Genomic DNA, 69,694 nt, shown 5'->3' on the forward strand with positions numbered 1-69,694 from the left:
GGCGGAAGAGGGACGCTAAAAAGGAATGATAGAGGGGATGACGTGGCGGTGACGGGAGCAGAAACTCAAATGAGTGGCAGAAACACTAGCCAATCGGCGATCAATTGGCCAGGCGCTCTGCATTCTCCCATCCTCCCTAAGAACTTCAGAAAATCACCAATGAGCTTTACAAGAATCTGATGGGCTTTTACGTAAACCAATCAAAGGCGTGCCTGGAGGACGGGTCCCATCCCCGGGCTCTCACTTGGCGGTAAGGAATGACAGGCCCGAAGAAAAATGCCAATATCCTAGAGGTCTTCCGCAAGTGACACTCAGCAGCACCAATCGACTTTCTTTTACCGGCGACCGATCCCTCCTCCCCACGGCGGGCCTGGCAGGGCGGTGACGCTGCGCGGCGGCGGCTGATGCGCTAGCTGTGTGGGGCTCTCCGGACGGCGACGGCGGCTTTCGTAGGCGGTTCCGGTCCTGTGTCTCCGGGCGGTGGCAGTTCATGGCGGCGACAGAGCTGAGAGGAGTGGTGGGGTCGGGCCCGGCAGCCATTGCAGCTCCGGGCGGCGGCGGCACCGGTCCCCCCTTAGTGGGAGGTGGAGGCGGCCGCGGGGACGCGGGGTCAGGCTCCGGGCCAGGCTCCGGGCCCGCGCCGGGCACTGTGGCCGCGGCGGCTGCGAGCGGCCCTGGCCCCGGGACTGGGGGAGTGGCGGCGGCGAGCCCAGCCTCAGCGCCGCCGACGGGGGGCTCTGGCGGCTCGGGCGCTGGGGGTTCAGGCTCGGCTCGAGAGGGCTGGCTCTTCAAATGGACCAATTATATCAAAGGCTACCAGCGGCGGTGGTTCGTGCTGAGCAACGGGCTCCTGAGCTACTACAGGTAACTGCTTCCGGGGCGCTGTTCCCCACTGCAGCCCACAGTCCCCACGCCGTCACCCTCTCTGGCCGGCACCGCAGCCAAGGTCGCCCCAGACTCCTTTTCGTCACCTGCGAGCATTGACAGCCCGCAACATGGGCCCACCATCAGAGAGAGTGAATGCCCTAGGAGTTACCCCTCTGCCTGGTTTACCCTTCTTCGATGGCATAAGTTCCCCCTCGACTCCTGGCCTTTCCAGTTGTTTGAAGAGCATCGGTTTTTCCATTAGGTTTCCACCAGCACATCGGTGCGATGGTTAATTTCGCATGGAAGGCACTGTTGTAGGTGCCAGGGGGCACGTATAGGAGAGCAAAGTCCTGGCTCTGCACCCAAGGAACTAAGAGTAAAAGTCCCAAGGTTTGGCTGCTTGTGCCTAGTCTCCAAATTTCAAGGTTATTAGCAATCCTTGATGTACCTGCCTTTGCTCTCTCCACATTCGGGCACAAGGACACCGCTCACAGGGTGGGCCCAGTATCTGTCCCCTTGTCTTCCTTACCTCTCCAAGACTTGCTTATGCTTCCTCCTAGACAGCTTAGAATGAAGATGTGCACTCCAGTCCTGCTTTATTGTTGCTTGTCCCACCTCCTCCTATGGAATGATTGAGTCTTTTATCCAGTAGTATTTCTCTGATTACTTAGGTTTCAGCTTATTAAAAAAAGAGCCAATGTCTTTGATATGATTACTTCTGTTTAACAATGTGTGTTTTGGGATGTTAAATATATGTTTATGGTGATCCACAGTCTTGCTATAACATAACATGCTTTTGACGACTCCTTTTACTCTATGTAGTGGGGTTAAGATCCCGGATTTGGGGAGAGGACATAAACATTTTCTGAGGGCTAGCCAGTTTGCATGGGTATTTTACATACAGTATTTCATTGACTCCCAACAACCCTGGGAATCAGGAAATATTCCCATCTTCCTGATGAGGAAACAGACTTAGCTTGGGCAGCCTTCCTCAAGTCTTGAGGAGTCAGGATTTGAAACTAGTTCTGTTCGCACCAACATAACCTAAAACCCAGGTTAGTATTACATGAATTAGATAGAGATAATTAGGTATCAGTAGCAAGTAAGTTTATAGATCATGGTTACTATATTTATTTTTATACAAAGTATATAAAAGTCTTCTAGGGAGACTTTGCTTAGTACAGTGGCATTTCTAATTGAAATCTGTTTATGAAGACCATCATCCTATTTGGGACACAAAATGCTGTTGTTAGAAGTAGATCACTCTATTTCTTTTCCTCTGCTAGTAGTCACTCTGCCACCAGGAGAGTTAGGGTGAACAAATCTCTTCCATTAACTTCATTGTATTGGCTCTTAGAGAAATTTTGAGGGGTAGCCAAAGGTGGGAAGTTTAGTTGGATTTAGGAAGAGTAGAAAATACCTTAATGTATCCTTACTGCTTAGCAATATTAATTGTGAATACTTGTGTGTATCATTTGCATTACTCTAATTGTTTATCCAGGACTGTAGGGTTAGATCAAAAATAAAAAATTTAGTTTGTTCCAAAGTTTTTTCCCTTACTCATTCTAATGTTCCATTGATTCGCATACTAATTTGGCTTGTAAGTCACTATTAACACTGATTCCCTATTTTCAAAAGTTGTTTGTCAGCCAGGGGCCTTAATGCACGATCATTTTTCCTCATCTAAGTTCTTATCAAATCCACTTTCTAGGCTAGTAGATTCTTTGATCAGTACCAGTCTTGATCAATATGGGCCTTGATTGAACATTAATAACTTATATATTGTTACTGTTTTTGTTTGTTTGTTTACTTTTAGAGAGGGGAAGGGAGGAAGAAAGAGAGGGAGAGAAACATCAATGTGTGAGAGACACATCCATCAGTTGCCTTTCTCACACCCCCAATTGGGAACCTGGCCTGCAACCCAGGCATGTGTCCTGAATGGGAATTGAACCGGCAACCTTTTGGTTTGCAGGCCAGCGCTTATATATGTTGTTTTCAAGTACTTGAAAGCACTTTTGACTTCTCTTGTAAGAGCTAGTGGTACCTGTTTGACTATAGATAAAACTCGTTCAAAAACATACCAAACCACACGTTGGGAAATATGCCACGGGCCTGTCCTTGCCAGCTAAGATAGTCCCACCCATGAATCAACCGAGCAACAGGATCCAGAATTATCAAGTCTATGCATTACCCTCAAAATCAAGTTGAAGTACTTCCTGCCAACTATGTTGGTAGTTTATTCTTCCTAATAGAGTTCTTCTGGTCCTCAGCTCCCTAAAATTATTTAGCTAAGTTGTCATTCCTCTTGCTTTTCATGCCTCCAAAACCTGTCATTTCCTATATATGCCTTTCACAAAATACTGTTGTTGTTGTTGTTGTTGTTTTCAATTGAGATAGATCATGTACCTCCTAGACCTGTCCGCTGATGAACTGTCCTGATAGGCTTTGGCAACACTGCTTTCCTCTTGTTACATATCCTGTTCTTTCTTACATACCCAGTTGCACAGATGGCCAGTTACTTAAAACCAAATGTAGAATCCCAGCTCTCCCAGACACATCACGACAGGCCCATAGTATTAGTTTTCCTGGCTAGCTTCTAGAGATTGAGTTACTGCTTCAAGTAGCATTTTCAGGGAAGAAATTTCCAGCCACCTAATGCGGTACTGCCTGAAGAACTTACTGTGCACCCTGAAAATCAGTTTTTTTCTAGCTTCTATACTAATCATTTATAGCCATCTGTGTATTTGCCCAAACCCAAGAGCCTTGAGGTCAAGCCTGCCTTACTCCCGGGGTTCTTTTGTATCTTTAAAACTGCTACGGACTTTATACGAGTTGAGAAACTTCAGTAGTTTCATGAACGTGAACAGGCAGAAGAGATTCCCAGGAAGTGAGTTGTGAGAAGTTACCAACGCGTGGAGAGGAATGTGGTAGAAGGTCCCAGTAGCACCTTTGGAGTAGAAAGCAAGGGTGAGCTGCTGTCCGCTGTGGGTCTGTAATTCGGCCTGCATTATTCATACTGTAACTGAAGCTTGGGTGGGAGGGAGGGGAGGTAAGAATAGGGCAAAACAGGGATTCACGTTACAGTGTGGCAGGTGCAGGGGATGGAAAGCCGCCCAGTTCGTGGAGACCCCCCGGCCAGCCCATACTGCTCATTTGTGCATTTGAGGATGAAAAACCAGTTTCATGTGACAGACTGAACAATAGCACATCTGTCTTCCAAAGCACAGAAAACCGACGTTCACAAACACTACCAAGTCTCACTTTCGGGAGACGGGCGTGTGTCCTTTCTGGCGTGCAGGAATTCTGAATGTGCCAGGTGTGTTCGGCCGCTTGGCCCCAGTGAGCGGGAAGTGGCTCTGCTTTGCACTGTGGCAGCTGGCAAAGGACTTCGACCTCTCTGTGTTCCAAGTTGGTCAGGGAAAACTGCAGTCCCCATATGCAGGTCCCTGGGCATGGCCAGCAGGTGGTGGGGAAATTAGGACAGTTTGCACAGTACACCCAATTGTGCTAGCAGCTTGCTATCTTTTTTTTTTCTTTTTTTAGATTGTATTTACTTATTTTTAGAGAGAGGGGAAAGAAGGGGGAGAGGGAGGGAGAAACATCAATATGCGAGAGACACATCGATAGGTTGCCTCTCTCATGCTCCCGGCTTGGGACCTGGGCCCACAGTGCAGCCGTGTGCCCTGGTGCTCACTCCACTGAGCCACACCAGCCAGGGCAGCAGCTTGCCATCTTATGTGAAGCCTCTTGTCGCTTGCTGTCACCAAGCAGTGCTGCAAAGTTCAAGAGTTAGTCTATGAATAGAACTGTCAGTCAGTGGAGACGGGGGAAATTTTTACACCCAGTCCTCTGAGAACAGATTTGCTGAATCGTTCCTAGCTATTAATAGATGGCTTAGGAGTTCCCACCAATAGAGGTCAGTGGACCCTAGGAAAGAACATAGTCCAGAAAGATTGGACCACCTGGTGATTCTTTTATGACTATTTTGTCTTTTCTCCCACAGAAAGCTATACATTCCTATTTCATATCATTTGAGCTGTAGTCAACACTGAATACTCTAAACATCTAGGTGTGCCTTATACTTCTACAATACAGTTCGAAGCATAGTGTGACAGGTCTCATGTGGGCCGAGTTAAAGTCAGGGAGGATTGTTTAGTACATATAAAATGGGGCTATTCTTTTTGGGAATGAGACTGTTATGCAAAATTTTGTTGCATGAGTTTATAAAGCACTATGTTATAATTATGACTTGCTAAATAAAAAAGTAACTCCTGACTAAGAAAGGCCATGAGGGGACTTTTTGGTGTGATGGAAATATTCTACATTTTGATTATAGAGGTGGTTACACAATTATATACATTTGTCAAAACTCACTGAAATCACACACTTAAAATTGCTGAATTTACCCCTGGCTGGTGGAGCTCAGTGGATTGAGTGTGGGCCTGTAAAGCAAAGGGTCGCCAGTTCAATTCCCAGTCAGGACACATGCCTGGTTGAGGGCCAGGCCCTGTCTGGGGGGCACATGAGACGCAACCACACATTGATGTTTCTCTCCCTCACTTTTCCTCTCCCTTACCTTCTCTCTAAAAATAAATAAATTTTTAAAAATTGCTGAATTTATATTGTTTGTCATTATACTTCAGTGAAGCCTTTTTCTTAAAAAAAAGCCAAGGGTGATAGGAACAGCAGATCAATACCATTTGACCATTTGACTCAGAAACAACACTTAGGCTCTGAAAGGAAATTTCTACTAATTGTTTCTTGAATTTAGGGACCCATTTGAGGGAAATATTAGGACTTGCTCATTCCTACCAATACTGTATTTTCAAAAGGCTTAGAGTTATGAAAAGAAATGGAACATGATCAAGGAGTAACCACCCATCAGCTTTCCGCTTAGCGTGTCTTTGCCTCGTTGTTGTAGGTCAAAGGCAGAAATGAGACACACCTGCCGTGGAACCATTAACCTCGCCACAGCCAACATCACTGTGGAGGACTCCTGCAACTTCATGATCTCCAATGGGGGTGCTCAGACCTACCACCTGAAGGCCAGCTCGGAAGTGGAGCGCCAGCGCTGGGTGACGGCCCTGGAGCTGGCCAAGGCCAAGGCTGTGAAGATGCTGGCAGAATCAGGTAGGGAGCAAAGAACATTATGTCTGGAAAACTTTCCACTTGCTTGTCTTACGCACGAATCCTATTTTATCACTCATGGTCATTTAATTATCAACTGTCTCCTAGATGTCTAGGTTTCTCATCATGCAGTATTTCTCCTGGATTGACAATTTCCTGCTGAGGGCAGTTCTGCCTTGCAGGGGACGTTTGGCAATGTCTGGAGCCATTTTTCTGGTGCTGGCCGAGGGTGGTGGTGCTATTGGCATGTAGTGAGCAGAGGCCAGGGAGGCCGCTGAACCTCCTGCAAGGCAGAGGACGGCCACCCCCGACCAAGAGCTGTCTGGCCCCAAATGTCAGTAGTGCTGAGGTTGAGGCTTATGTCCTACAGGCATAAACAGTTGTCCTTTTGGCTTTTCATGCCAACTGACTACCTTAAAATTTTGAGAAATAATTATTTTAATGCTAAATCAGCCTTAGGATTATTACAGCTTACAATCTGGATCTACCCTTACTTTTTTATTTCCTCCTGATATCTTAACTGTTAGTTGAGTTGAAACAATCTTTGTAGGATGCCAAAAACATTGTATGGGATGTTTTCTATGAAAAAATCTTCATTTTGCTATCTTTGTTTCACCAAAAAAGAGTACTCTAATTATGTTTGGATTTTTCTCTGGGGAAAATGGTAGGATTTCCCCCCTAGTTGTTGACGGTTTGGTCATACTGAGCTTGTCCACTTTGAGCTGACCAAGATGGTTCCCTGCTGACTTTTGTTCATCTGTTGGTGATAGTGGGCTTTTTTGTTTTGTTGTTTCATTTTGTTTTTTAGAGGGGAAGGGAGGGAGAAAGAGAAACATCGATGTGAGAGAGATACATGGATTGGTTGCCTTCTGTACGCACCCTGACTGGGGACTGAACCCGCAAGTGCCCTACAGGGAATCGAACCAGCGACCTTTCGGTTTGCAGAATGACGCCCAACCAACTGAGCCTCTCTGGCGAGGGCATCTGTTGTTTTTCCCGTGCCCCGTCATTTCCCATACTGTATTTCATATCCAGTAAGCAGTGTGAGGAAAATTCACTGCTTTGTAAATGTTTTGGTAACAGGTTATAGTTTCACTTTGGCTTTGCCTCTCTGTCTAGCAGACAGGTCAGGTGTTTCCTTGTTTCTTTTGTCTTGACTTTAGTGCTGATGTGAGCTCCCCCAAAGGAAGTGACACTTCTGGAAAAGCACTTTGCAGCCACAAAAGTGTTAAGTACAAAGCTGGGAGCGAGAAGTACAGCATAGCTGTCAACGTGACTTATTACTGGGGAGTCATTTATCAGAAGACCTTACTTTGCGTTCAGTGCAGTGGTGGCTGCCGTGTCAGAAACGACAAATAAATGTGTTGTCTTCTCATCTTCAAAAACTACGAATTAATGAGTCTTTTGGTGATGTGGACTTGGTTTGCAAGGAGCTAGGCTGTGATTCTCAACCCATTTCATATGGGACCCACTGATCACCCAACAGGTGACAGTGAATCTGCAGTAATAATCAGCTGGGACTGGACTGGACCCCTCACGTGAGCGTTGAAAGGCTCAGTGATTCATACCTAACCCCAAGAGCCATTTAGCTTCTCCATCCTGCTCTGTAGGTTCTAAAACTCCAGGGCGTATCAGAATTACCAGGCAGCTTATTCAAAATGCAGGTTCCTAGGCTTTACCTCACACCAGCCAAATCAAACTCTGGGGGTGGGGCCAGAGAGTCCACACCTCTAAGAAGAACTCCAGTGTTTGTGATACAGGTGGGCTGTGGACCACACTGTAGAGAAGCTGTCTGGTATCGGTAAGCTGTTGGTCAGAACGCATAGTAGGAGAAGCGTCAGTTTGGTCATGCGCAGACCTGGCAGGGTTCAGGCTCTCACTCCTGGGCCTGGAATCATGCAACTTACCTTTTGCTTCTGCAGATGAGTCAGGAGATGAAGAGTCTGTCTCACAAACTGACAAGACAGAGCTGCAGAATACCCTGCGGACCCTGACCAGCAAAGTGGAGGACCTGAGCACGTGCAACGACCTGATAGCCAAGCACGGCACGGCGCTGCAGCGCTCCCTCAGTGAGCTGGAGTCCCTGAGGTTGCCCGCCGAGAGCAATGAGAAGATCAAGCAGGTCAACGAACGGGCCACTCTCTTTAGGATTACGTCCAATGCCATGATCAATGTGAGTGCAGATGGTCTGTGTTGCTTTGTGATTCTTTCCCTCTTTCAAAATGTAATTTTCCCAAATGCTGGAAAGTTGTACTGATAAGGCACAGAGCATTAGGTCCTGCTTTGCTGCTCAGGATTTAAGTTACATCATTTGTTGCATGAAATAGGACGGGGTGCACAGATGGAATGACTTTCATGCTCTGCTCGAATGAGCAGGAGGACACTGCTCCGGCCAGGGAGTGCGTTCTGCTGGCGATGTTAACTGCATCCTCTAACCTGTCTGGGTTGTGGTCTTATTTATTTTGAGCTAACTGTATCTGTTAGAACTAAAAGATCTCATGGGTCCTTTCCACCATCAAGTTCTTTGAGCTTTTAAGTTGCCGTCTGATCCCTACGTGTTAATGCATGTGGCCTCCAGTGTGGTAAACGGGGGCTGGGTCAAGTACTGGTGAGAACCTTGTAATACTAGTTGCCGGTGTTCCCATCTTTACTCCTTGCTTTCAGGGGTAGCTTTGGGTGGTAAGGCAAAACACCCAGCTTTGGATACTTTCTGTTAAAAAAAGAAGGGGCCAATGCTTCTGCCTCCTTGTGACTTCTATCTTGGTGGCTGTTGTTGGTTGGTGGAATACCTCTGCTGCTTGGCTGCAAGACTCTAGGCAAAGCCAAAGCACCACCGGCATTAGCAATGTATCTCAGATCCTGGGTGATTGGTATGAAATGAATACATGGTTTAAAATGCCGTTTGTCCTCTGCTGGTGGCTGGATCTCACCTGGCAGGTTGTTTCAGCAGCTTCCACATGAGAGCCCTAGAAGGCATTTCATAACAGGAGTGCGAAGGCAACTCTCTGAGAAAGGGCTTGTGTGCGGTTTGTTTTCTTCTCGTCTTATTAAATGGGATGAAATTACTTCACTAGGGCCGGATTTTCCCTTGTTAGGGAGTGATAACAAGACATTTGCTTAGAGCTCCTGTGGCTCTCGTGGCTCCTAGAGATCAGAGGTCTTCCCTGTGACCAGGGGGAGAGTTAATTAATTGTGCTCATTTAAAACCCCTTTGTTCCTTACGAAAAATAACCTTTATTTTCATATCATTTTCTGAAGTGTGGAGCATTCGCAGGAGGTAGAAAAGACACATGACTTTGTGCACTGAGGGGACACCAGCCGTGTCTGGGACTCCTCTGCTCATCGGCACTGTGCTGGGCTTCCTCACGTCTAGTCGCGCGCCCGTTTTCCAAACTGGGGCACCTCTTAGTGGTTGTGCCTGCTTTTCTGGTCCTCTTGTGGTCAGGAAAACCTCACAGATCACGCAGGTCGATTAATCAATACTGAGTAATGTTGTCTTTTCTCCCTGTCAGGGGAGCACCTTGCTCTGTGACAATTTTTCCTCTGTTGATAAAAAATTTGCCAAATAAAACACCTCTTCATTAAAAATTTTCTCATGAAACTGAAACTTTAGTTTGGACTTTACTCTTGAAACTGTGCTCATTTTGTTCTTGGGGGCAATTCTACTCCAAATTGTAAGGGTCCAGAGTTTGTGTCAAAGGGAATGATTCCTTGGATGTCGGAGGAAAGCTGTGTCTGATTCTCTCCTCCCCTCAGGCACTGCCTGTACCTTTTTCATAACTGCTATAGCTTAAAATTCGTTGTTTGTTTGTTTGTTTTGTTTTTTTATCCCTGTCTTGTTTCCTTTACACCTTCTAGGTGATGGTGGCTAGGTCTTAAGCATAATGTGCATGTTAGAAATTACTATCCTAGCACGCCACATCTCTAAAGGGGGCCTTATATCAAAGGAAGAATACCTTTTATTCAATTTCTTAGGACATAGCTTTTCTTTACTACCACAGTGAATCTAATCAAAGGAGAAAGCTTGACACAGTCAGAGTATTCATTTGCTAATCGGGGAACATCTGTTTCGTACCTTCTGTGATTCTGTGATCTAGGCACTATGCTAGGAGACTTAAAACAAATGTGGGGGTAGTCCCTGCCCGCAGGGAGATTGCTTTCTAATGAGGGGACGGAGAAGTAACCAGATCGTACAGACTGTGTTGGGTGCGTGGCAGAAACAGCATGGGCTGCTATGGGATGGCGCATTGGAGGTGTTTAGCTCAGACTAGGAGAATTTAGAACTCAACTAAATTCCGGATGACCAGAGAGAGCCTTCCTCTGAAAAAAGGAATATAGAGCCTGGGACCCTGAAGTCCGGGGGGCCACAGTTTACTGTCGGTACAGCCTGGGGCAGCCTGCTTCCCCCGTGACCTCAGTTTCTTTTGTGCAAACGGTGACAGTGCTGGTAAGCTGCTCACAAGGTTGTTGAAAGGCTTTTCTCAGGTAACTGATATAACGTGTTCAGCGAAGTGCCTGACATGTAATTGTCTCTCACTAAATTTTCATTGTGATCAATATCACTAAAAGGAAGTGAGGGAGAAGAGTTGGTCCAGGTAGAGGTGTGGCGTATGTGGATCTCTTCCTGTCTTCCTAAGTTTGGTAACTGGCTCCTAGTGGAGCAAGGTAGTAGCTGGGGATGAGGCTGGAAAAAAATTAAGTGTGAGGAGGCTATGGGGTGCAGATCATACTTAATGGGTTTGGTAGGAGCACATTTAAAGAGGATAAGATCCGTTTTGGTGCAGCCTTAATATAATAGCCAACACCTTATTGAATGCTTACTGCAAGCCCATATGGTTCTAAATGCTTTACATGTAAAGCAAGAACTCTTTGAGTAGTTACTATTGTCACTCTCTTTTACAGAGGAGGAGGATGAAGCACAGAGAGGTTAAATTACCTGCCTAGAATTCCATAGCTAGACAGTAGAGTGGAGCTGTGATTGGAGTTCCAGCAGTCCCGCTCCATTGTACGTACTCTGTACTGCCTCTGAGCACGCAGGATAGAGCAAAGTGTGCACCAGGCTGGGTAGCCCAGTTGGCGAGAGTGTCACCCCCATATGCCAAGGTTGTGGGTTTGATCCCTGATTAGGGCACATATAAGAATCAACCAGTGAATGTGTAAATATGTAGAACAACAAATCTGACTCTCAACCTCTCCCACTCTCTCTTCCTTTCTAAAAATCAATAAAATTTTTTAAAAAATAAAGAAGTGTGCAGATTCCAGAAATATTAAAGAAAACCCCATAGGACTTGATAACTGGATGTGGAGAGGGACTAGACTCCGAATCAAGGATTTTCCTTGGTGTTCTGGCTGGGGCGGGTGGGAGGGCCCTGGAGCTGTGAGGCCACAGGGAACTCCGAAGGGAGAGGGAGAGTCAGGAAGGGAACCTGAGGAGTTCAGGTTGGGACCCACAGTTTGAGATTATCGTGAGCCACTGAATAGGTAACTGAATATTCTGATCTGAAGCCTAATGAACACAGAGCTGGAATCATTGATTTCATAATCGTTAGCCTGTCGGCAAGAGTTGAAACCATGGGTGTAGATACTTTATTTACCTTATAGCTTCTCTAGAACAGGGTGTTGAATTTGAAGATTACATTGCTTCATTTTTTCCATTTATTTATTAAGCAAACTTTATCAGGCTCCTGCTATGTACAAAGCCACTAAGATAGGAAATAACTATAAATTGTGTCTTCATATCGCTTATGATCCATGTGGAGAGACAGAAAATCAGTCCATGACATTGCTGTGGCTGGTGTAGAACAGAAGAAGTGTGTACCAAGTGCTGTGGAAATGTAGAGAAGAGACTTGGGGGGAAGTGTCACAGAAGAATAACATTTGCCATCGATATTAAACAGTTAGGAGGTCTCGGCCAAGTAGAGAAAGGTGGTAGGAAAGGGCCTCCTAGGCAGAGCGCATAACATAGGCTGCGATAGGAAGGCCTGAAAGAAAGCTGTCAGTCCAGGGCACGGTGAGCAGTGCAGTGCAGTTCCGCAGGAAGATGCAGGAGCCTGGAGAGGAGGGTGCCAGGCGGGCGGTGGCCCTGCTGTGAAGGGCCCTTATGTTTATAGCTGGTAATTGGGGAGCCGGTGAAGGGACCGATCTGATCAGATTGGTGTTTCGCCTCGAGAGCCTTTCTTTGATTCCTCAGGTAGGCTTCTAATGTTTAACGTCAATTGTTTCTTAATGGCCAAAAGAAAAACAAATTAAGTGTCCCCGTATTTGGTCTAATTCAGTGCAGCTTCCCTGTTCTCAGTGCCTGAAGTCCTCAGCTGTCGGTGACTTGAGTTTAGTGAGGAATTTATTGAAAGCAGTCATCCTCTGTTTTTCTTCTGTTTCAGTCACTAGATTTCTCTCTCTCGGCGTAGTTCACATAGCTGCCCTTTGTGGTGTTGCCACAAATACTTTGTCGAGGTTTACTCCTCTCTTGGCATTTGGTTGGTCCTCATGACCAGGGAAATAGAAAAGAACCGTGACAAACCATGCTCATTTTTTTTTTCCTGGAGTTGACCTTCATTGCATCAGGGAGCTGGCTGTCCCTGAGACGGTGGAATAACGGGAAAAGTCTTCCATTGGAATCTGTGCATTGAAGTTCCCAGAATAAGGTTCCTTAATGGGCCGACAGAGGCCGGAGGGGTGTTTCTGACTAGCCGAGTTGATGTGACACATGTTAACTCTTTTCCCCTACAGGCCTGCAGAGATTTCCTTACATTAGCCCAGACCCACAGTAAAAAATGGCAGAAGTCACTGCAGTATGAGAGAGACCAGCGTATCCGGCTGGAGGAGACCCTGGAGCAGCTGGCCAAACAGCATAATCACCTGGAGAGGGCCTTCCGAGGAGCCACGGTGCTGCCGGCAAACACTCCTGACAGTGTAGGTTCCAGTAAAGGTAAGCCACTGGCGGATGAACTCCGGATTCTCCAGGAGCAGTGACTCATGTGAGATGCAATAATTGGAGCCGCTTATTTCTTCCGACTTTTCCACTGTTTTCTGCCGTTTGTTGCTGCGTGTGTGATTAGATTTAAGTGAGCCTGCCGTGCCAGGCTTTGGTAAATGTAGCCAAGGTGAGTGAGTAAGGCTTTTCCCCCTTGCAGATCGGTGCTGCTCTGGCAAAGGAGACATGAGTGATGAGGATGATGAGAATGAATTTTTTGACGCGCCTGAGATCATCGCCACGCCTGTGAATCTGGGCCACAAGTAAGTTATCTTTGACTCCACAAGAATGAGCATATCTGACCATCAAAAGGTTAGAAATGTTTCAGTGGAAATGTCATGGTTTGTCAGTGTTTACTGAGCTCTAGGCCCTGTTCCTCAAGTAAGTGGAGAACTGGTAGCTTTTTTACCTGAACAGATTGTCCAGAGATGTTTAAATTCATACATAGTTTGTTCTAAGTGTCTTTTGATCACCCATTGATAAGTTTGTGCACTATGCTTAGAATTCTGCCTTGTAAAGACACGGTGAGGACCAAACTCTAGTTCTGCTCTTTGTTCTAATTCTTATACATTTCCCATCTGTGTAGACGTACTGACAGCAACATCAGTGGAGCCAGCAGTGACATCAGCCTTGATGAACAGGTAACTCTTATTTGGGACTTATCCGAAGTGAGGGACCTGAAGTGTGATTCCTGAGGACTTGTTTGTAAAACACTTAGAGAAACAAAGTATTGGATTTTTTTATTTTAGGAGGGGGGAAGGGAAGGTTATAAATACCAGGTTTTCTGTTCTTTTCGGGAGATTGAATGGCTCTGTGTTTGTTCTTAGTACAAGTATCAGCTGGAAGAGACCAAGAAGGTCAAGAGAACTCACATACCACAGAAGCCAAACTATAGCCTCAATTTGTGGAGCATCATGAAGAACTGCATCGGGAAAGAACTCTCTAAGATCCCCATGCCGGTGAGGTTCTCACACGCCCGGGTGGCTGCCTAGAGGCTCCCTCAGGCCCCCAAGGGAGAGTGCTGCCATGAGGGCCCCACCCACTGGTGTGGCAGTTTGTGGCATAGTGTTGGTTACCCTTAGAGTTGTATCTACCCCTTAAAATGATCTGCTTTTATTTGGGCTGTGGATCTGGTATGTTCTCAGATCACCTTGAACCATCTGTTCAGCAGTTTACTTAAGAGCAGATTTCTAGGCTAGCAGATTTCTTTGCCAGGCAAAGATAATAGTTTCTGTTTTCAAGAAGTGTGTAGTTTAAAGGAGTCAAGCATGAAAACAGGTAAAAAAAATCCACGTTATTTTCTATGATAGTGTTGTTTGAAGTACTGTACATATAAAGGTTTGGGGAGCACAGAAGCAAAAACAATTCATTCCACCCTGGCTGGTGTGGCACAGTGGATTGAGTGCTGGACTGCGAAGCAAAGAGTGGCCTGTTTGATTCCCAGTCAGGGCACGTGCCTGGGTCGCAGGCCAGGTCCCCAGTAGGGGGCTCACAAGAGCAACCACACATTGATATTTCTCTCCCTCTCTTTCTCCCTTCTCTAAAAATAAATAAATAAAATCTTTTGAAAAACAAAACAAAAAACACAATTCATTCCAACCAAGAAGGCGAGGGCCACGGCCACGATGAAGACGGTGTCTGGGCTGGCCCCCCTGCCTCCAGTCATGCCCTCTTCCTGCCTGGCCTCCCTGTTGCCAACGTGATCTCTTCAAAATTGAAAACATAGCTGTGTCACTTCTTAGCTTAAAACCCTTTACCAGGTCTTTATGGCTTTGCAAGTAGGCCAGTTCCTGGGTGGGCTCGATGCTTCCTCCCTGAGGACAAGGCTGTGCCCACACACGTCTGGTGTTCTGGTCATTGTGAACTGCCCTCGCATGCTCGGAGGTGGCTTGTCTTTTCCCTCGGGGCATTTGCACACACTGCCCTTTCTGCTGGGGGTTTCAGCAGCTCCCCACCCACCCTGGCCGCTTTTCTTTTGCTAAATACCCTTTCTGTCAGGATTCAGCTGTAGTATCGTCTCTTTCAGCACAGCTTCATCCATGCATCCAGTCAGGGTGACATGTTGTCTCTCCTGTGCACTAGTAAGTCCCGTGTTTATGTCTGGGAAATGGACAGCACTTGCTTGTTCATCCCATAAGCATTCACTGAGCGCTTGTTATCTGCCTGGTGTTGTAACGGCATGTTGGTTAGGTATAAGTTTAATAGAAAGAAAAAATTCAGCCCTGGCTGGTGTGGCTCAGTTAGTTGGAGCATCATCCCGTAAACCGAAAGTTCGAGGATTCGATTCCCGTGCGCCTCTGGCATGGTCGGGGTGCATGCCAGTGGGCAGCCGACCGACATAGACGTTTCCTCTCTCTCTCCCCCTCCCTTGTCTCTCTAAAAGCAATGAAAAAATGTCCTTGAGTGAGGACATACAACAAATAAAAAACAAATTTGAAACATATTGGTTTAAAGCAGGGGTCAGCAGACTGTGAGCCTTGGGCAAATCTGGCCGCTATCTGGGCAGCCTGCAAGCTAGCAGTAGCTCGCGTGTGTTTTATTCTTCATGTATTGGAGTGACATTGGTTAATATTATACGATTGTTTTTGTATTTTTAAGTGCTAGAAAAAGCAAAAGGAGAATATTTCATACCGTGAGAATTATAAGAATTATATGAAATTTAGACGTTCGTGTCCATAAAGTTTTATTGGAACACAGCGATGCTCGTTTGATTGCCCATCATGGCTGCTTTCATCCCGAGGGAGGGAGCGGCGTTGAATGGTTGTGGCAGAGTCCTTATGGCCCTCGAAGCCTAAACGTTTACTGTCTATCCTTGACGGAGAGAGCCTGGCCAACCCCCGCCTTAAACAAATAGTAGCTTAGTCATTCCCACGGTAAAGTCCGGAAGGAGGTGGCTCGGGGCTGGGTCTGGACTCCGCCGTGTCCAGACCAGGCTCTTTTCTGTCCTCTCAGCCTGCTGCCTGTGGCCTCAGCTTCTGGGTCTTCGTGGCTGCTCCGGTCTGGGTAATCAGGCTCGCATTCCAGTGCGCAGGAAGGAAGGAGAAGAAGGGTGTGCTTCCTGGAATTGCATAAACCCTTTCACTTTGATGTCTTTGGCCAGATCTGGGCTATCCCATGGCCACAGCTAGCTGGGAGGGAGGTTGGCAGTGATGACGCCTATATTCAGTGGCACCACCTTGTTAAAAATGCGGAGTTCTCTCTCTTACAGAAGGGAGGAAGACTGCGCAGTGGAGGGTGGCCGCAGGTTCCGCACACAGCCAGGTGCATACAGAAATACAGGCAGCGTTCTCGCACCCCGTTGGGGCCTACAGACCAGTGATCACAGGCTGCGTTCTTCATGGGCAGACTGTGTCTCACTGGTTTTTATAACCTCAGTTTTTCACCAGGGCCTGGCACATGCACACACCATTCAGCAAATGCTGAAGCAATCAGTTAATTGGGTCTTGGAAACCCGATAGATTTATATGTGAGTGTGTAAGATTTCTGTTTAAAAAATGTTGACCTCCAGAAAAGGCCATGAGTAAGCACACTGTCCTTGGTTCACTTGGGGCCTTAAAGATGCCCCACTTGCTTGGTGCCTTGGGAAGGTGGGCTGGAAAGGCAGGTCTTTGCAGCCTCAGAAATGCAGATCTTGCTTAGAAACAGCTTCTGAGTGTAGGTGACCTCTCTGTCCTCCTTTACCATTAGTTCCTTGTTGACTTTGCCACTGGGAATGTGCAGTCCAACACCCGTTTGCCTCCAGGTCTGGACTTTGCCCTTCCCTGCTCTGTGCTGTGTCCCAGGAGAGCTGGGCGCTCCAGGTTGTTTCTCGGGCTTCCGTGTCTGCTGGCATCTGGCTGGGCTCCACCAGTGCAGGGAGCCAGCAGGAGTTCGCAGCAGAGGGGCGAGGGGGGAACCCCAGGGTACTTCCAGGGGTTCTAGCTTCTGCCAGATGCCTTTGGCCTGTAGGCCAAGTAGTGCCACTGCTGCTGTCTGCGCCTTCAGCTTCCCAGTGGTTGTGGCTTCCTGCTGGTGCTAACCTCTAGCCTGCCTTTGCGGGCTGCCCAACTCTCCGTCAGCTGTGCAGCTGGCTCCCTGCTTCCCTCCACTTTAAATTCACAGATTCCCTTGTTCCCCTGTCAGGCCCCAGAGTGATAAAATGACCAATAGGAAAAGCCTGGCACTTTTAGAGAAACTGTGGTTCCAGGAACAGCTGGGGGTCAGTTGTGTGATGTGTGGAAAGCAATGATAGCTTAAGGACACAATGAGGCAGTGCAGCTGTGTCTTCCAGCCACTAGGAGACCATACCACCCATCCCCAGTTTTTCTCAGAATGTCTGGAAATACTCCTTAACGTCACCTGAAATTCTGCCAATGAGAAGTCTTGTTGGCATAGTTAACAAGCATCCTCTGTGGGAAAAGACAAAGACTCAAGTCTTACCCCAGTGTGTTGCCCGTCTCAGTGTGCACGTTTCCTGTCACAGCGCTGCTCTCTCGGGGCCAGGAAGGCGGTTTGAGGGAGCGGCACACTGTTTTGGTTGAGGGAGGGTAGATCCTACGTTCCGCAAGGGGAGGATTCTGGTGTTGGTCCTGTGGCTCTGTCTTCACTGGGAAATTTAACAGAGAAATGCTTGGTATACTCCTCAGAGAAGAAGCAGGCTCTACTATATTATTTAAAATTGTACAAATGCAAAGAAACAAATGTAACATTAATAATGGTTATCATCGGTCAATGGCATTTCAAGTAAAATTTTCCTTCATACTTTGCTTTTAAAATTCGTTATAGTGGAAATTATAAAATACTTTATAATTGGGAGCACAGTAAATATGAGGGGAGCCTGTGGCTCAGGGATTGGCAGGTAGGACGCTAGACAAAGATGCAGAAAAAGAGGTGGACCACAGGAAAGAAAAGTGTTGTTTTTGTTTGGTTTGTTTAACTGAAATGTTGCTTTAGGCTAGCTCCATTCACTAGAAAGGAAATTTTTTTTTCCTTCCTCTGTTCTCTGGACTCGGAATTTAGGCCAGTGATAGATAGCTGGGTCTATTCAGCTGCATTGCAGATTAAGTTAGCTCTTTTTTTTTTTAATAGCACTTTTAAAAATACTAATGTCATCTTAAATTCCAGTCAATTTAGAAGGTAACTTTTTTTAAGGGGGAGACTTGGGGAGACGGCATATCTTCTATTTACTCTGCACCCAGTGAGTAGCGTAGGGCCCGGCACACAGAGGCTCAGGGAATATTTGTGGAAGGAAGGAATCAATGAGCAGCTTCTGCTGGGGAGAAGCAGGGGATGTCCAGTAGGTGAGTGCCCTCAGTTGGCTCTAAAATTTCAAAGGTGGAAACACTCACAGCCCCCTCTCAGTTCCCATTAAAAAGCACTCCAGGTCCAAAATAACACCTGTCCAGTCTCAGAGCTAAGAAGTCAGAATCCTGGCCTGATGTAGAACAGAACTGATGCTTCATGGTCATCTAGTGCAGGAGTGGAAGTGAACTTGTAATGTCTTCATTTCACTAACCAGGGCATGCCTGTACTTAAAAGTGACTGCCCTTCCTTTCCTCAAGAATGTTAAATACCAGCCTTTCTCTTCGGGTATACTTGTGCTGAAATACATTTCCTCTTTTGTTTATTCATTCGATACCTATTTGATGACGGCCTCCTGTGTGTGAGGCATTGATGGCTTTGCACGACCAGTGATGAATAAAGACCTTATAGTTAGTGATGCAAATGAAAACAGTGACGTGAGCCACTCACTGACGTGAACGTGGGCCTGGGAGAATGGATCGCTGGCAGGCTAGAGCTTAGAGCTGCTCTACTGAGCAAAGGCCGCTTCTCTTACCAGTGATTTGCTTTATCATTGTGACAACTCAACATGTTTCTCCACCTGCAGAAAAATGAAACTGTCTCTTATAGATGTGTGGGCAAAGTTTTTATATCTGTTCTCTTTCTGACAGGTGAACTTTAATGAGCCCTTATCCATGCTTCAGCGCCTTACTGAAGATCTGGAATACCATGAGCTATTAGACCAAGCTGCAAAATGTAAGAACTCTCTAGAACAGCTCTGTTATGTTGCAGCTTTCACCGTGTCCTCCTACTCCACTACTGTCTTCCGTACCAGCAAGCCATTCAACCCACTCCTTGGGGAGACCTTCGAGCTCGATCGAATAGAGGAGAATGGGTACCGATCCCTCTGTGAGCAGGTAAAGGTGCCTCGGGACTGTGACGCATTTCCTTCTTGAAGAAAGGCGTGATATTTTGCGTTGCTCTGTCCACCCTCCGGTGTTGTGTTTGCCGAACTTCCAGCCCCCGTCTCCCCACGCTGCCTTCTTTTCCCTCAGGGCTCCCACCTGCCGGGGGTGTGACAATGTCAAGTATGAATTCCAGGTGTTCACCAATCAATGGGCAGTACCTTCTCCTTCTCCTTTCTCCCTTCTTAATTTGAACCACTGGTTTCTTCAAGGTGAGTCATCATCCCCCCGCTGCTGCACACCATGCCGAGTCTGTAAACGGCTGGACGCTGCGTCAGGAAATCAAAATCACCAGCAAGTTTCGAGGCAAATACCTCTCCATTATGCCCCTAGGTAAGGCCACCGTCTTGGTAAGAGCTGGTGCTCCTGGAACAACGGGTTCTCGGCACGGTGGGGGAGGGCCCTGGTTTACGAGTCGGGAGGCTGGAAGTCTGGTTTGGGCGCTGAACCTGATGAGTTGCTTTGTGTGAGTCATTTAACTTCTCAGCTGTCAAATGAGTGCAAAGGCACGAGACTCTAAGGACCCATCCAGTCACGATTTTTGTCTTCTTAGCTCTATTTAATGCATCTGTAAGTACTGTTTAAAAATATAAACTGTAACATGCAAAAAAAAAAAATTCTATCTCTTAACTGGTGTTGTTTCTCTCATTACCCTAGCAGCCAGGTTCTTTGTAAATCAAAACTCTTGTGGCTAAGAGGTTAGGTTTCTCAGCTACCCCTCCCCCTTCCCCTCTCTTTTTTTCCCCTCCCTCTTCCTCTCCCAGATGGGTTAGGTGTTATTTATGTAACGCCGAACCCCAGGTAAAATGAAACTTTACTTTAAAAGATCTCAGTGGATTACAAGTTAGTTGTGCAGCAAGAACAAAAAGACCAGGCCTGGGAATAGGGACCCTACTCTGCGATGTTAGCCTACGTTTTAAGGGAAGTGAGGTTGTTCAGAACGTGTAGCAGAGATTCTTGACTCTCTGTTGAACAAGAGCAGCCACGTGGGCCCGTTTGTGGACGGAAGGGCGAGTGCTGGTCTGTAGGAAGAGCAGCACCACAAAGCCACGGAAACCCAGCAGCTCTCTAGAGACAGTAGCTGCCCGAGCTCCTGTGGCTCTCGGCCTCCTGGCACTGGCCGGTCAGGGGCCTAGCAGCAGGGCTTGCTTATGGCGCTGTAGTCGTCCTTCATGAAGTTCCCTCAGAGACACAAAAGGTAACAGGTAGATTGTGAACTAGAAGTCAGCCAAAAAAAAAAAAAAATCCAGGACTGTTTGTAATTGCAGAGGGAGGGAAGAAACTGGAGTGTTAATTCTGTCACTTCATGGTTAAAATGCAAAAGGCCCCGAGGTCTGCTTTGAAAAGGAGACAAAGTGATTTTGGTCTTGATCTTTACTGAAGACCTTTAAAAATGTTCTCATTGCTTAATTATCTTTGAAGCTAATAATTTCGGGAGTATTAAGTTAGGAGTGGTAAGCACCTGGGATGTTCATACCTAATTTTCAGAACTTGGGCGTCAGTGGCCATATCGCAGTACGACTTTCACCTCCGGGGCCACCTGCAGGTCTCTAAAGAGACCAAGTGTGTTTACTTCTGGGGAGGGTTGTATCTACCTTTGAAAAGTAGCAATAAACTTCGTTTACCAGTGACATGCTGTATGTTATAATTTGGTTAATCTGGAATTCTCTGAGGCATATGAACATGGTCTAATTGGTAGATCTAATTTTTTAGAGTTAAAAAAATGTCTTTGATGGGATTCCATTCTCGTGGTTGTTTGAGGATTCGGGTCACTGGGATGTGTTGTCTATTAGATACGGGTACCTGCCGTGTAACGGGCGTGGGAATGGAAGTGAACAACACCCGGATCCCAGCCTTTATGAGGAACTTGAATGAAGAATTGACCCAGTGACAGAAGACTGAAGACGAAAGTATGGACAGTGGGATTTCCAGACACGAGCCCGGGGGATGGCTATATTTAATATTTTTGGATCAGTGACTTGGAAGGAGAATCATGCGGTGCAGTTTTCACATTTGCAGTGGCGCTCAGCTCCCAGAGGGGGCACTGTCAGGCCGAAAGATGTCACTGAAGAAAGATATATGAATAGGGTTGTGAGCGAACAGGCAGACAGATGCTATTTAAAAAAATTTTTTTTATTGTTGTTCAATTACAGTTGTCCCCAGTGCTCTCCCTTGCCCTGCCCACTCCCCCCTCCCACATTCAATCCTCCTTCCTCCCTGTTGTCCTTGTCCATGGGTCCTTTGTACGGGTTCCTTGACTTTACCCTCCTGTTATCCCCCCTCTGGCCACTGTCAGTTTGCTCTTTATTTCCATGTCTCTGGTTATATTTTGCTTACTTATTTGTTTTGTTGATTAGGTTCCACTTATGGGTGAGATGATACAGTGTTTGTCTTTCACCCCCTGGCTTATTTCACTTAGCATAATACTCTCCAGTTCCACCCATGTTATCGCAAAGGGTAGGAGCTCCTTCTTTGGCAGATACGTGTTTTTTGAGGTGGTGGCAGGGGGTCTGAGTGTCCCTGTAAAATAGACTAAACAGGTTAGAATTCTTGCAGCCTGGAAAAAAGAATGTTTCCAGAAAATAGGATTGAAGTTTGTAAAATGATAAAGACCATGAATTTTCTCATCAGGGTGTTGGAACTAGGCTGTAACCTTGAAGTTTAAAGAGATACATTTAAACAAGAACTTTTTTTAAAAAAAGTAAGAACATTATTTTATAGTTCTGGAGTTCCCTAGCCCAAGAAGAGTCACAATTTGAGAATATGACTGAAACAACCATTCAGCCTGCTGATCTCTGTGTCACTGACACTACTGGACTCCATGGACCTTGAATTTGGCCCTGAGTGATACTTTAGTCAAAAAATCCCCCTCATATATTTTATCCATTCTTCCAGTTTCTAAGTCTTTTGATAAGAGTGTTTAATCAATCTACATTTATTGTAAAAAAAATTTACATTTATTGTTAATTACTGATTAAGTAGGGCTCACATCTGCTATTTTGTATTTGTTTCCTGTGCATCCTGTGTCTTTTTTGTTCCTCTGTTCTTCCATTAGTGTCTCTTGATGGAGTGCCTTCATTAGTGGCTCTTCCATTAGTTCTTTTGTGTTAAGTAGATTTTTCTTAGTTTCCCATTTTGGTTCCCTTGTTTTGTTTTTTTTTTTACTGTATTTTTTAGAGGTATCTTCATGGTGGTTTTATGAAAATATTTTGATCCTGGGTATTTTGATCCTGGGTATTACAATTAACTTCCAACAATCTGGTGCAGATTCATACCAATTTAATTTCAATTGTGTACAAAAACTTTGCCAACTATATGGATCTATTACCTTTCCCCTCCTTTATGCTTTTATTTTCATACAAATTGTATTTTTTACACTATAATTCTATCAACATAGTTTTATAACTGTTGCTTTATGCAGTTTTCTTTTAACTCATACAGGAGAAAAAAAGAATTGCAAGCAAAAAGTATATTTATATTGTCTTTTATATAGTTTCATGGTAGTTTCCTTTTTTGGTTTGTTTATGTGTTAATGTACATTTAAGTTACTATCTAGTGTCCCTTCATTGCAGCCGGAAGGACTGTAGTATTTCTCGGAGGACAGATCTGCCAGCTGGGGATTCTTTTAGGTTTCATTTATCTGGGAATGTCTTATGTTCACTTTTGTTTATGAAGAATAGGTTTGCTGAATATAGACCTCTTGATTTGACGATCTTTTCTTCCCCCCAGCATTTTGACTGTGTTATCCCACTGCCTCTGGCCACCGTAGTTTCTGATCATCTTACTGAGGATCACTTACACGCAATGCCTCGCTTCTTCTTGCCGCTTTCAAGATTCTCCTTGTCCTTACCTTTGAATAGTTTGATTATGATGGATTTCGGTGTGGTGCTCTTTGAGTTTATCCTACTTGGAGTTCATTCAGCTTCTTGGATGTGTAGATGAAGGTGTTTGTCCCATTTGAGGAATTTCCGGCCTGTATTTCTTCAACTGCTCCAACTATTATCACCACCTCAGGCAGCTGCTGTGTTAAACTGCCATTTGCCACTGATAGTTTTGGTAATGACCCCAGGGAAAAGGCTGTGTGAAGTGACCAGGTGCTGAGTCAGGTCCAATAAAGGTAAGCCCTGTGAGTGGGAGTTTACAAGGAACCACCCCGTAGGTCACGTAATGACAGTTCTTTGAAAATGGTCTGGCTGGCGTAGCTCAGTGGATTGAGCTCGGGCTGTGAACCAAAGCATCGCAGGTTCGATTCCCAGTCAGGGCACATGCCTGGGTTGTGGGCCAGGTCCCCAGTGGGGGCCATGTGAGAGGCAACCACACATTGATGTTTCTCTCTCTCTCTCTCTCTCTCTCCCTTCCTGTCTCTAAAAATAAATAAATAAAATATTAAAAAAAGAAAATGGGACTTTTGGGGAGTTCATACTTGTTGGTAAACTGTGAGGCTCCCCAAAGGTGTCCGCTAGGCTGCTTGCTGGGGTTCAAGGCTACTGCCAACCTGGCAATAGGAGGGTGGGAATAGAGCAGGTTAAAATTCTTGCCCCAAAGCTCATTTTTCTTACCTGGATTCAGTCACTTCTCTTGAATACATGCTTCTTAAATTATTGTAAGCCTTTGGTTAATTTCCAGAGTTCTGAAAAAGTTGATTCTGATAATTTTTGCTAGTGCTCTTGTTGATTTTATTGAGGAACAGATATAGGGAAGACCTTACTACACCATTCTGGGAGTGGCTGTCTTTTCCTTCATACATTTATATGACCCTGTTTTTCCATCTTGAACTTAATGTCAAGTTTTCAAAACACAAATATTATATACTATATTATATAGAAGGCAGTCAGAGGACATTCTTTTCTTTCTATTATCCCTATGAGCTGGAAGGGGCACTCTGTAGAACAGCAGGTGCATTATCCAGGTGAGAAATAGGGTTATGGTATTGGGCTACACAGGTGTTCTGACCTTATTTTAAACTTGAGCTCTGGCAGTCTCTAGCTGTGTGACCTTGGGCAAATTACTTGACCTCTCAGAGCTCAGAGTTTTCATTGGTAAAATGAGGATGTGGCTGAATAAGGCCCCCTAAGATACATCTACATTCTAATGTGTGGAAGCTATGAATATGTCACCTTACGTAAGGAAGTTTGTAGGTGGGGTTAAGTTAAGGATCTCAAGATGGGGAGATAATCCTGGATTATTCTCTGGGCTCAGTATAATCAGAAGGATAGATGTAAGGGAGGGTGGAAGATCAGAGTCGGTGACGACAGAAGCAGGACACTGAGTGATGCTGGGAAAGGACTGCGAGCCAAGGAATGCAGGTGACCACTAGGGGCTGGAAAGGCAAGGAAGCTGATCCTCTCCTAGGGCGTTCAAAGGGAGCACAGCCCTTCTGACACTTCTGATCTCCAGAACTGCAGGGCATAAATTGTATTGTTTCAGCCACTAGGTTGTGGCAGCTGGTTCCAGCAGCAATAGGAAACAAAGGTAGGGGATAATAGTGCCTGCGGCTAAGCCATCAACAGATATTTGAGAGTCACTGTAGGCCGGAAAATATTCTAGGTGCTGTGGGTACAGCAGTGAACAAAAGCCACGTTGCTCTCATTTAGCTTGCATTCTTTTCTTAAGTAGACAAAAAAGTAAATATATAAATAATTTAACTGTATGTGGTAGGCCTGTGAAGAAGACAAAGTAGAGGTAGGGGTTAATGAGAAACGAGCGTGTGTGTGGTTCCTTGGATAGGGTAGTCAGGAAATTCTCTCTGAAAAGGTTGCGTTTGAGCAGGGACCTAAGGAACAAGAAGAAACCAGCCAAGAGTTGACTTGAGGGCGAGTGTGCCAGCCAGACAGAACCCCCAAGACCAAGGCCCAGGCACATCGCGTTTGAGAACGGCGAGGCCACAGCTGCTCGTTCTGAGTGCGAGTGCGCCGGCAGGGGCGTGGAGGGGCTCAGGGGCTTTATCCCCAGCGCAGTGGGAAGTCGCCGAGAGAGTTTTCTCAGTGTGGTAGTTGATGTGCCATGTTTCAAACGGATCATTTTGACAAGAGACTGTAAGGGGGCAAAAGTGGAAGCTGGGACACCAAAAAGAAGTGGGTCTAGAGGGTCCAGTAAGAGGTGATGGTGGTGTAGACTGCAGTGGTGGGGGAGGAGGTGCTGAGCAAGAGATCACAGATGTGTTCTGAAGACGGCTGTGAAGACTGATGAGGCGGGTGATGTACGAGGGGAAGCTAGCACAGTGTCTGTCTGGTACACCGCCGTGTTCTCAGCAGAGCTGCTGCTGTTGTTGTTAACGTCATTGTCATCATCATCATCACTACAGCTGCAGCTCCTGGGGCAACTCTGATCTTTTGTGCAAAAAAGGCACACCTAAACCACAGTGTGTCCTTTTCACTAGTGGTCGCACGGGGAGCTTAGAGTTATAACATTGCTGGAATTGACTGTATTATTGACTATATACACACACACACACACACACCTTATTTTGCCATGTATAATTTACTCCCATGTATAATGTACACCCACATTTTTGTGTGCATTGTACATGGGATTAATTCCAACCATGGTATGTAATCATACCCATGTACAATGTGCACCCTTATTTTCTCTTCAAAACTTTGAGCAAAAGTGCACATGGTACATGGCAAAATATGGTATATTTATATACATACATATGTATATATATGATTTGAAACAATAAATATATATATCTCTAAATTTTTAATTATTTTGATTCTCCAGTCACTTGTGTTCAAACAACTAATTGATATTGGTTTGGTGTTCATTGGAGATTAGCTCAGAGGAATAGGAGAGGACTACAGCCGAGTGCCTGTTGTGTTTCAAGCATGTTACTGTGTAAATAAACAGACATTTACAGCACAAGATGTGGTTACTCCAAGTTTACAAACAGATAAAACTGAGGCCTTGGAAAGTTAAACACTTGCCTGCCGTGTAGTGCTGTAATGCAGTTCTGACGCTAACTACCCAGATTAACAGCAACCACATGGGTTAAGAGCACAGTCTCCAACAAGTCTGCCCTCGCTTAAGGTGCCAGCTACAAGCTTGGAGGTCCCCAGGCCACCTGCACACAAACTCAGAGGTACCCACAACTCCTTCAGGTTCAATAATTTGTTAGAATGACTCACAGGACTCAGGAAAATGCGATACTCATTATTACAGTTTTATTAAAAAGGGTACAAATCAGGACCAGCCAAACAAAGACACACACAAGGTGAGGTCTGGGAAGGTCCTTCCATGCCCTCGCCCCGTGGAGTGGGGGCACAGGACCCTCCTGGGACATTGATGTGTTCACCCACCAGGAAGCTCCACCAGCTTCCCTTGTCCAGGGATTTTGTTGGGATTTCATTATGGAGGCATGATTGATTGAATCATTGGCCACATGACTGAACTCGATATCCGGGCCTCCTTCCCTCCTAGAGGGAAGGGATGTTATTTCCAGGAGGTCGGGAGGTCCAGCCCTTATCAGATAACTCAAAGCCCCTACTCTCCAATTACATGGTTGGTCTTTCTGGCCTGCCCTCATCCTGAACCCTCTCTTTAGCCTAAGCTATCTAGGGCCCACCATGGTGACTCCTCGGCATACACTTTCAGGGCCCCCATGAATAACAGAAACACTGCTGGCACTTGGGAAGTTCAAGGACTTAAAGGTTTCTTCCCCAGAACCATGGACAAGGAGCAGGCCGATTCTTTATTCCACAACACAGGGCCATACAGCTGAATCAGTGGCAGAGCCAGGACTTAATTCAGTGCTGTCTGACTCCAAAGCCATGGCTCTCTCCACTCCTCCTTTTCCTTGTGAAGGCCCTTAGATAAGTGGTTTGCTTAAGGTCACCGAGCTAGTTACTAAAAATAGGGCCTGGCCCCGGAATTAACTGCCAATGCATGCTGCTTTCCACAATGCAATTTTGTGTTTTTTGCTTTGGGGCAGATCTGACCTGCTCCGGTCGGTGTTGCAGCAGGTGTGATGGGCACAGTTGGAGAAAAGTGTGGGGTTTTGCTTCATCTTTATTTCTGCAACTGTGCACAGTTGCTTTCTAGCTGAGCTATTTTCAGTGTTTGTCATCACTTAGTTGTGCTTTATTCATAAGTTTTGAAATAGAGTGAAACAGTTCAGTCAGTGCTTCCATCATTTACAAAGGTCATGAATTCCTTTTTGACTTACTGTTTTCCACTTAAAAGTAAGAAATATCAAAAGAAGAGAATCAATCCATTGTTATTTCTAGCTAACATGGCTATTTCTTTAAATAGTAGGCCTAATTTGTGTGTCTCTCTCTGCTTCCAGGCAGCATCCACTGTATTTTCAAAGACAGCGAGCACCACTACACTTGGAAGAAGGTGACCACAACCGTGCACAACATCATCGTGGGCAAGTTGTGGATAGACCAGGTGAGCGAAAGTGCCCGGCGTGCTCCTGAAGCCCCAGGCTGTTGCTCCTGGCCTGTGAGTCTCTCCCAAGGAACTCATCTCGGGCAGTAGCCCACCCTGCCCTCCCCGAGATTTTGTGCCTTAAATTAGTATTTATAAGTGACCAACTGCAGCACTCAGTGACTACTAGGACTGTAGGGCGCTATGAAGGATTCAAGAAAATAGCAAACACGGCTCCCACTCTTCATCCTTCCGTTATTCATTAGACATTTACTACTAAGCAGAGTACCAGGTCCTGGGGATACAAAAATCAGATGAAACATTGTCCTTCAAAGACTTATTGTATCATTGGAGATACGTGACACGAATACATAGGTTGAAAAATATTTAACAAAATACTCCAGCCCTGCCCCGTGTGTCTCAGTTGGTTGGGCGTCATCCCACGAAGTGAAAGGTTGCCGGTTCAATTCCCGGTCAGTGCTTGTGCCTGGGCTGTGGATTCAGTCCCTGGTCTGGGCACATACGAGAGGCAGCTGATCAATGTTTCTCTCTCACATTGATGTTTCTCTCCTTTTCTCCCTCCTTCCCCTCTCTCTAATAAAATAAATAAATATTTTTTAAAAAAGAATAGTTTGGGATTCAGAAGGTAGGAGGAAAATATGAACTGAACGAAGTGTAGAAAGGTCTGCCATATGTAACCTTGACATTGTGAGTTGAGCACTTTGATTTAAGCACAGAGCTCCTGAAGGGGGCTAGTGAGGATTGGTTTGGAAAGTAAATTATTATGTGAATATTAGTATATGTGCTGAAGAGCAAATCCTGCTATCTAACATGTGACATACAATTTTTTTTTATTTTTAAAGATTTTCCTTTTTTATTTAGAGAGAGGGGAAGGGAAGGAGAAAGAGAGCAAGAGAAACATCAGTGTGTGGTTGCTTGTGTCTCCAACTGGGGACCTGGCCCGCAACCCAGGCATGTGCCCTGATTGGGATATCAAACTGATAGCCCTTTGGCCCTCAGGCCCGTGCTCAATCCGCTGAGCTACACCAGCCAGGGCACAATGTTTAAATAAAAGGTCATTTGGTTTTCATCCCAACTTGGGATACCAAGGTTACAAAGGGATCCCATAGCATCTCAAGGTTGGCTAAGACCTGAATGTTAAGCAAAGGAGTGCTAGAATATAAGATTGAAAAGTAAGAATTACGAGGCATGGGGTTGGCAGATATTCAGGTCATCCAGTCTAATAAAACTAATCCATGGTTCTTTTCATTTTGTAGTCTGGTGAAATTGATATTATAAATCACAAGACGGGAGACAGTTGCAAACTTAAATTTGTTCCTTATAGCTACTTTTCTCGGGATATAGCAAGAAAGGTAAGAAAAGTTGGAATTACAATTTTTTCATTTAGTGTGTATCCCTTAGAAAGCCTACTCCTTTGTGGCTGGGATGGATGGATGGATAGGGAGGGAGGGAGGAAGGTAGATAATCTCCATATATATACATATGATGATTCAAAAAAAAACCCAGAAGAGGTAAAGGAGAAAGTCAGCAAGAAAGGGGACTATATTGCATTACTACCCCAAATCTTTCTTCTTTCTGGGAAAGGCAACAAGTAAGAAAGGAAAAGTCAAGAGCAAAGAGAGACAAATGGGAAACACAGAGGCAGGTCTAACAAAAGGCTTCCAGGGAAAGGGTGTGGGCGCTTGGACCCTGCAACTGCGCCTGGCAGAGTTCTGTGTTGCTCCACAGTGCAGTTGTGCCAGGAGTTTTGATGGGAGAGTGAAAAGTAGAGATTTAAGTCTGTCTGTGGCTCTCTGTATTCTGGAGAGAAGAAGATACCATGATTCTGAGAACCAGTCAGATCCTTTTCCTCCACAGTATTATTGCAACAAAAATTCCTGTGCAACAAAATAATGATGAAACCTCCAACTCATGCTTCACTTATTTTAAGCAGCCTAAGAAAATTTAAATAATCTGGAAGACTCTGTGATGTTTGTCAGACAAGATTTAACTAGCGTTTACCCCAGGACTTTGGTGTCCAGGAGAGCCAGGCAAGCTAGCCCACGGAGGCTGCGGTCTGTGTGCCAAAGCCCTGCTTCCCATCCTTGCAGGTGACCGGGGAAGTGAAAGACGAATCAGGAAAAGTTCACTTTGTCCTGCTGGGGACGTGGGATGAGAAAATGGACTGTTTCAAAGTACAGCCAGCGACTGGGGACAACGGGGGTGATGCTCGGCAGAGAGGCCACGAAGCGGAGGAGAGCAGGGTCACGCTGTGGCAGCGGAATCCTTTACCGTGAGTATTGCCACGCGGGCCGCCTGGGTGCCCTGTGACCTCAGCCTGGGGGCGGTGCTGGCGGCCTGTTTGCGCTGCTTCCCGCTGAGTTATGGGAGGGATTGAGCAAGAGGGAGCGGAACCTTCGGAGAGACTGCCAGAAGGTTGTCACCGTGTGGCGGGGTTATAGCATGCTTCATCCCAAGAAAGTTCCAACTCATCGAGCACTATCTGCCAAGCCGTGTTTGGTGCTTTCTGTAGGTCCTTTAGATTGTGGTTCAGATGGATATTATTCTGTAATTTAGAGCAAAACTATAATTTAGGGCAAAAATTTATGCAGAACTGGCTGGAGGAGACAGAGGCATACCACTTGTTGACAGTTTAGCCCAAAGGCCCAGCCCCAATGTAAAGCTTCCTGAGATAATGTACAGGACTTTGGAAATAAATTAACACAAGAGCCATTTTTCTGTCATTTACTGTGTTCAGTCTGCAGTAAGAGCCAAGATGATCTCAGAAAGAGGTTAAAAAAAAGGCAAAGGAAACAGGAATAAGGAATTTTCATTTATAGAATGTTTCCTTTTTCCTAATGAATTTCTACTTTCAACGGAGTGCAGCACAAGCCCAGAAAACTATGAAACTGAGTGGTCCTGGGAGAAGAGGTGGAATGGTTCATTTTGGGGCTCTGAACTCGGGGGAGGTGCCATGGTCTGTGAGTCTGTCCGTTCGCAGAGCAGCCTGGTCCTCTTTCAGCAGCGTGCTTAGTTGTGGCTCCGTAACTAACTGGGGCCCGGGCTCTGGCATGAGCCTATTTCTCTCTCATCCTTTGCTTTCAGGAAGAATGCAGAAAACATGTACTACTTCTCAGAGCTGGCTCTGACTCTCAACGCCGAGGAGGCTGGCACTGCTCCCACAGACAGCCGATTACGGCCCGACCAGAGACTCATGGAAGAGGGGAAGTGGGATGAAGCAAATGCTGAGAAGCAGCGCCTGGAGGAAAAACAAAGACTTTCCAGAAGGAAGAGAGAAGCAGAATCTATGAAAGGCATGGCCAAAGAGGATGGTAACAGACCTGCCCTCTTCTCGATTTCTTGGTGTATGGACAGTACCAATGTGTTAGGGGCTCTAATTGGTTTTTCTTTGCCCCCTTTCCCTTTCAGGCACACCCTGCGATCCCTATAAGGCACTGTGGTTTGAGCCGAAGGAAGACCCTGTTACCAAGGAGTTAACCCATATTTATAGGGGAGGATACTGGGAGTCAAAAGAAAAACAGGACTGGAGCTTATGCCCGAACATTTTCTGAACCAACAGCGAGGAAAAGGAGGAGGAGGAGCCAAAGGCCAAGGGGACAGAAGATGCCCCGGAAAGCTGGGATTCCCTTCCCGAGGGCTTTCCTCAAGTTTGTCTGTCTTAACCAATCATTTTTTCCAAATCAATCACCAGAAGCAGACACCAGTGGTGGTGATTGGCTGGTTGCCTTAGCTGATTGAAACTGAAATCAACATACTAGATGCCTGTGTTTGTAAGGGAGAGGTTTAGTGGCTGAAAGGTAGTGTTCCACTTCTGTAGAGGCAAATATTCTTGGCTCTTCCTTCCCCCTCGGCCCCCACTCAAGACGGTGTCGTCCAGCCTCCCCTCGTAGTGTCCTGCTCAGCCAAGACCTGCGCACGATTATGATCCGGGGCATTCGGTGCTGTTCAGAGTAAGAGCTGGTTTTAGAAGTTCCCTTAGAAGCATCTAAGACTTACCAGCGGCGGCATCATGCAGGATTGCGGTGGAGCTCGGGGTGGACCTCATGAGACGCGCTCACCAGTGGGGCCCGTGGCATGGTGTGTCCGTGTGTGGATGACTGCATCTTGGGACACTCAGCAGGAGAACTCTTCTGTGAGGTTGGAATCCTGGGTCACGTTCTTGGGCGCTTCTGTCTCCACCCACGTAAAACACCATTCTGCTGTTCTCCATCTCCTTGGACAGCGCCCGAGGCCGCCTCGGGGGTTGGTAGGAGGGCTGCAGCATCCTCACAAAGGGGCTTCGTGGACTCGCTCCGGCAGAGAACTCCTGAGAACACAGGCAGGATGGAGAAAGACTGCCGGCCACCTTTGCTTTCCGACTCCCTCCTCACTCCCGTCCTTCACTTCCTTTCACACTTCGCTTCTCTCTCTCTCTCTGCACGGTACCAGTTTGGGTCTCTGCCCCAGCGTGGAGCAGGACATGTCCTGTCCCATTCTGATCTCCGGCAGACTTTGAGAGAAGCGGTTCATCTGGAATGAAAGTTGTCACCATCTCTCAAGCCCCATGGACTGGAGCCACCTATGGAATAATGTATTAAAAATCTGTATATTATACATATGTAGAGAAAAATCTAATTTTTGTTTGATTTTCCTTCTTCCTTTTAAGAATCTTGTTTTTTTGATACTGCTGGTCTCCCTGGGACTCGCTTGGATAGGAGGATGTGGACTGGGCCTCCTCCACTTTCCACCCTTTAGGGGCAGACGCATTCAGAACCTGAGCAGGGACGTGCCCTGCAACTCGTGTCATGGGGTGCCCACTGCTGCCTGAAGCCTGCTCCTAACTTCCCGACTCATGAAAATGAAATCCCAGCCTCCTGAAGCCTTTCTTTTCTTAGGGGGAGTGTGGGTCAAGAGCCCGGAGGGTGATTTCCAGATTGACCCGGCCTCTGTCCGAACCACAGCTCACACGGCTGTCTCCCCAAGCAGCGCTCTTCCTCGGGCACGGAGGCGGGGCTGAGAGCAGCATCGCCAGGGGTGGACAAGAGAACCCCCGCTGGGCTCTGGCTTCCTTCACTTTTTCTGTATTTGTTTGGGTTGTCTTGTTCCGAAGTCTCACCCCCCATTGCAGCCCAGCCTTGGTTGAGGATCACAAATTGAGGTGCCTTCCTTGTACGCCTTTTGTTAGTGATATTTTTTTGTTTGTTTGTGTGTTTGTTTCTGTTCCCTAACTGCTGAGCCTCAGCCAGCGTGGGCCCTAGGGGGCAGCATCATTCCAGAGGAAGCCAGCCCTCCAGGGAAGCTGCGTTTCTACTGGGTGAGCTAGTGCTCCGTCCCTCCTCCCTTCCCAGCTGTCGGACTTGATAGGGGGCAGCTGCTGGGGAGTGTCCTCCTAAGAACCTGATTCCCAGCGGAAGCGAGGGATTGCCCTGGGGCTTCTTTCAAGGAGGCCTGGAAAAGTGAAGGCCTGATGACTTAGGGGGCCTAAGACAGAGTGAGGATCCCCCAACTAATCTGAACTTCCCTGCCTCCTGCCCCCTTTCTCCCACCGTCTGTACTACACTTCCAGCCTGGTCCCCGGTCAGATTCCTGCTAATGGAGGGAGCTTCGAGTCCTTCGGGTGAAAGTAAAGTCACATGAAAACAAAACAAAACTATATATATTTTCGGTTTTTTTGCCTTATTGTTTTTTTCCAAGAAAACTACTAAATTAAATAATTTTTAAAAAGTCATTATCGTTTGTCTGATTCACTTCTACTGGGTAGGAAAGGGTGGGAGGAAGTGGCGAACTGGCCCAGTGGTGACTTGTTCTTGGGGCACCGATCTTCCCAGGAAACGGAAAGCTGGGCACCGGTTTCCAGGTGCTTCAGCTGTTCGGCAACATTCTGGAGGCCCCGTGCGCAGAAGAGTAGTTCTAACAGCTCCCACGGCCTCGATGGAGTGCGATCCACCGTGTCTCACCTTGGTGGAGGGGAACAGTTTCTAGTGTTACTGATGCTGGGCCTGTTTCACCTCAAAAATAAAAGTTCAACCTCTCTGGCCTGTTTAGGTTCCTAAATTCTTGGCTGTTTCATATAGGGATTCAAACCTATGTTTCAAAGCATAAGCAAGTGGGTATTGATATTAAAGACCGTAGAAGTAAGAACGGTGAAAATGCTTATTTGGGTTAACTGTGGAGTTCAGGGCAGAGGAATTAATCAGAGGGGCCTGGGGGGAGCCGGGGGGGTGGGGCGGGGAGCGGTGCTCCACCAGAGAGCAAGCCCAGTCCCTGCCCTGTGGGAGGCCTGCACCTTGACCGAGCACTTGCTTCTGTGTCCAGGGTGCTGAGAGATAGGGACTCAGGATTGTCTGGCTTACGCTTAAACCGTTTTAAGGGTAAATGTTATGATCACCGGGTTGAATATGGAGAAAGACATGGAAGTAACTAACGATTTCACTGAAGGTCACGTAGCTGGTTAGTCACATTGTTGGAATTCAGAGTTCAGTTTGTTTAACCCCGGTGACTGTGACCCCGCCAACCTTGTGTTCCAGGAGAAGCCGGGGTGGAAGGCAGCTGATAAAATTGTTTCCCCCCTGGATGGGATCACATCCTGTAGAAATGCTGTTCTGTTTCCAGAGGCTTATTAATGTGGATAGTACCACTTTGGGGCTTCCACCTGTAGGAAGGAGCATTCTTGAAGTTCGGCCTCCAGGCTCCTTGACACTTCAAGACCCTCATGTCCACAAGATTAGCTAGGTTGTCAGAGGGAGGTTTTCTAGCCTGGTCCCGGAGAGGCAGCTTACCTGTTCAAGTCATCTGCCTGATTCCCAATGCTGGGCTTGATGTAAGTTTCAGCAACAATTTTTTTCTGGCAAGCTAAAATCCATCACAGTAGATATTTGTCAGAGCTGCATCCCGCAGTCTTGAACACCCCTGTGGTATATACTCTCTTCCACTAGGAGCCGTCAAATACACCTGACACATTTGAATCCCTCCTTTAGACCTTCGGTGGGCTGCTGTGGCCTTATGGGTTGGGACAGAGGTCCACCACACTCGTAATTTCAAAATCATGACTCAACAAAATTGCAAATCGCTATGCTTCTCAGGGACCTCTGAAGCCCACAAAAATCTTACACCTATACTTTTCAAGGATCTGCTCTACTTCCAGCAAGATGGGTGAAAACCAGCCTACAGTATAGCCTTAAAGGGAAGCATAGAAACACCTGTGGAATCTACTCACTACCAGTATACTGTGTGAAACTCTAAGATTGTTACGAAAATTTAGAGCTTGCTTCTAAAAGTTGATGAAGCTTTTGCCCAGAACTCTGCCCCGCCCCACGGGAAGCATTCCAAGCCTTCATGTCTTCCTCTTCCAAAACTCCTAAGATAATCTGGCTGTATTCTCTTCAGACTTTCCTCTTTTCCAGTGGAGTGCCCCTCTTAGTTCACAGACATCTCTCATCCCTCAGGGGAAGGCAGTAGGGTAGTCAGACGAGGAATCTTTAAAGGCAAGAACTAAAGAGCTCAGGACCTTCCATATATATAGCCTTGCAGAGGGCGCATCTGAGTATGACCAGGTGATGTTAGAAGTTAGTGAAGAGCCAGCTGGCCCTGGGATGTAGCTAGGAATGTCTTCATGCATTGAACATTTACTCCAGCCTGTTATATAACATACACTAGAGGTGCAGATGGCAGTTACAATCCAGTCTGATAAGTTCTGTGAAAGCACTGTACAGGGGCAACCAGCCTACAGGGATGCAGTGAGAGGGCACTGAGCCGTGTTAGAGGTTTCTAGGACGTAGGAGACAGAATCCAAGTTTAGAGTTGCAGTTTCAATGGGGGTTAGCCGAAGGGTAATGTCAAGAATGCTGCATGGACAAAGATGAGCAAAGTCAAGGAGAGCATCCCGAGCATGCATGGCTGCATGAATGATCCGAGTTTAGAGTTGGGGAGAGAGCACTGGTATGACGCTGAAGAGTGGCAGAGCCCAAGGTAGGAGAATCTTGATGTTGCATGTAAAGAAGACTTGGTTTTTGTTTTCAGCTAGGGAGCCAGGGAAGGGCTTTTAAGCAAGATGATGGGTCCCAGTATGAAAACTGATTTATAGACAGGAAGATCAATGAAGAGGTTGGAAAAGACTTGAGAATGAGAAGTGGAGGGATTCCAGAAATATTGAACAGAAATGACTGGCACTTGGGTGCAATTATGGGTGAAGAACAGAAGGTGGGAAGAAGAAATTTGTGTTTTTCTGGCTTGAAAACTTGGGTGGAAGGTGGTAGTAAGATAAACAATTTTAGAGGAAATATGGGTTCATTTTTGGACGTTCTGAGTTGGAGGTGACTGTGGAGAGGTTGAGTAAGCAATTTAAAACATGAATCTATGTGTAACAGCTACATTTTTGTGTGAGAACAGAGGAACAGGGTGCTGAGAGAGGCTACACATTGATATCACCTGAGCAGCTTTAAAAATTACACAATCCTGAGCCCCATGAGCAGAGATTCCAATCCACTTAGTGCAATTACACATACAGGGTGGGGCAAAAGTCAGTTAACAGTTGTGAGTATGGGAAACACAGTTCATTCTGGTATAATTATTAATTGCTGTATTATTTCCCATGTGAACAGCTGTGAACCTGCTTTTGCCCCGCCCTAGTTATATAAACACAAAGGGTGCAAAACTATGAAATGGGAGGCGGTGGAATACAGCCAGCATACTAGGGGACATTATTAAAACCAGAGCTTGCTTCTCAGAAGTTTGAGAGATGTCTGAGCCAATTACACTTTACTGATTGATTGATTGATTGATCAGTTGATTTAGAGAGAGAGAGAGAGAAAGCTTGATTTGTTGTTCCACTTATTGATGCAGTCATTGGTTGCTGCTTGTATGTGCCCCGGCCAGGAGAGCCAACCGGCAGCCTTGGCGTAGCGGGATGACTCTAATCACCTCAGTTACCCAGCCAGGTACTATATATTTAAAGTTTTTTAAATGCCAAGGTGGAATGACAAAAATGGAGGTACATTTTAAATATTTAGGTTTAGCAAAGCAATGCTTTTAACGTACAGATACAATGACTAGTGCACCTCGTCTGGAAGTAACATTGTAAGTCCACACTTGAAATCTTTAAAAATGGCCTTCCTAGCCCTGGCTGGCGTAGCTCAGTGGATTGAGCGCGGGCTGTGAACCAAAGTGTTCCATTCCCAGTCAGGGGGCATGCCTGGGTTGCAAGGCCATGACCCCCAGCAACCGCACATTGATGTTTCTCTCTTTTTCTCTCTCCCTCCCCTCTCAAGACAAATAAATAAAATCTTTAAAAAAAAATGGCCTTCCTGTCTCCTTCCACACATTTGTTGAGTCCAATGTGACAATATCTGAAAAATTCAAAACGTTCCTATCTTTTGACCGTGGAAGAACTCTACCTTCTCACAAAAATAACAAATAAATGCAAAACGATAGTTATTACAATATTGTTTCTAATAATGGAAACGAGAGGGGAAAAGTCAAAATGTCCACCCTTAGAAATTTGATTAAGTGGATTATGTTACTATACCCATACGACTCGGTACCGTGCATGGGTTACAAAGAATGAAATAGTCTATACTATTATACCGGCATCAAAAGAAGTTCGTGATTTATTTTTAAATAAGCAAAGCTGACTGCCGAGCAGTTAGTGAAACGAACGAGAAAAGTTAGTTATCACTTCCAGCTTATAACGGAAGCCTGTCTCCTGACTTTTGTGATATTTATTGTATACTTAACCTCCAGTTAGCCCTCCGCACCGACCCGATGTGTCACAATGACTCTAATGTTTCTTGTGCACATGCGGAGGAACCCTGCCCAGGAGCCGCCGAAATAGCTCAGTTGGGAGAGCGTTAGACTGAAGATCTAAAGGTCCCTGGTTCGATCCCGGGTTTCGGCAAAGGTTTTAGGTGCCGCCGTCAACGTGCCTCCAAACTGGCACTACGTCCCTCTTCGTGACAAGATCTCCGACATTTTCACCGGCTCGTGGACACTGGAGTAGCGACCCGCTTTTTTCCCTACCGGTGGGAAGAGTCTGGAAACCGAAAAGGGGTTTTTGTTGTTGCTTTTCAACTGCCCAGTGCGAAGTCAGCGTCCCGTCCCTGAGCAGGGGTCTGGCTGGCACTGCGCTCCCCCCCCCCCCGCCGCACCGCGCGCCGCTGGCTTTCTTTTCAAATCTTCCCAGAACCTCCCTCCTTTTTCCCGGTTTTGGGCTCCAAGCCGGAGGCAGTGCCCGAACCGCCTCCGCGCCCCGGAGTGGGCGGGGCTTGGCGAGGCTGGTGCCCCGCCCCCTGCGCTCTCAGTCCGCCAAAGAAACCCGGGGTTTCCGACGGGTCCAGCCAGATTAACAATAAGGGCCTGGGACGACTTTTGGTGTGGGTGGGAACAGGAGGCCTTTCCTTCCTTCCTTCCTTCCTTCCTTCCTTCCTTCCTTCCTTCCTTCCTTCCTTCCTTCCTTCCTTCCTTCCTTCCTTCCTTCCTTCCTTCCTTCCTTCCTTCCTTCCTTCCTTCCTTCCTTCCTTCCTTCCTTCCTTCCTTCCTTCCTTCCTTCCTTCCTTCCTTCCTTCCTTCCTTCCTTCCTTCCTTCCTTCCTTCCTTCCTTCCTTCCTTCCTTCCTTCCTTCCTTCCTTCCCTTTCTTCTTTTCTTAGCAAAGCAATGCTAAGCAATTCTTTCTCTTTTTTTCAAATTGCACTTATTGGGTAACAGTGGTAAACAAAACCATACAGGTTTCAGGTGCACAATTCCACACCACATCTGTACACTGCTCTGTGTGTTCACCAGCCCCATTCCTACTCACCTTTTAAGGCACGGTACCAATGTTTTTTTATTTTTTCCTGCCAGGTTCTACTCTGCACGCCGTCGAGTCGTTCCGCCATAAGCAAGCACTTGCACATTCCTCCGCTAAAGCACCGACTGCCCCGGCTCTCAAAGCCTCGCTGCCCGCACACTTGCCCGCTCGGCCTAGGGTGCAGGGAGCGGAAGGCCGGGGATGGCGCTGGTCACCAGCAGCAGCTGCCCGGCGCGGGTGGCGACTAGGCTGCGTCCTCAAAGCTGCCTGGGGTGGAGTGACAGGAGGTGACGTTCCAGTTAGAGGGAACAGCACAGGCAAAGGCCCAGAAGATTAAAAGAGCGTTTATGGGTGAGAAGTGGGGAGTGTGGGTTCAGCCGGAGAAGGATGGATGGTGTGAGCGCGGGCAAGAAGGTCTTTCTTCTCTGTCTCTGTCTCTCGCCTCCCCCACTTTTTTCGGTATAATTAAAGAAACGAGACCTAGCTTTAGCGGACTGTGTTAGCCGTTTTCCTTTGTAGCAGAGACTGAAATTCTGCCAATCCAACCGCTCTACTGGGAAAAGCCCGGGCCGGGCGCCTCCAGGACTGACGCGCCGCAAGCGCGTGACTGTAGGAACTAGACAGGCTGATTTATTCTGCAACCAACCCTTGGCCTGCCGGGTTCCCACTACTGCTGTAATTAAAGAATGGGGAACAGACACCTTCAGGACGTTCCTGGAGCACCCCCTCCACAGTCTCTGCCCACCTTTGCCCTACTGTCCGTGGCCGACACTCACTTGGGTGTTCTCTCGCTAGGAGCCTGCGACCCCACCTTCCTACCCTTCTAGAGAATTTTCGGTACTCTGAAAAGGAAGAGATGACCAACCACAATCTGAGGTACCAAGCAAAGCAGTCCATCCCCCCAAACGAAGTCAGATTTCTCCCCTACCCTCAAAGCGTGACCCTGAGTACTGGAGGGAGCTGAGGCTGAGATGGTAGCTTCTGCTGGTGGGAGGAAGACGGTGCATATTGGGAAAGAGTGTATCCAAGGGACTGGAACGAGACAAGTCCTGGCATTTGGAAAAGAAAAAAGTTAGCTCCCACTAACTACAAATTAATAAGGAAACGTCCGGGTCCTGAAAGATTTTGAGGAAGTTGGGTTGTATATCCAAGAGAAGCACAGGCACAGGTTCCCCAAGACTAAACTAGTGTCCCGGTGAGGTGAACGGACCATCCTTGCTTAGCCGGAGCCTTCCTGGGTTCTACCAGGCAGCAGAAGAAAGTCTGTTGCTTGATCTCCCCATTAACAGGATGGGGATGGGGGCCGAGTGAGTCTGCTGCCCTCCTACCTGACGCACTGTGGCATCCAGGGAGTCCTGGTTAGTGCGATGGGGCCTCCACAGGACACGTAGGAGTCTCTTGCTCTTGGGCGCGCACCAACCCGCAGTTCCTGCCCCCTCTCCAAAGTGCAGCTCCCTCAGCAGCATCCACCTCATAAACTTGTAGTGATAAAAATAAAATAACATGTTGGAGCAGTGCTTAATAGAGTCTTAGCCTAAAAGCAAAGCTTCAATACATTGTAGCTATTATTATTGAAGAGCTTTCTAGGCTGAAAACAAAACGTAACGTACTGAAATAGGTGAGAACCATTTCAAAGAAATGCATTGCAAATATGCCCAAGAGCGTAAGCCCATGTTCATGTGACCCGTGTTGGTTAGTATATGCTAAAGGGACCGCCATGGTCACTGATCCAGGGAGGAGTGGACTGGTTGGTGACCAGGGGTTTCTTACTTGAACAGAGTGAATCACGGGGCTCTCCTGGCATTTCAGGGATAGAAACAGTGTAAGCCCTTCTGGCAAACAGTGGAATTTTTCTTCTTCCTGAGGGAGTCCCCTGGAACGGGGTCAAGTTCACTTTTGACAACCTCAGGAAGGGGAGTTCCTTTGCTCCTTCTTGTGACTGAATGAGAACAGACCAGGCCTGGGGAAGGAGAGGGCAAGGGTGGAGAGCCCTGAGACCTCCTAGTTCTCTCCCCCTTCTTCTCAAGTTCATGTCCACTCTCGCTGTGGTTTTCACCCTTTGGAGAAAAGTAAGAAAAAAAAAAGTAAAATCTGTCTACCAAGGGTGTTTTGGGCTTTGGAGCTGGATAGCTCTGTGGAAAATTTGGAGCAAATTAGTTATTTTATTTAAAAATTATCACAAAACAACCTCACAGAGGGGGTGGGCGTGAGGATTGAATGCCTCCACATGGATCATGTGCTGGGCACACAGTAGGCATGTAGTAAGTGACTGGCTTTACTTTTATGAGAACCCTGGGGGGAGGTAGGGAAAGCATTAGGAAGACAATAAAAGATAACCAGGGACAAGGCCCAAAGCAAACTTCTCCTCACATGACAAGAACTGGTTTTCTCATTCATGGCTTTCAAAAAACCTCAGAGCTAAAAAGGGTACTATTTGCAAGGTGAAATCAGAAACTGAAAGGATGAAGATTTTTTTTTTTTAAATTTTAAATCCCACGAACAATATAGAATGTATCTTCAAGCTCGCCGAAATAGCTCAGTTGGGAGAGCGTTAGACTGAAGATCTAAAGGTCCCTGGTTCGATCCCGGGTTTCGGCAGGTCTTTTGCACACCTATCTTTGCGCGGGAGTGGAGTCCATTGCTTTCCTTATAGTGTCTTAGCGGGCAGACGACAATGCATCTACAGTAGTTTCAGCAATATGAGGAGACAAGGAGCTTGAACCTCTTAAAGAAGTCACCAATCGTGTGATGATCTGCCCCGATCCCCTAGTCACTCCGTCTAGACTGTTGGGTATTAGGCGGTGACATGTAGCAGGATTCACAGCGCGGTGGCTAACACGGCTGGGTCACCAGGAGAAGGGGTTGGGTTTGGTCGCCAGTGCAGCCAAGTTCGCTGGGCTTGGAAGGTTTTTCCGTCCACGGCAGACCTGAAGACAGTCTTTTAAAACGTTTTCCTCTCCGCAAAGACTCGCAAATCAGGGTCCCACCCGAGCGTTGGGAACCTGGTGAAGGATGATTCCCAGCTGGAGAAGTTGATTTACAAACACTTGCCTTGGTCTGAAATGTTTTTGGAGGCTCCGTTTTCTCAGCGCGGTTTTAATAAAAAATTCCAGAACTATTCAGCGCCCAAAGCTGCACCGTCACAGCCCGGCGCGCTCCTGTCGTGACTCTGACGCTAGGTGTACCACGGCTTTGCGTCTGCGTGTGTTGGTGGTCTGAATAGAAACGTAATACATGCTGGTTTTAAGGGGGAAATACCCGAAGGCCGAGTAGCACACACGGAGCCTGGAAGAGAAAGGACCGAGGCTGGAAGAGATCATTGTGAAGCACTAGCCTCGCTTTTTCCCTTACAGCCAAATCTGCGGAAGGTCTGGCTTGCAGTTTCCAGAAAGCGAGACCCACTGGCGCGTGGCACAAACCCATACCTGCTCAGTAAGAGTGGCCTTGGCACCTACCCACGTTGGGGGAGGGGGACGGGTCTGGGGAAAGGTTTAAAAATTCTCCGCCCGCACAGGGACTCGAACCCTGGACCCTCAGATTAAAAGTCTGATGCTCTACCGACTGAGCTATCCGGGCTCACACAAGAACCCTCCCTGCAAAGGAATCCGCGTAAAATAGACCAAGTGGCCTCAGTCTGTTCCTACTGGGCTGAAATTCGGAGTCCTTTGGCTGATTCCCTGAAAAGTGAAAGTGCAAAACTAAGCTCCAGCAGATGTTTGGAGGAACAGAATCTTTATTTCTCCTTTTTCCTATCACAGGTAGACTCTGGAGAAAACAACTGCCTGCCTGCCTGCCTGCCTGCCCCGCCCCCGGGTCCTAAAGGAAACTGAATGCCCCTTTAAGAGGGATTCTCCAGGTTTAGGGCCTTTGGGCGGGCCTCCGGGGAGCAAGCAGGATTTCCAGTCCTCACCTTGGTCGAACTTCCATCTTTGCAGAGCACTTGGAGCGCCTTGTGAGTGGAGCATTATCAATAATTGGTTAGGCTTCAGACCACCTATGGGACAGACGTTCATTGAAAGCATGCTGCGTCCCAGGAGCGGAGTGAGCAAGCTTTCCGGGCTGCAAAGACCCGGTTCCGGTCCTCGCTGGGGCGCAAAGACACGCAGAACAGAAGCGCCCAGTCCAAGGCTTTAGTGGGGATCCCGGGGGACCCCCGCCGACGCCAGAATTAAGGAGCCGCCAGGACTTCAGGGGCTGGTGATGTCTGACTGGGCTGTGCCTGGTGGCTGCACCCCGAAGTCTTGGGAAAAGAATTCTGAGCCAATGGGAGAAAGCACGTGCGCTAGGGACTCGGAACATTTTTCTGAAGCCTCCATTGGAAAGGTTTTGATCAGACAAGCTACGGTCTGGAATTCTATTTTTAGGAAGGCCCGTTACCCTGGGCAGCTCTGTCCCGCATATAATTAATGAGTCTACATTTGTCGTTCGTTCTGCTCCTTCATTGCCGTGCCATTCCTTGAGGCATGGGGTGAGGACTCTCGAAGGGAATCCCCTGGGGCGGAGCCTCACCACCTTTACAGCCCTCCTCGGATTTCAGCGGCACCACCCCGTGGGCGGACCGTGAGGCCTGCGTTCTTTTGTGGAGAAATGTACCGGGAACTCTGAGCAGTGTTTAAAAGGTATCCGTATGGAAAGATATCCATGTTAAGCAAAAACAACACAAAGTGCTATGCCATGTATGTAATACTGATGAAAAGATTAGAGGCTGTGTATTTGAATCCTTCGATTATATATATTTGTATTTTTGCCGCTTGCATATAGGTAAGAGAGGTTTAAGGATAAAACACGAACCCACAAACATTTCAAGGAAGGGTGATGAAGTGTGTGAGAAGGGGCTCTTGCCACTTTCTTTAGGTCCATCTGTATTATTGGATTAAAAAAAACGTCTTCTTTTCCTAATAAAAATATATGTGGCACTTCCTAATAAAAAGAACAACAAAAAAAGATGTAGTCTGTAAATTATTCCACCCTCTGGGATCATTTAGGCACCCCTTCAGATCAAGCATTCCTGATCCCCGTTTCCTACAGATCCCAGCAGAGACATGTTAACAGCATGGATTTCCTTCCTAGGACGGGAATCCGTCCAAGAAATCCCTCCAGGCCTCAAGGTTTTGGAGGAGAGTTGCTGGTACTGAAAAATTACAAATGAGGCCCTGGCTGGTGTAGCTCAGTGGTTTGAGCGCGGGCTACAAACCAAAGTGCCGCAGGCTCGATTCCCAGTCAGGGTACATTCCTGGGTTGCAGGCCATGACCCCCAGCAACTGCACGATGTTTCTTTCCCTCTCTTTCTCTCTCTCTCTCCCCCTCCCTTCCCTCTCTAAAAATAAATAAATAAATAAATAAATAAATAAATAAATAAATAAATAAAATCTTGAAAAAAGAAAAATTACAAATGAGTTAGGTACAATTTTCACAAATAAAGACGTGGGTCTCTCAGAATCAGATGATTAAGTCCGGGCTCAACTGAGAACACTAACCCCTCCCCATCGCTCCCCCCGCCCCACCACCAAGAAAAAAGCCTCCCGTGCCCTGGGAGTTAGTGAGCCTTTGGCCTAACCCCAGCGTCGTAACAACGGTACTACAGTGCTGCGGTCACAATGGCTGCTGAGCAGAAAGAAGGGAAGAGCATTCCTGTGAAGGTGAATGATTTTATCATCAAGTGGAATAAATTTGTCCTCGTTTTATTTTCCTTAGAGCGCTTATTGCCATCTGAAATTCTATATATTTGTTTGTTTATAAGCCAAGCAAATCGGTTTATAAACCTCTTTCCTCTGCCATTCTGTCATAAAAATGCTGCTGGGCAGTAACTTTGTTGGCTGGGACCTTGCCTTTTTAGTCGCTGTTGTTTTTTGTTTAGTTTTGCATTTTTTCTTTTTTATTGCTGCATTCCCACGACCCCAGGGTTTACAACAGTACTTGGCACAAAGCAGGATTTTAAGAAATAACTCGATTAATTTCAAAGAGTGAATGTTTTCCCTGCACAATGCGTTTCCCTCACAAGGGAGGATAGTTTCAAGCACGTGTTTTCTATTTTCCCAAACATTAATCCTTAAGATTGTTTGTTTGGCAAGTAGACATGAACTGTCACGTGGAGAAAACCCCCAGGATTGTAGAACACTGACACGGTTCACCATGGTTAAACTTTTCAGGAGTTGTCCTTCTCTTTTTCATTTTGGAGAATAATGGCAACTTTTTCCAGAGGTGGGGCTTGAACCTACAAGAGTAAAAGCCTACATGGACCTTAAGTCCAGGGCCTTAACCACTTGACCACCCTAGCACCCACAGCCTTCTCATATTATTGACTGATAATCTGAACAGGACTAAGCTACTGAAAAGTTGCAGAACAATGTAAAAATTTTATTCCTGATGTAAAAAAAATAGTATTGTAAGGGGAAAAAAATTTTAGTAACTTTCATCACATCCTGCTAATTTCTTCATCTCCAGGTCCCAGAGATTCTGGAGCCACATGAAATTGATTGAGAAGACAAATTCAAGCAGTGGGGTTCCTCACACCTTATTCACCACTGAGCACCTAAGAAGGAACTGGAGTGTCTTTCCTTTTCATGGTGGGGCAGTCGGATTAGAGAATTAAAACGAGTGAAGTATTTTGTTGGTGTTTTACTTCTATCACTCACTCCCCCATAGCAAAATAAAAGCGACTCTGGTGGGACTCGAACCCACAACCTTTGAATGCCTCCACCTATCTAGAAGTCCAATGCGCTATCCATTGCGCCACAGAGCCAAGCGTCCACAGAATTTGTTGCGCTACTTACATCAAAGCGTGAGACGTGGTTACCGAGGGACATTCACCGCTGGTTAGGTCATGCATTCTTTCTTCACGAAATCATGTCGTCTGTGTCGCCAAGGAAAAGTGTGGACTGGAGCTGTGCTTCAGAGTCTGAAATTATCTTGAGAGTTTCTCTCTCTGAAAGATCGCCCAGCGTCAAATCTCAGCCTCATTCCGTCTGTCAAGTCGGACAGCAAAAGGTCTTTGTGTGGAGCTATTCGACCTTGGCGAGCAAGTCTTCACGTGCGGTTCCATAGTGTAGCGGTTAGCACATCTGCTTTACACGCAGAAGGTCCTGGGTTCGATCCCCAGTGGAACCATAGCATGAGGGGCCATCCTTTTGGCATCAGTAATCCTTTAGGATAAGCGTTACTTTTTGCCAGCCGGATCTTGGCGTTTTGTTCTGGGAAGCGGCAGACGCCATGGTTTCGTCAGTGGCTCAGGGCTTTGTCTCCCCAAACCGTCTCCATTCGCCGGCGCGCTGCCGTAGATCAGCAGCCAAGGCTGCCCCCGTGTGTCAACTCTTGGGAGGTGCAGGCGGCCGGCCCTTCTCGAGCCTCTAGGCCTGCGGCCTCGCGACTGCCCCTGGCTCTTTGCCTGCAGGTGCCCCGACTGGGACCCTCTCCTGCTCCCTTCTAAACTTCGTGTGATGCCACCACTTAGCTGGATATCCCGACGGCTACCTCCCTCCTTTGATGATTAACTTCAAGTCCAGATAACTAAATTAAAAGTAGTTTTTAAAAAGTTATGTGTCTGTGGCAAAGAGTTCAAACAGCCCCACATGTTTTCCGTGATGTCGCCCTCTGACAAAGGTTTTCTCCTTGACCGGACGCTAGCCCGGCTCCTCTGAGCGCTCCTCTCAAGGGCACCCATCGACCTTGGCCTGGGAAGCTTTGAATAAACAGTAACATCAACATCGTTTCTAGCAGCCTCACTCAAGGAGCGACCCTGAGAAGACCCTGGCTCCCTTTTTAAATCAGCTTTGTTGGGTTGTAACTTGCATACAATAAACTGCACCTAATTAAAGGGTACAATTTGAAGAGTTTTGACAAATACAGGTCCAGCACAAATAATGCCCCCTTTTTATTACAAAATCATAAGCGTGTAATTTTGTAACACAACAATATCACCCTCAAGCACACCGTAGGACATTTTAGGTGAAACGTTCCAAGTAGAACTATAAATTATTACACCCGTATTATTATTACCCTACCAACCACATTCCAGCAGACGTTACTTCTGCCGGACCCTGTGTATATACACCTGTGAAGCCACCACCACAGTTAGGATAAGGAACATCTCTATTGCCCCTAAAAGTTTCCTCGTGCTCCTGAGAATTGCAGAACTCTCAGCATATAATAACAACTCCGTGCAAACCTCTGCACCAAGAGACACCAAGCTGTACCATGGACTCTGGCAGAATGCAGCATGTCCTTGGGATGACCCTGGCCTCCCATGAAAATGCCTGCCCGGGAAAGCAGCAAGCTGCCTGGAGAATTTACTGTTTTTTTCCCCCCACAAACAATGAGATAGTCCCTGATCTCCCTTTCTTAGAGCATTTACTAAAAAGGGCTTGCAACTGTGGATGCATATCTCTTGCCACTCAGGACTGTTTTCCCTTTCACACTTGAAAGACAACTCAAACAACAATAACTCAATGAAACTCTGCAGAGCCCCTCCGTGCCCCTGTACCCCCCAGCCCAGGGTAGTGTCGGGACTGGAATTTTATGGATGCTTAAATATAGTTCCGTGGTGCTGACTACACTAGCATTTTTAAAATTAAATGGAAACAATCTGAACCCTCTTGGAATTTCTCAAAGAAGTCCAGAATGGCAGAATCCCTCCTAAACTAGCCTGTTTGTGTGTATAGATACATTTATTTGCTGATAAAAATATTGTGGAAATCTAAAAATAGGTTCACAGGGCATCACTTAGAGTCCATTTTTTAGCGTGTACCATTTTGATTTATCTACAACGTGGTGATAATAAGCCCTATCTCACACCGAGGGTGTCTTTAAGGAGGAGGTGAGATTCTGTGTCGGTTTTGGAAACTGAAAGCAGCTGAGGAGTCTGAGTTTGCCAGTAGCTGCCTCGTCTCACGAGCTCCAGGTGAGTGCTTCTTTCCTGCCACAGGCCAGGTCCACCTGTGGGGGCCTGTCTCACCGTGATGCGTCTTGCTATTGACCCTGAAGCAAAGCCCTCTCCCAACACTTTGGTACAAAAGTGTGAAATGCCATCTCTCCTCTAGGGATATTTTTTTCTTTTTTGCTCAGGAATTTGAGCTAAGATATATGTCTAAAATAGTCAGAGTATTGGAGCCCTGGCTAGTGTAGCTCAGTGGATTGAGCACAGGCTGTGAACCCAAGTGTCGCCAGTTCAATTTCTAGTCAGGGCACATGTCTGGGTTGCGGGCCAGGTCCCCAGTGGGGGCCACGTGAGAGGCAACCACACATTGATGTTTCTCTCTCTCTTTCTCCCTCCCTTCTCCCCCTCTAAAAATAAATAAATAAAATCTTAAAAATAAAATAGGGTATTGTATCCCATACCTGCTTATAAACATAAATAATTTTTGTATGCAGTTATAAATGCAGTTATTTATACTATAAATGTTACAGAAAGAAAATAAGTTATAATCTTCAATTACAAATACAGTCATCTGGATATCAGGCCTTGGGGGAGGGTCCATGCAATGTGCAAGGTCTCAGCATTACAGAAGAGTGGGCAGAATGTTGGAGCTCTGCTTCGCTTATTTTTCACTTGCTTTTAGCAAACATTTATGGGGTAATTCTTATGTGCTATGCCAGCTGTTCTGATTTATCTGTTCTAAACCTATACTATCCATGTGAAATAACTATCACTGTCTGATTTTACAGATGAGGAGACTGAGGCACAGAAAGTTCAAGTAACTTGTTCAAGGTCATCTCACAGCTGGTAGAGCCGGGTCTTGTCTTATTAAACCGAGATTTGTCTTATTCAAAGACCTGTGCTCTTCACTACAGCAACAAAACTTCTTCCCAGGGTGGGCCAGCCCTTCCCAGAAAACCGTGCCAAGAAAAGGGCTCAGGAGAGACCTTTGCAGGTGGGAGAAAGAAGCCTGCGCATGATGAGTGACAGGTGCAGCTGAGAGTGACTCCGCATGAGAGGAAGTCGGTGGTGACTATGAAAAAAAACAAAAAGCAGGGTCTGAAAAAGCAGACTTGGCTGTCTTTAGAGCTACCTCCACCAGGAGCCTGGGTCAACTACAGAGCGCTCCACGCGAGGGGCAGAAATGGAGTTCTACAGAGCATGAACTTAAACATGAACTCCTCTTGAAAAGAGGGGTCTGGGGGGTTCCTGTGGATGTTGCCTTTTTACAAAGAGTGGGAAGGGTACTTTGAAAGTATAAGATTGTGCACCTTACATTGAAACACACACACACACACACACACACACACACACACACTTAGTGAGGGGGAGGGGAAAATGGATAAAGAAACAAAATACAATGTGTTTTTTGCAAGATAAAAATTAAGGAGCACAAGGATTTCTTCGAAAGCACCCCAAAGAGCACCATCCTTTGGAAACAAGCTCATCAAACACCAAGGACAGAGCCTGCGGACTGAGAGTTACCCTCGCACGCCAGCCTCCCTCTGAGCCAATGCTGCCCCATTCTCTGCGTTGAGTTGAGGTCTCTCAGTTCAGTTTTCGCTTTCCCAGCGTTGAAAAGCCTCTACACTGATTGACGGAGGGGACATGAGGGCACAGATAAGCTGGCCTTTAAAACACCTGACTCAAAGCCTCCCAAACTCCGTTCCTTGCCAAGAACCAAAGCTGACCAGACTGCATATACTGATTCTGGAATTTCTGTCTTTACGAAATTGTTTTTCCAGGCAGGTCTCCCTCCTGAGGGAGAGCTGGGGCTCTCAGCACCTTCTCGACTCCCTGCGAACCACTCTGAGGTCAACATCCCGCCGAGTAGGACACAGACAGCTTTGCAGTTTTGAAGGTCACACACACAACACTGACTTCAGCCTCCAAGAGGGAGATGAATCCTCTTAGCGTGCTCCAACTATAGCTTAGAAGATGTAGGTTCTGGGGAAATTCTGTGTTTGATGGAACGTCTACCTCCAGGCTAGTGATTCTCTGATCACCTTTCTTCAGCTGGGAAAAGGCAATCACAAGGAATCACCTCATTCTGACTCTCCCACGTTGCCTTGTGGAGCCTGGCCATCTTCACAAGCCCAGTGAGGGAAGTAGCAAGAGAATGTGGTTGGGTATGAATGTGGAAGCTGAGTGGCAACTCAGTGGTTTCTGTGGGTCATTGAATGTCACCGATCCCTCCTCCTCCTCCTCCTCTCTCTCTCCCTCTTCTCCTCTGTGCCTCATCTCATAGCTCATGCAGAGGAACCAGTGCACATCTGGGACATGTCCTTTTCCCTAGACAACGCATATGACACAGTCCATTATCTCCTTGGCTTATCCCCTTGCTGTGGTATGTTAAACCACAGCAAGGATGCAGTATTTCTCCGCATCAAAATCACCTTGGCTGCAGTCTGCTGAGAACTGAAACTTCAGTAGAAGGGTAGCAACGGTAAATTCAAAGCTCTGTGGCCACTGTCAGAGCCCCTACAGTGTAGATGTATGTGTGCAACTTCGGTTTCATGGGATGGGTATATTGTCCCACACAGTTATTGTAGTCTGCATCACTGAGATCCCCAGCTTGCTGAGAGGTAGCACAGTGAGAGCCCTTGGTGTCCATCCATTCAATTTCTTCAGAATTGTGTTAGTGGGCTCATGGGTAGCCAGAAATGCTTATCATTAAAATGCTTGATCTAGGGAACAAGGCAGGGGAGGGCAGTTTGAAAGCCATGTATGTGCCCAGAATGCATTGACTTTTCTATGGACCTCAGAAGCAACAGCAGAGCTGAAGAAATGACAAAAGCTGATTTCACCCTGGCTGGTGTGGCTCAATGGATCGAGTGCCAGCCTGCAAACCAAAAGGTTGCTTGTTCAATTCATTGTCAGGCATATGCTTGGGTCACAAGCAAGGTCCCCAGTGAGGGTGCAGAGGAGAGGCAACCAATGGATGTTTCTTTTCTTCTTTTTTCCCCTCCCTTCCCCCCTCTCTAAAAATAAATAAATACAATCTTAAAAAACAAAAACTGATTTCAAAGGGAAGAATGAGCCCAGCTTGTGACTTTATGTTATGCAGATAAATGATATATATTGTAATCAGATGCAATTGCTTTCCCTTTCCCCAAAACTGTAGAATCAGGTGATGTCGTGTGTTTAGAGAGGGTCTGAGGAAGTCTCAAGGACACTAATGAGACAGGGGTTCCTGCCCCTAGGGATTAGGCTTTTAAGTACAGTGATTCAGACCCCATAGATCTTTGGTGCCATCCGATTGTGACATAGTGATAAAAATCTGCTTTGAGTGATTCACAAGAGCTAGGAAGGAAAGGAACAGACACATTTGAGTGGAAATGGACTCTACGGTGGCCTGTGGCATGCATTTTTCATAGGCAATTTCATAATGCAAAGCCTGGGACTCTCGAGACCGGAGCTACCTGACCAAAGGGAGCAGGACTCTATGAACAATGAGAGGTGGGACTTGTTCTTACAATTTGCAGGCTAGGGGATGGAAGCGAATACTGTAAAAAGTTAGAACTGATTGATCAGGAGACAGGGGATGATGAACAGTTGAACCAGTTGGTTGATGAGTGCTTGTGGGGCCAGCCGAGATCCAGGAGGAACAGCGGTGATCTCTGCCTCCAGCATTCACATTCACATGCACATGCACAGGCACATTCACAGGCACATGCTCACTCACATTCACATGCACATGCACATGCACATGCACATTCACAGGCACATTCACAGGCACATGCTCACTCACATTCACGTTCTCACACTCATTCACATTCACGTTCACATTCACATCCACAAGCTCATTCACATGCACATTCACGTCCACATTCACATTCTTGGGCTAAGTGTCCTTGAGTGTCCTTTTCTGTCCCTCTGGGTCTGTCTGACTTCTTGGTCTGATCTCCTATTTTCACCCTCAAAGCCAGGATTTATCTCGGACCCATTGTCCTCTTTGACACGAAACTCTCCTACACCCTGTCTCATCAGCTTCAGAGGGACTCTGCAAGCTGTCTAAATAACAACAAACTTATGGTCATGTTCTAATGACAGAAAGCTAGAAATTTTAAGATAATGGATGCTTTGGATTCAGTGTATGTCCCCATGTATTCTATGTTATCAGTTTTCTTAAATAATGAGGACTGTAGGCCATGTAGGAGGAAAGTGTACCAGAGCAATAGGGATGAAGCTAACCTTTAACCGAGCATTTACCATTGGCAGGGCATTGTCTGTTTCACATGTGTGATCTCACTTAATCTTCACAACCACCCCATGAGACAGATATTGTAAGTGCCTTTGTGTAGGTGAACTATGACCCGTGAAGAAGTACAATACCTTGCTCAGTATCACACAGCTGGCGGACGGCAGAGGCGGGGTCTGCGCCCAGGTCTGGCTGACTCAGAACTCAGAGCTTTCAGCTACAATGCTTTTCCTTTTTTACCTTACTTTCACCGTGCCTTCCCAGACCAAAGTGCTAGCCAACACTGCCTCTTCACCACCAACAACAGGTTGGAAAATAGGCTGGTTAGAGTTTGTGCTCTCTGTCTCTCTGGCGGGAAGAATGGAAATCCTCCACGGTGAAGCTGATTGGAGATTGGCCCTGATGGGGCTGCAACTGGAAAAATCAGTTCTTGCGTGCTGAGAAGGAAGCGCTCTGGGTGTAGGGTCTCTGGGGGTTCTGCCTTTGTCCTGTGTGGACTGCAGAAGATAAACCCCTTTAGGCCATTTCAGGAAATCCTCTCAAGCTTTTTCATTCCTCCTAAGAATCCAGGAGAACAACCATTATGTATTTCTTAGGTCACAAGACCATGTGGGGTTTAACTAAGGCGAGAAAATTTCTTAAACTGTGAGAGATACCCACGTAGGTGTATTTCAGAGGCACTCACTGATCATGGGATCTTTCCAGAACCGGATTTGGTACAGATAGGTCTAATAATGTAATACATTTATGTGGTGGTAGAACAATAGATCGGGTATCTGAAGACTTCTCTACGAGATTTTGAGCAAATCCCTTTATCTCTGGGCTTCTATTTACTTACCTCTTAAAAAAGGGGCTGGATTCAATTAATTTCTTCACTGCCATTTAGTTATCCTTCATGGGAAACACATCCATCAACTTAATATTATAATACTAGTTATTTCACTCCCACCAGAAGCTTGGGTTATCAGTAACCTATTCTTAAATTGGAAAATACAATGTTACTTAGTAAGTACCATTGGTTTATTGACAATTTATTTGAATACCTATATAAGCCATTGGGAAAATAGTGAAAGGAGTCCCTGGTGAAGAAGAAGTTGGAGATTCTTACTCTATTCCATCACGGAAAGCACGAGTCTTCTCTTCAGTCTCCTCATGGCTGACTTCATCTCCTGGTTCCTCAGAGTGTAGATCAGGGGGTTCAGCAGAGGAGAGATGACAGTGAAGGTGACAGAGATGGCCTTATCTGGGGGAAGGGCAGTGAAGGGCCTGGCGTAGACGTAGATGCAGGGCACAAAGTGCAGGGTCACCACAGTGACGTGGGCTGTGCAGGTGGAGATGGCTTTCCTCCTTCCCTCCCCTGCCTGAGACCTCAGCATCATTAGGATGACTGTGTAGGACGCCAGGAGGAAGAAGAACCACAGGGTAGTGACTAAGCCATTGTTGGAAATCATGAGGAGCTCAAGAGCAAAGGTGTCTGTGCAGGCGAGGTTGAGGACCTGGGGGACATCACAGTAGAAAGTGTCGAGAACATTGGGTCCACAGAAGGGGAGTGGGAGCAGCAGGGAAATCTGGACGATGGAGTGGACAAAGCCCCCCACCCAGGAGGCTGCAATGAGGGCAGTGCAGCGCCCCCTACTCATGATGGTCACATAGTGCAGGGGCTTGGAGATGGCTATGTAGCGATCAAAGGCCATAACAGAGAGTGAGAAGATGTCTGCTCCACCGAGGAGGTGGAAGAAAAAGATCTGCGTCATGCAGCTTGCATAGGAGATGGTCTTCGTCTTTGACAGAAGGTCTACTAGGACCTTCGGAGCAGTGATGGAGGAGAAGCAGATGTCAAGGATGGCTAGGTTGCGGAGCAGGAAGTACATGGGGGTGTGAAGGCGAGACTCACAGGTCACGGTGACCATGATGAGGAGGTTTCCCAGCAGAGTTGTCGTGTACACAAAAGACAAAAAAAGGAATAACACCAAGCTCAGGTCTTGGGACTGCGTAAGCCCCCGAAATATAAATTCTTTTACCACGGTGCCATTTTCCAAGGCCATTGGATCATGTTTTCTCTTCCTCATGTAGCTTGGAAAAAATTAAAAGTGTTATTTCAGAAGTCCTCTACGCTCCCTTAACAGATTCAGGTTTCCAGAGTCAGGTATAGGTGTGAGAACCAGTGAGCTGTCACCACAACATGAATTGCTCTCCCGAGATTATTGTTAATGTGTCCAAAGTGACATGTTACTCCACAAACATTCATTTAATGATTCTTTTTTTCTGTAAATTATAAGTATTTTAGAAAATGCATAAAAATTTTGCTCTGGGTATACAAGTTCTAAGTATCCAAGACAAACAGCGGCATGGGAAATATTCGGAAAGGGACTCCTGTGATACAAGGGATGTAAAAGTGGGGTCAGATTGGTGTGTGGGGAAGGCAGTTTCTGTCTGGTGTGACCCGGGGCTTTCCGAATTCTGCAGGAACACTTTTTTTGTTTGTTTGTCTTTTTCGTTTTTCCAGACTGGCTGCTCCATTGAAATAGTTTAAGAACTCCTATCAGCAAAACGGTTCTCTTTGGACTGAATTCTACAGAAGCACTCCTCCCTTTTTCTAAATGACACATTGAATTCTATGGAAAATTAGAAACTTTTAAAGCCACATAATTTTTCTATTGCTCTGTTCTTCCTTAAGGGGAGTTTTTCTTTCTACTTTCAATTTAGATTACTTTAGGTACCAAAACCTCAACTATAGGAATAAAAAAGTATAACTCAGAGGTTTTCTTTTGCTCATTGTTCAAATTTATTGCTTAAAAAGTTATTTTTTTTGTTGAGCTGTCATTGCCATACAATAGACTCATGTATTGGAAATACACACTTGGCTGGGGTTTGACGTGGTATGAGCTTATACCCATGACACCATCACTACATTTAAGACATTTAATGCGTCTGTCACCCAGCAGTGTCCTAGGTGATCTTAGCAGTCTGTCTCCTGTGCCTCCTCTTCTTCAGGCAACCATTGATCTGGGTTCTGTCACTACCCATTAGTTTGTTTTCCTCTAAAATGTTCAATAAATGGGATCCTGCAGTAGGTAATTTCTTTTTGTTTGGCTCATTTCCCTCTAAAGTTCTAACATGTTTTTGTGTGTACCAATATTTGTTCCTTTTTATTGCATGCACGCACAACAGTTTGTTTATATGCTTGCTTGCTAATGAGCATTTGGATTATTTCTACTTTCTGGCTCTGAACATTCCCGTACAGATCTTTGTGTGAACATATGTTTTTATTTTTCTTGGGTAAGTACCTAGGAGTGGAATGACTGTAACTCTGACAATTCAATAATAAGAAAGCAAACAACACAATTTAAAAGACAAATGATTTGTACAGACACTTCGACAAGAAGATAATAGGGATCAAAGATAAGTACATAGAAAGACGTTCAACATCATTTATCACCAGGAGAATGTAAATTAAAACTATAGTGAGATACTAGTACCTATGTATTAGAATTGCTAAAATACAAAAAGATGGATATTTCCAGAGCGAGTAAAAATGTAAAAGAATTAGAACTCTGGTGGAAATGTAAACGGTTACAACCTCTTTTGAAAACACTTTGGCAGTTTATGAAGATGTTAAAAGTATACTTACCATACAACCTCATTGCTTCTGAATTCCTTTTTTCTTTCCGTGGAGCCTTAAAATGGGCCTTTTTCTCTTGTTTCATTTAATGAGAAACAAAAGAAAGGTAAAGTCACTTCCCGCCCACTTTTTGGGGGTGCTTTTCAGTTCAAATGAAGATACTTCTTTTCGCCTAGCTCATCCTCCTTTCCAGTTTTCTTTCCTCTGTGTGCAGTTTTGTCCAACTTCTATTGAACATGAAAATGTAAAAAAAAAACAACAAAACTCTCAAGAGGTATCAGAGTGTCTCTGGCACCACACAGTTTCTTCAGATGCCCGCTGGGCACATACTGGTTTTGTAAACAGAGACAAGTGACTTCACCCCTTTGGGTTCAGTCTCTGCCTCAGTATTTGGAAACAATAGCCTCTCCCTCATAGGAATTTTGTGACAACTCAGTGAATTGATCCATGTAGAGCAACAGCACTTAGAGCATTGCCTACGCCATTAAAAGTGTGATTCTGTGTGTGTTGCCTTAAAGGAAAACTCCAGGCTAGCGACTCTCACAGACACAGATGCTTTTACTACACTGACAGTCTTTCAGAGGAGCTGTGTATTTCCCAGACCGTGTATTGTAAAACAACTTCAGCCAAACATACTGTCTTGAGGAACATAGATCTTTATCCTTCAGTGTCAGTAAGAGCAGCCCAGCAGCTGGTGACAGTGAGTGAGAGTAAGGGGAGCCCGTGCTGGGTTTGGCTTCTCACCCGACATCATCTCGGCAGACCAGAGAAGTCAGGGCGTGGTCTCTGCAGGGAGAGCCATCTGGGCTCAAGTCCTGGCTTTGTCACTGTGATTTGGCGGAGTGAGCGACCTCTTTGGGTCTCCGCTCCTTCATCTGTGGAGTGGGTATGGAGTTACGAGGATCAGGTGAAAGCCTCCCTGAGGGACCCCACGTGCATTACAGACTATGTTTTACACAGACGGGGAGAAGGCACCTCAGACCCCAAGTCAGGCCTGCTTGTCAGAGAGGAGTAGGTCCCAAGTTCACAAACCACCTTCGGTGATTTGGATGACACCCGCCAGCTTCCGTGCCATCTTTCTGCTGTTTTCAATCCATGTGACTATTTAGCAAATATTGATGGGGAATTGGCAGAGTTCTAGGTTATTTGAGAAAAAGGAAAATAATTTAAAACTGCTGGACAAAAAAAATGGAAATCCAATAGTAATATGGGGGTGATGGGGGCCGTCTGAAGACAGATGAGCTGTGTGTGAGCACAGGGTGATTTCTCACTAAGAGGCTCAGAGAAACTTGCACGGAGAAGGTGCTGTCTATGTTTGGGGTGCGTGGGAATGGAGAGAAAGGGAACTACAGCTTTCGGACACTTGAACACATAAATGTTGCTCATAAGTGGTAAGTTTGGCTGGAAAGAAAGGATGCAAACATGTAGGCATGGCAAACATGGGAAAGGAAATCATTACTATGAAAAACATTTTTTTTGGTAAATCTAAGAAAGGGTATGTAGGTGTTCACTGTATCATTCTTTCAACTTTTTGGGAAGATTTGAAATATTTTATTTCCTTGCTAGTTTTAACTTTAGCATGAGAAATATCTTTGTAGCAGTTTGGGAAGCTCCATCTCCAGGAAATAAGCTTGAGAAAAAGCCCTCTTCTTTGTACAGTTCAAGGGTCCCAGAAAACAAAAACTACTCTTTCCCCTCTCCCAAATGGAACTCATTTCTATGTACGTCATTTCACAGTCTCCTCTTTGTTACTATTTCTTAACTGTGCTGTCACCAGAGGTTCACCCTGGAACGCAGTGTCTTCTGTACACATTATGTGATCTTTACTCAAAATGTACTTAATGAATATGCATATTAGTGATTAGATGTATATTTCAATTGTTTCCACTCCTATGCACGGATGCCCAGAACCCACAGGCATACACACTCACATAGAGTTATGTTTCTTACCTAAAATCTCCAACCTTCTTTCCAGAACATCTTAAAGAATGTTCACAGGGACATTGAGAATGATTCAGCTCTGGGAAACTCTGTTAAATAGCTCTCTGAGGGCCAGTGATTTCAGAGGCTTCTCCTTTATCTTTATGTGAAAAAAAAAAAGCAGACTTGGGGAGTTGTCTTTCCTTGGCTCTTCTATGCTGATTCCCAGCGCTCTGCCATATTTACTGATTCCCTAATCCCAAAACTAGTGTGAGAATTATCAGAGGGAATAAAGTTGGCTGTGGTTGTGGAAAAATTCTGCCGACAGTGAGGTTGTTTCAGTGGGAGTAATTAAGATGTTACTCAGGCACATGTGCTTGGGAACACACATTTTGTCTAGGGTCTAACATTTTCTAGCTGTGACAAAGATTCTGTCTGGAAGCAAACTCCACTCAGGCTCCCCTGAACTTTGGGTCTAGACCTCAGCTTTTGGATGAGATGTTTGTCTCGGCATCATCCAAGTTTAGCAAAAATCCTAAGTCAGTTTAGCCAGAACCCCCTACCCTTCACATCTCATCAAGTTCCTCACCCTCTACCATCCCTCAAGCAATATCTGAGCACCCTTGCCTCCCTTCAGCAAAAACCATGTTAGGTAACTTTGGTCAGAATTTCCCCTGTTGTTTCTTTTTAGTAATTTTCTTCTTGGGAAACAAATGTCTATTCTTAGGGTCTCTGCACAGACTCCTTAGGCAGTTTCACCAGATGGGGTGATTCCTGAAGTGTGAAACACAAGTATTGGAAGGAACCCTTGCGCCTGAAAGGGGTGTGCAGACCAGAGTGCAAGAAATCCCTCTCAATGGCTGAGGACCAAAGTGGGTGATGGGGATCTCACCAGGTGCGCATGTAGCTAGGAAATCCACCCTGGAGCCATCAGCAAATCCCACTGGCTCGACCTTCACAGTTTTAAAAAAATTCTCACCACCTGCCCCATTATTATCCTAAGTCATGTCTCCATTACTCCTTTCCTGGGACTATTTCAGTAGTCTCTTCGTTTTCTCTCTGTGTTTATCTTTACCCCTCATCAATATGTTTATAACTGAGCACCCGAAATTCTGTGAAAACATGCACCATTATTCTGCTCTTTAAAGCCTATAAATTGTGCATACATATGCTAAGTTGCACCTCTTAAATATATGCCATTTCTATTTGTCAATTATACCTCAATAGAGCTGGGGGAAAAAACCCCACAACAATTACAATGTGATAAAATTGTTTGAGTGTATTTTCATTTTGTTTTCATAATTTCTTCCAAGTCTTCATTGCAACAATACATACCTCTCTGGCCAACAGTTGATTTCTCTACTTTCTTTTGTAACATGAAACCCATATTTTTACATTATTATTTCATGCTGTTCATAATTTTTGAAAGTCATGTGTATCTTAGCAGAAATATAAAACTTAACTAGAATTTTTTTAGTAAATACAGTTTATTTAATGGGCAAATATTTTCAAAGGGGGTAAGAAGGAGGAGAAAAAGGAGAAAAAAAATACCCTAAAGCTTTTCAGAAAGCACGAGTCTTCTCTTCAGTCTCCTCATGGCTGACTTCATCTCCTGGTTCCTCAGAGTGTAGATCAGGGGGTTCAGCAGAGGGGGGATGACAGTGAAGGTGACAGAGATGGCCTTATCTGGGGGAAGGGCAGTGAAGGGCCTGGCGTAGACGTAGATGCAGGGCACAAAGTGCAGGGTCACCACAGTGACGTGGGCTGTGCAGGTGGAGATGGCTTTCCTCCTTCCTTCCCCTGCCTGAGACCTCAGCATCACTAGGATGACTGTGTAGGACACCAGGAGGAAGAAGAACCACAGGGTAATGATTAAGCCATTGTTGGAAATCATGAGAAGTTCAAGGGCAAAAGTGTCTGTACAGGCGAGGTTGAGGACCTGGGGGACATCACAGTAGAAAGTGTCGAGAACATTGGGTCCACAGAAGGGGAGTGGGAGCAGCAGGGAAATCTGGACGACAGAGTGGACAAAGCCCCCCACCCAACAGGCTGCAATGAGGGCAGTGCAGCGCCCCCTACTCATGATGGTCACATAGTGCAGGGGCTTGGAGATGGCCACATACCGATCTAATGCCATCACTGACAAAGAAAATACATCCACCCCTCCAACAAGGTGGAAGAAAAACATCTGGGTGAAGCAGCCATTGAAGGAGATGGTCTTTCTCTGTGACAGGAGGTCCGCTAGAACCTTGGGAACCGTGATGGAGGAAAAGCAGATGTCAGCGACAGAGAGATTACGGAGCAGGAAGTACATGGGGATGTGAAGACCAGACTCACAGGTCACTGTCACCACGATGAGGAGGTTTCCCAGCAGAGTTGTCACATACACCAAAAGCAGGAAAAGAAAGAAGACCAAACTCAGGTCTTGATTCTGGGTGAGGCCAAGGAAAATAAATTCTTTTACTCTGGTGTCATTTTTTCGGCTCCATGGAGTCATCTTCTCTGTCTCTCTCTTTTTTTTTTCTTCAAGATTTTACTTATTTGTTTTTAGAGAGGGAAGGGAGGGAGAAAGAGAGAGAGAGAAACATCAATGTGAGGTTTCTGGGGGCTGTGGCCTGCAACCCAGGCATGTGCCCTGACTGGGAATCAAACCTGCGATGCTTTGGTTGGCAGCCCGCACTGGATCCACTGATCTGTGACAGCCAGGGCTTCTCTCTCTCTTATGTTTCCAGCTACTCTGTATGTAGAGCTACTTGTCTATTTTTTGTTTCCTTCCTATGCACTAAGAATGCGGGTCAGAATGCTGCCCATGTGGCTGCATTGTGTGCAATTATTTGGAGTTGTGCAAACTTCTGAGATTGCAGTCAGTTTGGTGATCAAATAAAATTATCACATACAGAGTCAATAATTCTTTTTCTATAAAACTGTTTTGGAGAGAATAAACATTTATGTAAAGTAGTGACCTTTACATAGCATATTTTAATCAACTTATTTTTATGTTAAAATTTTATTATTTTTATTTCACATATACTCATTGAATGTCAGGAACTGTCTGAAGCATTAAATACAATGATATGGAAGACACGGTTCCATCCATTGTACATTTATAGTCTATCAGTTTAATATTTGTATTAGAAAATATTCCATTCACTTCAACAGGGTCTTATCTTGCTAAAGAAAAGGATGTCATTCTGTTTCTTGTTGCAACATTGCTGTGACATGAATCAGTTTCCTTGCTCTTGATTCTTTATTGTTGAATTTCTTAAAATTACAGCCTATTATTCTGTGTAACTTGCCACTGTATTCCTTTATGCTGATTTGATTATTTGCTTAATTACTTAATCACATGTATAATTTTCTATTGGAATACAGATTGACATGATGTGTAAATCCAGATCTCAAAGTATATCATCAATTTTTCTGTGTTATAGTTAAAACACTTAAACATGAAAGCTACCCTCTGAACAGATTTCAGGTGCATGGTTCTGTATTGCTAACTACAGCCACAGGGCTGTGCAGCAGACCTCTAGAACCTCATCCATCTTGTATAACTGACGTGATCCTCGCTCAAGTGTAGGGGACAGAATGAAGACAGTGACCTGCTTCTGAGAAGTGGCCCCTACTGTGTCAGTCATGCTCTCTGCCTCTTTCCCTTTGTGGGACAAAAACAGGAGAGTGAAGGCATCACATGGCAGGGGGAGACCCTGGTATCATTAGAACCATGTTCTTTTAAAAATCAGCTATTATTGATCCTTCTTAGGAATTTCATAGTTATTATTTGTTCTACCTTATACTTACCAAGTGAACATTTCTAGCATATCCAAATGTATATGGATAAATTGGACCACATTTTCAAGGCACTCACAGCTTATCCAAAGTGGATGGTTTGTGTAAATTGATGAATATAATGTATGACAAAATGTGAAATGTGTCATGATAGAAGTAGAGGTAGATTTGGGTGGGATAGGAAGTGTGATAGGAAATATCATGGTTTCCAGCAGTAACAAAAGTGACTATTTTTGGAGTGCTGACACAGACGACAGTGTAGTGATGCCCAGAGGGAAGGGGCATGGGGGCTGGGTGGAGGTGGGCAGAGGTGGGGAAAATGGGGGCATCTGTATTAATATCAACAATAAAGAGAAAGTTTAAAACAAGAAGTAGGAAAAGATGTTTTCTTTAATTTTCACCACCATCCTTTTGTAAGTATTAATGCTATTCTTGTTTTTCACATGGAACATGTTATGAATCTGTGTTTGCCTGAAGGGAAGGGAGAGGTGGAAGTAGGAAGGCAGAAACTGTTGTCTTTCCCCCTCAGTCTTCTATGTGTAGACAGGGGCTAATTTCGTGTCATAAGAATGTTTGATAAGGTCTGTCTGATGATAAGAATTAGGCAGACAGGGGCTCTGGAAACCCAGCTGACACTGATTTTAGTCTGAGGCAACCTCACCAATAAGCAAGTCAAAGTGTCACAAATGCAGATGCCTTCTCACACATTGAATGGACCACATTTCTGAATCCCTCTGAACACAATGTCTTTCTTCCCAATGGGTTAACACTCACCTGTGCTGTGTCCATCACTGAGACCATCTTTGCTATGAAGCATTTAATATACTACCTGGAAAATATCAAAGTCAAACTATTTATACATCATCCAAACAAGGACATCTCAATTTCACTGTGCATAACCTTCACCCTTAGTTAGATGTTGGATGCTTTTACCTGATCCCTTGGGTCCTGAAACTCCAGCCACAGGAGGTGTGCTGTAAGGTGCAGTGCAGAACAGAACACTGGTGACATTTATTCTTGAAAATTTTGTTTCTGAAGGTAAAGCCTTTTGGGATAGTGAATATCTTAGCATCTTTGCCTACCTGTCAGGAGAGAAAGGGCAGATCCACAGAATCTCCTCTTCAAGAACTTCCACTGTGGACCTATCTTATATACAAATCTGTCAGCCTCACGCCCAATACAGGAATTGCAAAGGGAATATTATTGGACAAGGAAGTGTGAGTCAAGTGTCTGATTCTGCTGTTGGTGATGAAGTTTCAATGGGAGTTATTAAAAAGTTACTGAGACTTTCACACATGTGCAGGTGAGCACACATGCATGCACACACACATGGACACATTTTTCTAGCTGTCCAAATTATTGGCAGTATAAGATATTTACTCTCTTACCCATGGCTCAATGAGAATTTCGTGAAAACCTGCCAAATTTTGTGCCCAAGAGATGACAAGGGTCCAATTTTCATGGCTTACCAGGCTCAGAGGACACTATATACAAATGAGTTTCAATTAGATTGCCCAAAACTAGATGAAGCAAAGTCGACCTGAAATCCTTTGCTACCAGTTCAGTTTCTAATTATAGACATGGTGATCACGGTCTCATGATGTTGCTGTCTCCACATGTAGAGAAACATGGCTTTGCAGATGTTTGGGAAAAATGCACATTTTCCTGTTTTCCACAATTTACTCACATGGAGTCTCTCAACTGGGATGTAGCTAGATAAATTGTGTAGACAGCCTACACAATTACAGTAGTTATATAAAATTAACTCAATTATTAAATCGTTTCATCTTATAGAGATGTATACAATACATGCCACTCCACTGTTGGCAGAGTAATGATGGCTTTAGATTTAACTGCGTTTATATTTTGTTTTAGTATGTTAAACTAGTTAAGAAAGATGAAAACCGCAGGAGGCAGGTTGTGTGGTTGAGATGGATAATGCTTTCTTTCCCAGGAGTGGTGAGATGAAATAGACATGTACCACTGTGTGTGTTTAAGGTATGCAGTGTGCTGATTTGGTCCATTTATGTATGGCAACATGATTATCATTGTAGTGTCAGCTAACACCTCCATCACCTCACAGAATTCTTCTTGTGGTGAAATCATTTATGATGGACTCTTTTAGCAACTTTCAAGGGCACAGCACAGTATTGTTAACTGTGATCACCACGCAATACATTAGGTGTCCTAACTCGCCCACCTTGAGATTGGAAGCTTGTACCCTTTGTACAACATCTCCCCATCTCGCCCCTCCCTCAGCACCTGTCAACCACCACTCCACTCTCTGTTTATGTGAGTTCAGATTTTTAGATTCCAAATGGATATGAGATCATAACATGCTTATTTTTCTCTGTCTGGTTGATTTCCCTCAAAGTCCTCTCATTCTGTTGAAAAGGGCAGAGTTTCCTTAATTTTTATGGCTGATACCATTCTATTATATATAAGTTTATATACACAGACACACATATATGCTTATACACACCATTTTTTGACATGTATAGTGCACATATTTTTTCCCAAATTTTCCCATTCTTTTTTGAGGGAAAAATAAGGATGCATGTTATACATAGCTATAATGATTATGCACCATAGATATAATAATCAGTAAAATAATCCCATGTATAATGCACAAAAAATGTGGATGCACATTATACACACAAAAAGGGTACATGCCATATATACACACTTACATACTATATCTTCCTTATCCATTCTCTGCATCAGTGGACACTGAGATTATTTCCATATCTTGGATATTGCAAATAACACTGCATTGAGCATGGGAGTGCTGATGCCTGTTTCATTTCCTTTGGGTACAAAACCAGGGATGAAATTGCTGGACCATAAGGAAGTTCCATTTTTAATTTTTTCTATTAAATACATTTTATTGATTATGCTATTACAATTGTCCCATTCCCCACCTTTATTACCCTTTGCCCTATACTGCCCCTCCCACCTGCATTCCCCCCTCTAGTTTATGTCCATGGGTTGTAATATAAGTTCTTTGACTTCTGCATTTCTTAAACTATTCTTAACCTCCTCCTGTCTATTTTGTACCTATCATTTATGCTTCTTATTCCCTGTACCTTTTCCCTCATTGTTCCCCCTCCACACCCCTGCTGGTAAGCCTCCATGTGATCTCCACTTCTGTGAGACTGTTCCTGCTCTAGTTGTTTGCTTAGCTCATTTTTGTGTTTTTTTTTGTTCAGTTGTTGATAGTTGTGAGTTTGTTGTCATTTTACTGTTCATATTTTTGATCATCTTCTTTTTCTTAGATAAGTCTTTTTAAAATTTCATATAATAAGGGCATGATGATGATGAATTCCTTTATCTTGACCTTACCTGTGAAGCACTTACTACCCTTCCATTCTAGATGATAGCTTTGCTGGATAGAGTAATCTTGGATGTAGGTCGTTGCCTTTCATGACTTGAAATACTTCTTTGCAGCCCCTTCTTGCCTGCAAGGTCTCTTTTGAGAAATCAGCTGATAGTCTAATGGGAAATCCTTTGTAGGTAACTGCCTCCTTTACTCTTGCTGCTTTTAAGATTCTCTCCTTACCTATAATTTTGGGTAATGTAATTATGATGTGCCTTGGTGTGTACTTCCTCAGGCCTAACATTTTTGGGACTCTCTGAGCTTCATGGACTTTCTGGAAGTCTATTTCCTTTGCCAGAGAGTTCTGCTCTGGGGAAGTTCTACTTCATGATGTTTTCAAATAAGTTTTCCATTTCTTGCTCTTCCTCTTCTCCTTCTGGCACTCTTATGATTCAGATGTTGGAACATTTAAAGTTTTCCTGGAGGTCCTAAGCCTCTTCTCATTTAAAAAAATTCTTGTTGTCTCATTATGTCTGGTTGAATGTTTATTTCTTCTTTCTGCTCCAAACTGTTGATTTGAGTCCCGGTTTTCTTCCTTACACTGTTGGTTGTTTCCCTGTGCATTTTCCATTATTTCACTTGTTAGAGCCTTCACTTCTTCCTCTTTTTGTTTTGCAACCATACTCAGCCCATTATGTGAGCATCCTGATCACCAGTGTTTTGAACTCTGCATCTGATAGGTTGGCTATCTCTTCATCACTTAGTTGTATTTTTTCTGGATCTGTGATCTGTTCTTACATTTGGGCCATTTTTTTTTTATCTCAGTGCACCCAATATGTGGTATGGGGTGGAGCCTTAAGTATTTGACAGGGCAGGGCAACCTCTGTCACTGTGTTGTGGTGCTTTATGTGGGTTGGGTTCCGAGGAGGAACAGAGCCACTTGCTCAGCTCTCCACTGGCTTTCAGTCACTTCCTTTGCTACCCACAAGCAGATTGGGCTCTTCTGGTGCTGATTCCTGGGTGTGTGGGCTTGTGAATGTTCTTGAACCCTGTGGGTCTCTCTAATGAACTCTCCTGTGAGGCTAGGAGTTTCTTCCAGTGCCACAACACCCACAGGTGTTTGCAGTCAGAGGTTTTGAGGCTTTATTTCCCCACACTGTAACCCTGGGTTGCTTGGTAGTCTCACTCCCCATGTTCCTCCTGGTTATCTGCATGCAACTCTGGGCAGTCCCACAGTTGCATGTGATAAACCAGCCACCACCTGCCCCAGTTCTTCAGTCTCTGCCTTGCCTAGAGTCTTCTTTCCCCCCAGTGCCCATCTCTGCCACTCCTATGGGTCTGGGTAACTGTTTTTTCTTTAACCACTTGGTTGTTGGAAAACTTCCATACAGTTTGATTTTCTGGCAGTTCTGGTTGTTTTTGTTTTTAAATGTGTTGTTGTCCTTCTTTTGGTTGTGTGAGGAGGCTAAGTTTATCTACCTATGCATCCATTTTGGCCAGAAGTTCTAATTTTTTGATGAACCTCTAAACTGTTTTCCATAGTGACTGCACCAATTTATGTTTCTATCAACAGTACACACATGTTTCGATGTCTTTGCCAATACTTACCTCTCAAGATTTTTGATTTGCATTTCTTTGATGCGTAGTGATGCTGAGCAACTTTTCATGTACCTGCTAAGCATTCATATGTCTTGTTTTGAAAAATATGTACTCAGAGACACTTCTCCAGAGGAAAATAAAATGTCAATAGACATGTGAAGTGATGCTCAATGCCACTAATTGTCAGAGAAATGCAAATGAAACCCACAGTGTGTTACCACTTCACATATGTCTGACACCTCACATATCTTATCAATAAAACTGCAAGTACTGGTGAGGATGTGGAGAAAAAGGAACTCTAGTGCACTGCTGAATGCAGACTGGTTTAGCCACTATGGGAAACAGTATGATGTTCTCTCAAGATTAAAAATGGACCTGCCTTATGACCCAGTGATTCAATTTCTGAGGATTTATCCAAAGAAACCCAAACATTAATTTGAAGCAATACATGCATCCCTTTGTTTATTGCAGCATTATTTACAATGGCCAAGCTATAGAAGCAACCCAAGTGCCCATCAATAGAGGAATGGATATAATAGCTACAGCACATATATCCAATGGAATATTACTTGGCCATAAACATTGATGAAATCTTATCATTTGCAACAGCATGGATGGACCTAGAGAGTATTATGCTCAGTGAAATAAGTCAGTCAGAGAAAGACAAAAACCATATGATTTCACCTATATGTGAAATCTAAAGAACAAAACAAGTGAACAAACAAAATGGAAGTACACTCCTAGATACACACAGAGAGAACTGGTGATTGCCAGAGGGGAGGGGGGATTGGGCACTGGGTGAAAGAGATGATGAGACTAAGAAGCACAAATTGGTAGTTACAAAAATGTCAAGGGAAGGTTAGTAAAGCATAACAAACATAGTCAATAATGTTGTGATAACTATGCATGGTGCCAGTTGGAGTACTGGAAGTATCAAGTATGTAAAGGATATGACTATCTAAGCACTAAGCTGCACACTGAAGTCAATACATAATAAAAAATTAGTAGGTTGAAATTCTAATCCCCAATATAGTAGTATCAGGATCTAGGACTTCTGCAGGTGATTAGGTCATGAGGGTGGAGCCCTGGTGAATGAGGTTAGTGCCCTTATAGGAGGGACCCTCTCTCATCCCCTTTCCAGCATGTGAAGATACAATGAGAAGATGGCAGTCTGTAACCCAGAAAAGGGCTCTCTTCAGAACCTGACCATGCTGGCACCCTCATCTTGGACTTTCAGCCTCCAGACTGTGTGAAATAAATTTCTGTTGTTTATAAGTCAGGAAAAAATTAAAAAAAATCTATTCGTTCCTCTACTCACTTTTGTTTTTTTGCTGTTGAGCTATAGGGGTTCTTTATATATTTTGAATATGAATTCCTTATGGGATATATAATTTGCAAATATTTTTTTTCCCATTCTGTATGTTGTCTTTTTATTTGTTAATGTTTTTTTTGCAGTGCAAAAGCTTTATAGTTTGATGTAGTCACCTTGGGAAAGGCAGATGCAGGAGTCATGTCTTTGTGGCTTTCTGCTTATTCCAGGGTCCCTGCCATGTGCCCCAGTCTCTCAGGCCCAAGTCTAATATGAGAATCAGTGAAGGGAATTTTATTGAATGTGTGTGTAGAAATAGAATGTACATTCTTATGGTAGTGTTGGAATTCCAGTGGGAGTTAAGTAGTTTAAAACTTAATAAGTAGTGTAAAACATGAGTCATTACTGAATATAACTCCACACATATGCACACACACACATAGGCACAAAGCTGACCACATTCCTATGCTTTAAAAATTCTAGCAAGGCACCTGAAACCACAAATCTATTCTGTGATTTTCTGAGGTTTGAGGAAATATATCAAAAGAAATTTCTAATATTATATGATCATCCATTCTTATTGTGGACAACTTCCCAAGAGTGCAAATATTGGTTCTTTGGGGTCAAAAAGTCTGAGATATTACAATGATATGTGTCCCTTCATGGAGCCTCAGTACATGAAATGATATATAGTATACTTTGGTGTTATATTTTCTTGTGGGGGTGCTACATATCTATGATTTTTTAGAAAAGTTAGAAAAAATATCTAATGAAGATTGTTGAGGGTCAGTAACATCAAAAAATTTGAAAAGCACTGGCATATGATTAGGAGTCTTGGCCTAATATGTCTGCCTTGCAGGACTCAGAGAAGGTCACAGATGTGTCACCTACTGGGACCTCTTTGGCCAAATATTAATGCATCATAACCTCTTGCCAAAACTGTTCTGTGTGCTGCAATTTCCTGAACTTCCTTATTTCCCTTGGTTAAGCTTTGAATGACTACTGAGGCTGAAAGGTAAATTTAAGGTGAACAGAGAGAAAGAAGAAAGATTCACTGTGTATATGTCTACTCACTTGGAATCCCTCCCATGGGTGAGAGGTGGATCACAATGCAGACCCTGTGGCTATTCCTAATGACCCTGATCATGGGATGTGTTTCTTTGCTCTGCTGTTATGCAAAATGGTTCTTGAGTACAGGGAAAGGTGTTTCTTAGGCAGCTTTTTTGGTACTGCTATGATTTGCCTTGAACTGTCTATGCATACATAGGCAAAGACTATAGTTTTGCTTCAGTTATAAAAGTCTTGGAGGTAAGATGGAAAGAAGAGATAGAGAGGAAAAAGAAAGTTCAGGTTAACATAAAATAAATTATCATTGTGAATTTTGTGCAGATACAAACTGCACAAGTTCTTTTGAGGTTAATTTCAGTGGGAAAACAAGTAGAATGGACCTGAGGATAAGAACTGCTTGGTCCATGTGTAGATTTGTCCATGTATATATCTGGCTTAAGATAAATTAAAATATTCCTTCTCTTCAGACTAAATGGTAAAATATACTGGAAATTCTGTATTTGAAATACAACATGAAGAAGTGATTTTAATAATCAACTGGACATAATTGTTGGGAGAGAAAGCATGCATGAAATAAGTGCCCCCATATTCCATATATGAGCACATGTAGAGATAGAAGGATAAGCAATAGGGAATATTGATTGCATGCCTGATTCATGGCAGGGCAGTGCTCACCATCCCAACTCTCATCCTCTCAACATTCATCCTGTTTCATTCTCATGACAGCCTTTGTAGGAGACAAATTATTTTAATGTTACAGGCAGTAAAAGCGAAGCAAAATATGTGGGTTTGAGAATCAGAGATTTTACCAAAATAGCATTTAGGAAATTGATTTCAGTCTTATACCTCATATTTCTCCCAATGCATGAGCCTATAGTTATGTTGCTCATTATCATCTCTTCCTTTTGTTCTCATATTTCTTCTAACAGAACCAAAGGGCTATGAGTATGTTTAGAAGTGACTGGAGAGTGAGCTCAGTGTCTCTTACTCTCAGGCTAACAGTTTGAGAAAACCAAATCAGGTGTATTTCCAGTGTGAGTCTGAGTGTTCACCCCAGTTTACTACCCTCAGAATGTCCAAGTCTCCTCTTCAGTCTCTTCATGGCTGACTTCACTTCCTGGTTTCTCAGGGTGTAGATCATGGGGTTCAGCATGGGTGTGATCACTGTGTTATTGATGGACACAGCCGTGTCCATGGGCAGCGTAGTGAAGGGCCGGCAGTAGATGTAAACAGACGGCACAAAGTGAAGAGTCACCACCAGGATGTGGGAGGTGCAGGTGGAGCAGGCTTTTTTCCGGCCCTCCCCAGAGTGAGATCTGAGTGTCACCAGAATGACGGTATAGGACCCTAGGAGCAGGAGGAACCACAGCAAGGTCACCAGCCCATTGTTAGAGATCATGAGAAGCTCTAGAGTGGAGGTGTCGGTGCAAGCCAGTTTAATCACCTGGGGCACATCACAGTAGAAGGCATCCAGGATGTTGGGGCCACAGAAGGGGAGTGGAAGCATCAGAATTATCTGGACGATTGAGTGCAAACCACCACCCACCCAGGAGGCTGCCACCAAAGTCACCCACACCTCTCTCCTCATAATTGTCACATAATGCAGGGGTTTAGCGATTGCAA

The 69,694-nt window shown here is 45.2% G+C and overlaps 4 protein-coding genes, 2 long non-coding RNA genes and 5 other non-coding genes across 12 annotated transcripts in view; 4 read left to right on the top strand and 7 right to left on the bottom strand.

Moving 5' to 3' along the window:
- The first annotated feature begins 243 nt into the window (after positions 1-243).
- On the top strand, positions 244-33,286 carry LOC123829357 (oxysterol binding protein). 2 transcript variants are annotated; one of them, XM_045854973.1, is made up of 14 exons: positions 244-864; positions 5,789-5,997; positions 7,917-8,167; positions 12,724-12,922; positions 13,128-13,230; positions 13,554-13,608; positions 13,795-13,926; positions 18,898-19,143; positions 19,404-19,524; positions 27,476-27,579; positions 28,836-28,931; positions 29,670-29,851; positions 30,664-30,872; positions 30,988-33,286. In XM_045854973.1, the coding sequence occupies exons 1-14, from the start codon at positions 491-493 to the stop codon at positions 31,128-31,130; spliced, it is 2,424 nt and encodes an 807-aa protein (XP_045710929.1). In that variant the 5' UTR covers positions 244-490; the 3' UTR covers positions 31,131-33,286. The 2 variants fall into 2 exon arrangements, with proteins under 2 accessions (XP_045710929.1, XP_045710928.1); XM_045854972.1 differs by having other exon boundaries at positions 245-864; positions 30,664-30,890.
- A 3,860-nt stretch (positions 33,287-37,146) lies between these two features.
- LOC123829420 lies at positions 37,147-39,807 on the bottom strand. Its single transcript, XR_006787601.1, has 4 exons — positions 39,668-39,807; positions 39,268-39,388; positions 38,349-38,602; positions 37,147-37,585 (listed from the first exon to the last, which is right to left on the bottom strand). It is a non-coding gene; the product is annotated as an uncharacterized LOC123829420 (long non-coding RNA).
- Positions 37,378-37,450, top strand: TRNAF-GAA. Its single transcript has one exon. It is a non-coding gene; the product is annotated as a tRNA-Phe (tRNA).
- A 1,057-nt stretch (positions 39,808-40,864) lies between the features above and the next one.
- On the top strand, positions 40,865-40,937 carry TRNAF-GAA. The gene has a single exon. It is a non-coding gene; the product is annotated as a tRNA-Phe (tRNA).
- A 467-nt stretch (positions 40,938-41,404) lies between these two features.
- Positions 41,405-43,263, bottom strand: LOC123829422. Its single transcript, XR_006787602.1, has 2 exons — positions 42,250-43,263; positions 41,405-41,624 (listed from the first exon to the last, which is right to left on the bottom strand). It is a non-coding gene; the product is annotated as an uncharacterized LOC123829422 (long non-coding RNA).
- TRNAK-UUU lies at positions 41,843-41,915 on the bottom strand. Its single transcript has one exon. It is a non-coding gene; the product is annotated as a tRNA-Lys (tRNA).
- A 1,732-nt stretch (positions 43,264-44,995) lies between the features above and the next one.
- Positions 44,996-45,081, bottom strand: TRNAR-UCU. Its single transcript is given in 2 exon segments — positions 44,996-45,031; positions 45,045-45,081. It is a non-coding gene; the product is annotated as a tRNA-Arg (tRNA).
- A 292-nt stretch (positions 45,082-45,373) lies between these two features.
- TRNAV-UAC lies at positions 45,374-45,446 on the top strand. Its single transcript has one exon. It is a non-coding gene; the product is annotated as a tRNA-Val (tRNA).
- Positions 45,447-52,560: 7,114 nt separating this feature from the next.
- Positions 52,561-53,496, bottom strand: LOC123829419 (olfactory receptor 4D11). The gene has a single exon (XM_045855122.1). It carries the CDS (start codon positions 53,494-53,496, stop codon positions 52,561-52,563), a length of 936 nt encoding a protein of 311 aa, XP_045711078.1.
- A 5,049-nt stretch (positions 53,497-58,545) lies between these two features.
- Positions 58,546-59,490, bottom strand: LOC123829258 (olfactory receptor 4D11-like). Its single transcript, XM_045854760.1, has one exon. The coding sequence runs from the start codon at positions 59,488-59,490 to the stop codon at positions 58,546-58,548; it is 945 nt and encodes a 314-aa protein (XP_045710716.1).
- A 9,629-nt stretch (positions 59,491-69,119) lies between these two features.
- LOC123829504 (olfactory receptor 4D6) overlaps positions 69,120-69,694 on the bottom strand; it is a 945-nt gene continuing 370 nt past the window's right edge. The window contains exon 1 of the mRNA XM_045855288.1: positions 69,120-69,694. This exon is cut by the window's right edge and continues 370 nt beyond it. Within this exon, the coding sequence (XP_045711244.1) occupies positions 69,120-69,694 (575 nt within the window).

The sequence above is a fragment of the Phyllostomus hastatus genome, unplaced genomic scaffold, assembly GCF_019186645.2.
Source record: "Phyllostomus hastatus isolate PE091 unplaced genomic scaffold, TTU_PhHast_1.1 phas_scaffold_11, whole genome shotgun sequence".
Lineage (NCBI taxonomy): Eukaryota > Metazoa > Chordata > Mammalia > Chiroptera > Phyllostomidae > Phyllostomus > Phyllostomus hastatus.

Bases quoted from the DNA above. Each gene is read 5' to 3' on its own strand.
- LOC123829357 (XM_045854972.1), top strand. From the start codon at position 491: ATGGCGGCGACAGAGCTGAGAGGAGTGGTGGGGTCGGGCCCGGCAGCC. The intron at 13,231-13,553 runs GTAAGTTATCTT...CCATCTGTGTAG, and splicing joins CCTGTGAATCTGGGCCACAA to ACGTACTGACAGCAACATCA. The intron at 13,927-18,897 runs GTGAGGTTCTCA...TCTTTCTGACAG, and splicing joins TCTCTAAGATCCCCATGCCG to GTGAACTTTAATGAGCCCTT.
- LOC123829419 (XM_045855122.1), bottom strand. From the start codon at position 53,496: ATGGCCTTGGAAAATGGCACCGTGGTAAAAGAATTTATATTTCGGGGG.
- LOC123829258 (XM_045854760.1), bottom strand. From the start codon at position 59,490: ATGACTCCATGGAGCCGAAAAAATGACACCAGAGTAAAAGAATTTATT.